Source organism: Solanum lycopersicum, chromosome 8, assembly GCF_036512215.1.
Source record: "Solanum lycopersicum chromosome 8, SLM_r2.1".
NCBI lineage: Eukaryota > Viridiplantae > Streptophyta > Magnoliopsida > Solanales > Solanaceae > Solanum > Solanum lycopersicum.
This window is the reverse complement of record NC_090807.1, coordinates 28,268,794-28,340,882: the sequence shown is the minus strand read 5'-3', so window position 1 is coordinate 28,340,882 and position 72,089 is coordinate 28,268,794. Positions and strand designations below refer to the sequence as shown.

The following is a 72,089-nucleotide window of genomic DNA, read 5'->3' as shown; positions in this document are numbered from 1 at the left end:
TTCACTTATTTTTAAACGTACGCTAGACTTATGGGTCTATAAATACAAGCCATGAAGCTTCATTCATCGTCCGTTTAAGTGATTTATATCTTCCTAAGTTTATGTAGTACAAGACTTATGCATCTTGTATGTATGCCAAGATCTCGATTTCGATCTAAATAGGCATCATTATTCTTGAATATTTAATTCACGTATGACTTATGTATCAATAAGGAATTTGGGCAAGGGAACACGGTTTAAAATCCCTTGGACAACACTTTACATTTTTCTTTTTATTTAATTCCAGTCCACGTGACATTGGGACCCTAGATCGAGCCCCAACATCACCATTTCCTTTTCAGTTTTATTCTTTGAAAATTCTCTTTCTTGGCCGAGGGGTTGTGGGATCAAACCCCCACAACCCCTTTTATTTTTTTTCTATTTCTCCTTGTCTATTTGGAGTTGACTATGAGGTTGTGGGATCAAACCCCCACAACCTCTCTTTATTTTTTTTAATCTCCTCCTTAATTCTACCTAAGAGATCGTGGGTTCAATTTCCATACGCCTCCCCCTTCATTTTTCTTTTATTCTCCTCCTTAAAATCTTCCTAAGAGGTCGTAGGTTCGATTCCCACATGCCTCCCCATTTAGTTTTCTTTTATTCTCCTCCTTAATCTGTCAAAGAGGTCGTGGGTTTGATTCCCACACGCCTCCCCCTTTATTTTTCTTTAATTCTCCTCCTCAAAATCTGCCTAAGAGGTCGTGGGTTCAAATCCCACTCTTCTCATTTCTTATTTTTTCTTTTAAGTTACATTTTCTAGCCAATACCATGGTTCGAACTTTTTTTCATGGTTTTTAACATGGTGAGGTCACGGGTTCAAACCTCCATGACCTCACTTGTTTTAATTAATTTTTTTCAATATTTTGAACCCTCTTTGCTGACCGAAATTCATCACTAGAAGCTGGAAATTTTCTTTTAATTTTTCAGCATCCTTTCATCAAGTTACACCTTAGTTCTTAGGGGAATTTCATAGTGCATTTAGAACGTTTTGGGTGTGTTTTAATGGATTCGTTTAGACAAGATATTATCCCTAAAATCATCCACATTCAACTCATATGAACATCACATTGACATCAACATGTGTAAATGAAATATATAGAACTATCATGTCATTTCAAGTCCTAAACAATGAACAATAGCCACAAACACACACATATACACGTAATTACATTTTCGGAAATATCAACATAAGTCACATACTTCCAAACATACATATAAACACATAACCATCACAAAAACACATTTCATCCCCAGTTTTCTACCAGCAAACATAACCAACCTATGATTCAATGGGAGCTAGTGGCAGGGACATGCAACAAGCAACAATCCTAGTTTTTGGAATAGATTTGTCTGAACCTTAGGCGGTCTCTTAGGAAAGGGACCAAGAGGGAAGAGAACCCTTACCTTTTTGACGTTAAAATCTTGACTTGCTGCCCAAAAACTTCAACCAAGAACACATCTAAGCCTCGTCAATATCAACTCCACTCAAATGACAACCTCCCTTAGCCTAGTGTGCGATTAACGTTTGTTTTCTTGTGATTCGTGAGATTTCTTCAAGGGTGAAGAACTTGGTTTATTTTTATGCTTTTTAATATTATTTTTGGTAGAGAAAAAATGTGAGAAAGAATAATAGAGATTGAGCGTGAGAGTGGAGAGATAAACGTGAGAGAGTGGGAGTTGTAGGAGGCTTAGGAGTCTAGTTTTAGGACTTAGTCAATAATGTTTTGTTTATTTAATAAAAATCTTATTTTTATCTTATTTCAAATCATATAATGAAATAATTATTAATTAATTAAATTAATTCAATAGCTTAAATAAAAAATCTCTTTAATTGATTGCTTCCACCTAGGTTCTGGTGAAGCAAGATTTCACTTCAAGAGCCCAATTTCGGCCCTCTATCCCAAAAATACCCCTCCACCTTATTAATTAAATAATTAATTGTATATTTAGGGTAATAATGATACTCCCTTTAGCCTGGAAAAAGACCATTTTACCCCTAGACCCTCCAAACCTAAGATTTTCCCTTTTTAAAGTCCGGTAAAGTCTCCTTCAAGTAAACCTTCGTATTCGATAGCCCTACATGGTTGGACCCAACCTTTCCAAGCTAAAATAACTCCCTAAGTTAGTTGGCTTGGATGTAGAAAGGTTTCAGAGGTTCGGTTCTACGCGCATCAATCTATGTGAACCCGGTCTAATAGTAGGCATTCTAGACACATTAAGCATTTCTTAGCATATTTATTTTTTAGGGTTGTTACACGGCCTTAATATGATTAGCTGCTAAAATTTGCGTAATCATGACTTATATTGTAGATTATCATTCAAAAGGGAAGGCTGAATTGTGATAGTTGTATTAGTTAAAAAATAAGATATGTAAGGCTATTCTTCCATATTCCTTAGCATGAAATATGATATTTGCGATGAATAAAAATGAAGTGAGTTTTTTAAGTTCTATGCACAGTAAAGGAAACATAGTGGAAGCTACAATCTCAAAATATCAAATAATATTTCTGTAACACCCTATATCCAAAACAGACCAAAAATGTACATTGACTAAAGACAGTTGAACAAGGTCACGATCAAGAATAAGTATTCCAACCCCAGGATTGATGACTTGTTTGACCAACTTCAGGGTGCTAGTCATTTCTCAAAGATAGACCTCAGATCGGGTTATCATCAGCTAAGAGTTAGAGATAATGACATTCTGAAAACAACCTTCAAAATTTGGTATGGTCCTTATGAAATTGTAGTTATGTCGCTTGGACTAACCAATGATCCAACATCTTTTATGGATTTGATGAACAAAGTGTTCAAACAGTACTTGGACTTGTTCGTTATCGTCTTTATTGATCATATCCTTATTTACTCTAGGAATAAGGAAGAACATATAAGTTATTTGAGAGTTGTTCTGCAGACTCTCAAAGATCGCTAGTTATTTTCTAAGTTTAGCAAATGCGAGTTATAGTTGCAATCCGTTGCTTTTCTCTGTCACATTGTAACTAGCTAGGGGATCTGAGTGGTTTTGCACAAGATAGAAGCAGTGAAACAGTGGTCCCGGACCTACCTCTACTATAAATATCAGAAGTTTCTTAGGTCTAGTGGGTTATTATAGAAGGTTTTTGGAAGGTTTTTCATCCATAGCCTCATCATTGACTAAATTGACTGAGAAAATGGTCAAGTTTAAATGGTCAAATGATTGTGAGAAAAGATTTAAATAATTGAAAACTAGATTGACTACAACTCTTGTCTTAACTCTACCAGAGGGTTGAGATGGTTATGTGATCTATTGCGATGCACCCAGAGTTGGCATAGGTTGTGTGTTGATTTAGTGAGTTAATGTTATAACTTATGCTTCTAGACAACTTAAGGTGAATGAGAAGAACTATCTAACTCATGACCATAATCTTTGAGCAGTTGTTTTTGCATTAAAGATTTGGAGATACTACTTTTATGGTGCTCAAGTATATGTGTTCACTGACCCTAAGAGCCTTTAATATGTGTTCACAAGAAAGAGTTAAATCTTTGCTAGAGGAGATGACTTGAGTTCCTTAAGGATTATGATATGAGTGTGCATTACAATCCAAATAAGGTGAATGTAGTAGCGGATGCTCTTAGAAGATTATCTATGGGTAGTGTAGCCCATGTTGAGATATAAAGAAATGAACTAGTGAAGGATATTCATAGGTTTGCTTGCTTGGGATTTCGCCTTATGAGCATATCAGACAGTGGTGCAACTGTTCAGAATGGGGTAGGATCTTCTTTGGCAGTAAAGGTTAAGGAAAAGCAAGACCGTGATCAAATCTTGCTTGAACTTAAGGGTGCAGTCCACAATCAGAGAGTAGAGGTATTCTCCCTAGGGGCGATGGTGTACTTCTCTACCAAGGTAGATTGTGTGTTCCTGATATGGGTTAGTTGAGACAACATATTCTGGCAGAATCCCATAATTCCATATATTCTATACATCCAAATGTCACTAAGATGTAACCTGATCAACGGGAAGTCTATTGGTTGAATGACATGAAAAGGGATATATAACATTTTGTGAGTAAGTGCCCAATTGCCAGCAAGTCAAGGTAGAACATCAAAAACCAAGGGGTATGACTTAAGGGGTCGACAGTCCTACTTGGAAGTGGGAAATGATCAATATGGATTTCATCACAGGGTTACCTCGTACTCGAAGATAATATGACTCCATTTGGGTGATAATTGATAGGATGACTAAGGCTTCTCACTTTTTGGCGGTCAAGACTACATATTCGGCGGAGGACTATACCAAGATTTACATTAATGAAATTGTGAGGTTGTATAGGGTTTCTTTGTCGATCATCTCTAATAGAGGTCTTAGTTTACCTCTCATTTTTGGTACTCAAGTTAACCTTAGCAAAACATTTCATCCGTACACGGACGGACATGAAGAGAGTACCATTCAGACCCTAGAGGATATGTTGAGAGATTGTGTGATCAATTTCAAGGGTAGTTGGGATGATCACCTTTATCTTATTGAGTTTGCCTACAATAATATCTACCATTCCATCCTTCAGATGGCCCCTTATGAGGCAATATATGGGCGTAGATGTAGATTTCCTGTTGTCTAGTCTCAAGTAGGTGAATATCCTTGATAGGACCAAATTCAGTCTGTTATGATATGCAGAAAGTGGAGCTCAATAGATATAGAGTCGTTAGAAATCTTATGCAGATGTAAGAACAAAGGAACTGGAGTTCCAAGTTGATGATTGAGTTTTCTTGAAAGCGTCTCCTATGAAGGGGGTTATGAGATTTAGCAAGAATGGGAAGCTCATTCCTAGATATGTAGGCCCTTAAAAGTCTTGAAAAGGGTTGGCAAAGTGGTATATGAATTAGAGTTGCCATTATAATTAGTAGCATTGTATGCGGTCTTTCATATCGCACTTTTGAAGAAGTGTGTGGGTGATGCATCCTCAGTAGTTCCATTGGAGAGTGTGGTTATGAAAGATAGCCTTTCTTATGAGGATGTACAATTTGAGATTCTTGACTGTCAGGTTAAAAGGTTGAGAAACAAAGAAGTCACTTTAGCTAAGGTTTTTTGGTGGAGTGAGTCCGTAGAGAAAGCTACTTGGGAAGTAGCAACCATGAAATCCAAGTATCCTCACCTCTTTCCTTCTGAGTCCACTACAATTTGACGTAATATTTCCTCTTTAGTTTCTCAGTCATTCATGCATGAATTCAGTCGTAGAATCATGTTCCTCATTTTGTATTTGCATTTTCAGGATATTTGCATGTTCTTGGAACTTAGTATAGTCAGAAATTCAGTTCTTAGTGTTTAGTGGTAGGGATTGCAGCCCTCTCACTCTTTTCAGCTAGTTTAGTCTTTATTCGAGGATGAATGGTTTCAAAGGGGAGATAATGTAACACCCAGTATCCAAAATAGACCCAAAATACAGATTTTCAGAAGCTACAGGGGCCACCAACAGAGCCAACTACAGAACGTCAGTCGACTTTGTCGATAGGCCAGTCAACACCCAATTCTCAGTCATAAACGCCGGTCGGCCAGTACGGACCCTCTTTTGACCTATGGTCCATTAGTTGACCCCGTCGATTAACCAGCTAACTTCCAGTTCTTAGTTGCGAACTAACGATCAACCAGTACAGACCGTTAGTCGACTTACCGTTCGTCAGTCGACTTCGTCGATTCGCCAACTAACTTTGAGCTCTCAATCACAAGTGACGATCGACCAGTACGGTCAGTCAATCGACTCCGTCAGTGATTTTGACCATTTTTATGTTAGGGGTATTTTCATATTTTCCTTGTTTGTTTGGCCCCTAATATGCATCATTTAGACCCTAAATCATGAGATTTTAGTTAGTTTAATCCTAGCAATATAACTAGAACTTACCCAAGTCAAAATCATTAATCAAAACTTTGAAAATTAGAAACAAGAGAGGCGAAAAAGGTCAAGAACCCTAGTTCAAGAATGCAACAAGGTTCCATCAGTTCCAACCCTATAATCTAAAGATTTCTCCGTGGAATTCATCACTAGGTATGTGAGATATCACTAATGGGTTCCCTTCGCCCATTGGGTCCCTAAAATTTAGCCAGTTTCTTGATTCCCTTATTATGAATAGACCCAGGGTTTCTAGAATTACAACAAATCACCATGAATTAGTTATTAGTATGTTCCAAATCATATTACCATGTTATTACTCAGTTTATTGCATGAATTTTAGAACCATAACACTTTTTTAGTTCTTCAATTACACATACTATATCAAATGTTTTAATTATTTAGTTCTACATGCCTTAGTTATTACTACATCATTACCATATTAATTGTTTCATTCTTTGTTTTCATGTTTAATTTAAGCTATCTAGTATTTATAGAAACTCAGTTATAATTAGTTAACTACTTAATTCATTGGGAGTAGCATAATACCGAGTTGGACTAGGGTCTAGCGTACCCACATAGTCCCAGAACTACTAGCCAAGTAGGTAGTAAGTCCCCTCTGCAGGCATCAATTTATGATCACGCCCGCATGCCTTATACCTCTGGTAGGGTATGTTGGGTCCTCTTGTTAGGAAGTATACATTGGACTCCATATTTATCTCATGTGGTTTTATTATCGGTCATTAGTAGCTCCAACAATTCAGTCAGATTCCATTGCATTGACTATTTATTAGTATATCCAATATTCAATTTCAACATTCTATAAATTGGTCATTACATTCAGTTATCTCACCATTCAGAATTTATATCATGTTTAGATTATATCACTGTTTTACTGCTTTGTTCAGTTATTTATTATTGCAACTTTACTTTATCCTACAAGCTAAGTGCCTTTCAAGTATTAATCATATTGTTGATACATCTTCTCATGATGTAGGTTTAGGTTCTTAGTATCCAAATCACGCTTAGATTGGTTCCCGATCACCAGTTCAGCAGAATCAGTGGTGAGTCCTTATTCTCCGAGGACAATAGTCATGAGTTTATTTTGGTATTTTTAGTCCTTTATTTTTAGTTATTCTAGACTTAGCTGGGGCCTTTCCCATCATTTCTAATCAATTAGAGTTTATTTTCATACATAGTTAATTTTCAGCTTAGTATTCAGCTAATATCTTCTTTGTATTAAACTAATTAGTTTTTATATATCTCAGTTATTGTATATGGGTACCCATCTTTTTTCTTTAATTATGATTTAGCTTTAGAACTAGATTATTATTTCTAGTATGCTCATGATCATTCCAGTAGGGTTAGCATAGGATCAGTTATGGTCCTAGGTCCCGTGTCCGCATCTCGGGGGTAGCTCGGGGCATGACAATTTCCCCCTCTCTTTAGTGTGTAGAATTAATTCATTATATGTTTGTTACTTTGTACTTGTGTAATTATCCTTCTATGTGCTGGTATGAAAATGGTTTTTGCAAAAGAAAGCTTGGTGAGTTCTCATTTTAGTCAATTGATGTTAGTTGTATCATTTAAGCTCACAAGTAATGCATCGAAGTTACATAGCTCCTTCTGTCATATGTTACTGCCTTGAAGTATTATTTTCATGTCTTTCTACTATTGGTTAGGAGTTCCAAACTTCAATAATGATTATGACCACCAAACAACAATCTCAAAGATCAAAGAAGCTAAGTGAAGCAATATATATTATTATGGGTGGCACCTCACGGGAGAAATACTTGCAAGGGCCGATCCCAATTGGTATGGAAGGGTGCCAATCAGGGGAAAAATCCTAGCATAGGTCGATCCCAATTTTTGTAATTATGAGCAAAATATCCCAGGGTTTATAATTCCTAGCATGGGTCAGCCTCTTCTACCATTGATCAACTAATCATTCATATCACATGCATAATAAGTATCATAACGCACTAAAAGCAACGAAATGAATGCAACATAGATAATCCAAAAAGAATAACAAAGTTTTTCATATTCTGATCTATGCAATTATATATGGATACTTCATGTCATTTGAGCCATGTATTATATATGTTATCGCCTTACATATTCAGTACATTTTTTCCACGCCGACGTCCCCTCTGCATTTCATACTGCAAGCACATGTACTCCAGCCAGTAGACCTCTTTAGTAGAGGCACATGTACTTAACTATTATTGGTGAATATCCAGGTTGATTCAGGTCTTATCGAGTCTTTTGTACTTATTTTGTTGTTATATGTTAGTTAAGGGTAAGGAGGGGCCTTGTACCGACCTACACTAAGGTTTTCTATCTTTTAGAGGCTTTATATACTCAAGTTGTGGCCTTAACGACCATGTCTTGTATATAAGTTTTGAGTCTACTTATGTTAGTTCTTATCGCTGCATGCCATGCAAAGTTGTCACAACTTTAAGATTGTCATAGTTATATGCATAGTAAGCACAACTTACATGTTGGTTCTCTCAGGTTTTCAGGGCGTCGAGTGCCTGTCGTCCTAATGAGATTGAATGTGTAACAAAAGTGGTATTAGAGAAGGTCATATTATGGTGTCTAAAAATCTGCGTCTATGTGGATTCTTTCTTATGGATATGTTTTACACCACATTTATAAACAAGAGGCTACAAGACATGTCACAATTATCTTTTCTTTCATTTCTTATATTGTGCAATAGAACCAATCTTGTAGGTGAATCGTATATAACTTCTAAATTATTTTATTATAAAAAAGATGTCAGTTACGGAGTAAAAACATAAGTAAGCGCGTGGATGTGGCTGCCCAAGTAGGGACCAGCCAACCACCACCTAATCATGCTATTAAAAGTGAGGCTCAAGATGAATATCTATCACAGAATTACCCAACCTCTCTATCTCCAGAAGATCTAAGGAGAGAAGCTGCACCAGAAAAACCTACCGAGCAAGATGTAAAGAATGTAGTCCAATTATTGACTCGTATAGTTGCTGGTCAGGGTGAAAGGCAAGAAGGTCTAGTTGTGGGTACTATGTCACGCCCTGAGCCTACACCTTGGGGAGGACTCGAACTTGGGAACTATTTCTGACCTCAAGCGAACCTTTGGGTTGGCTTACTTACTCATTAGAAGACCTTAATCATTAATAAAAGGATTCACATTCTAAATAACTCAACTATCACAAACAGAACTAATAAAATTTTCAAAAAAATCATTTAACTTAGCCAAAATGGCAATTCAAATTTGAACATAATACAATAAAAAAATGATGACCAATGAACTAACATCTGATTGAAAATCTATGAAGCCTCTAAATAGATTGAGATGGATGTCGGGACAAACCCCACGACATCTTAATGAACTATTAAAATAATTGAAAAAAAATAAGTCCTCCACAATGGTAGGAGGCTCACTAACTAACTCTCGAGTGCTCAACTGGATCAACTATAAGATGCTTGCTGATCCTGGTTGCATGTGTGTACATCATAAGATGATGAAGGCTAATTGACATTAGTACACTGAATGTAAGAGTATGGGAGCTGGAATACTAAACACAACATATGCCTGAAAAGAATCTGAAGAACTTACCTAGCTTAACAATACACAAATAACTAAACTCATTTTGATGTAAAGCAGTTTAAAACAAGTGCAATATAAAGAAAAACTGGTTAAAACATAATGTCAAATCTAGGTGTATGCCAAGATACATATAACTCCGAAATATATGTATAAATACAGAGAAAGTGTGTTTATAAAATACAATTACTTATGTGGGAGTTTCTCTAATAGAAAACCATCACATAAGAGCCATTGTGATGATCCAATCTTGTGCCTCACGCTGCTAGGGTCGTCCTATACGTTGCCGGGAGTATAAAACTTGAACTACTAAGTGTATCCACTACACTATGCAAAAAAGAACTAAATGAATCATCTAAAAGTGTAAACCTTGTCTACTCATAATGGCTACATGGTTTATCGTGGCTTAGAGTATTCTGAATTCTTCCCAATATCGGTGCTCAATACTACTCTCGAAATATACTAGATCTTTATGTTTAAAAACATAACTTCTTTCTGTGATTTAAGATAATTGCGCAAAAACTTAGCTCAAAGGCTACTTGGAAATCTCAATTTTCTCTCTTGCTTAATTGTGAAAGCATTTACTCTTTAACTGAAAACTAGCTCAAAATCTCTTTATTGAAAAACGAGCTCAAAGGATCTTTAATGAAAAACTAGCTTAAAGTCTCTATAGTGTAAAACTAGATCAAAGGCTGTTTGCTGAAAAACTAGCTCAAAGGCTCTTTAGTGAAAAACTAGCTCAAAGTGTCTTTACTGAAAACTAGCTCAAAGTATCTTTTAGAAATCAAAGTTTCCTTAATAGTTTGAATGTGAAAACATTTCAAACTCTTTGTGAATATATAGTCCCCATATAATTTTGAAGAAATGAACTTCAACTTTACTCTTTACTAAATTCAAAACTCAAGTCTTAAACAAAGTTAAATCATTTGTAAAAGACTTTTGGGAGACTCTAAGAACTTCTCTTAACTTGGATATTACTTCTCTTGACTTGACTCTTAACTTATCTTGAATATAATTATGGATTCAGGGATTGAGATTTGATTGGAAAGATCTCATAATGCTTAAGAGTGATTTTAGATAGTTAATCATGAGTAATGATCAAGAAATCACTACTAAGAACCTACTCCGCGACGCGGAGATGAATTAAAATATTTGGTCAGAAAATAACTTTAGAGACCAAAAGGTCTGTGACCGCTCTCGATGAGAAATTTTTTTTGTCAAATCTGAGGAACAGGTTGGCGTCGCGAACGCAAACCTGGTACCCAGTTTTTCCAGAGTTGTTCCTTCTTTATTTCCTGACCCCAATTCTCGTGAACTAGATTCATTCAAATTCCTTATACACTATAATCTAACTAAAAAACTAAAGGAAACAACATTTTAACCTCAAGCAACTCCTCAAATCAACCTTAACTCAAGAATGAAGGCCAATTTCAAGAACAACATTAAAGATTCATCAACTTTAAACTTTCTAGAATGAACGTCGTTGAAATAAATGTGATTGGCGCATGGGTGAATGAACCCAACGCTATGAAAGACTCAGATACCTCGTAGGGATCACCCTTTGACAAAATCCACAAACCTACCTTGAAGATCTTAATGATTCCTTGTCATTCTCCTCTTCTTTTCTCTTCTTTCAAATCCCTAACTTGTTTCTTAAAGGAGAAAACAAAATGCACTAAGATTAGAGCCCAAATTAATTACCAAAAAAATGAAATTAATTAATTAAGTGGTGAAAAGACCATAATGCCCTTCTAAAATCCAAATTTTACTTTCCTTATTTAAACAACCAAACTTTCAATGGACATAACTTACTCATACAAACTCGGAATCGTGCAAACTCTCCAATTTATGGCAACACACCGAACTCATACTAAGCCAGGAGTTATGGTTTTTAGAAGTTGACTAAAAACTCAAACTTAACTAAACTTAACCAATGTTTCCAATATTTTTTATTATTTCCAAAAATCACTCTTTCTAGTTCTAGATCTTTTTAGTTCTTTCAATTAGCGAGATGTTACATACTAGTGGTGTAGATAGAGTAGTTGGCATGCAGATACATCATTTTCTTAACTCAAACTCTCCATAATTCACTGGGTCAAATACTAATAAAGATCCGGAAGACTTAATAGATCAGGTCCAACATATTTTGGATTTTATGCTTGTAAGTGGTAAAGAATCACTTGAGCTAGCAGAATGTAGATTAAATGGTGTGGCTATATTTTGGTATGAAGCTTGAAAGAAATCTTGGAGAAAAGATGCACTTTCAACTACGTGGAAAGATTTTCCAAAATGCATTCCTTGACCAATACCTTCCATTGGAGATCAAAGAGGCCCGTGTGGATCAATTCATAAATCTGCACCAAAAATTTAATTCCTTGGCCATGCATGCTTCTAATGTAGTAGCTACTATGAATGATAAAGTTCATCGATATGTGGATATATTAGATTCGTATCTGGTTAGTGACTATACCATGGCTTCATTGAATACAAATATGCATATAGCAAGGATACATGCTTTTGCGCAAAAGTTAGAGGATCAAAGGACAAGAAGGACACAAGATTAAAAAATAAGGCATTCTAAGAAGGACAGAGTACACTATCCCCTGGTGAGTTTAGGCCTGGGTTCTCTAACAGACCACCTAGGCCATCATCTTTCTACTCTATAACTAGTGCTCCAGCGCGGTTTTAAGGGTTTAGGGGCAATCAATTTGGGCAAATAATTGAAAGCCAAGGATCACAAATAGTGGGTCATCAAGAGTAGGGAAGTACAAGACAACATTGACAGTCTTGTAAACAATGTGGGAGGAATCATCTAGGTGCATGTAGGTTTGGGACAAATGTTTGTTTTTGGTGTGTTACACAATGGAATATGATGAGAAACTACACTCATAGGGGTGTAGATGGTGTTGCAATACCGACTAGATCAGTTGTTACATATTCCTCATTAATACCTTCTTTAGGTAGGAGACTAGAGGTGCCTACAAGTCGTGGTAGAGAATCTAGGGGAGCAACTAGTTCTAGTGGAGGTCAAAACCACACATACTCTAGGGGATTGACAAAATTCAGAAGTATCGTTGGATGTGGTTAAAACTACATTTTCCATATTTTCACATATTGTATATGCATTAATTTATCTAGGGTCTACACTATCATATGTTAGTCGATTGATTGCTGAAAAGTTCTAAAGAACACCATAATTATTAGGGATTCATTTGAAGTGTTTACACTAATTAGTGAGTCTATTATATCTAAAAGGATTTATCGTAATTGCATCGTAACTATTTGTGATCGTGATACATTGGTTTTCCTTGTTGAGATGGAAAGGGTAGATTTTGATGTTATATTGGGTATGGATTGGTTAGCTTCTTGTTATGCCATGGTAGATTTCCGAACTAAAATGGTGCATTTCCATTTTCCAAGTCCTTGAATGGAAAGGTAATATCGAGACACCAAGAGGTAAATTTATTGCTTATCTTAAGGAAAAGAAGATGATGTCCAAAGGAAATATAGTGAGAGTGAAATACATATGCAAAGCCACTAACTCTTCAATCCATTCCGGTAAATGAGTTTCCCAATGTATTTTTGAAGATCTTCGAGGTTTGCCTCCAAAATGAGAAGTAGAGTTTGGTATTGATGTTATTCCATATATTCAACCTATATCCATTTCTTTTTATAGAATGTCCCCATAAGAATCACTAAAGTTGAAGGAGCAATTAAAAGACTTATTAAAAAAAGGATTCATAAGGCATAGTATGTACACATAGGGAGCTAGTTTTATTTATACGCAAGAGACATGGCTCGTTAAGATGTGCCTCGACTAATGACAGTTAAATAAGGTGAAAATTAAGAAAAAGTATCCCATACCTAGATCTGATCATTTGTTTTATCAGTTACAAAGTGCTATGTGTTTTTCAAAGATTGACCCAAGGTCGGGTTATCACCAAGTGAAGGTCAATGACAAAGATATACCCAAGCCAACTTTCCAAACATGGTATAGTCATTTTTAGTTTATAGTCATGTCATTCGGGCTAACAAATAAACTAGTATCTTTTATGGATTTGATGAATATGGTGTTCAAGCCATTTTTAGATGTGTTCGTGATAATATCCATAGATGATATTTTGGTATATTCAAGATCGGAAGGAGACCATGCTAATCACTTGCAACAATTTTTACAAACTCTTCGTGATCATAAATTATATGGAAAGTTCTATAAATGTGAGTTCTAGTTGAAAACTATGGATTCTTAGGTCATATTATATCCAATGAAGGAATAAGGGTTGATAACTTATAGATAAAAGCCGTGAAAAACTACCCAAGACCTATAACGCCTACAGTTATTAGTAGTTTTCTTGGATTGACCCATCATCAAAGAAGGTTTGTTGAAGGATTATCTTCCATTGATGCATCTATAACAACGCTAACACAAAAAGAAACCAAGTTTCAGTGGATTCATGAATGTGAAAGAAGCTTCCAACAGCTGAAGAATAAATTAACTTCTGCACCTATATTGGTACTTCTAGAAGGTACAAAAGGCTATATAGTGTATTGTGATGCTTCGGGAGTGTGCTTAGGTTGTGTATTGATGTAGAATCGTAAAGTTATAGCGTATGGCTTAGGGTAACTGTGACCACATGAGAAAATCCAACCCATGATATAGATCTAGCAATAGTTGTGTTTGCTTTGAAGATATGGCTCCAGTACTTGAATGGAGTTCATGTTGAAATATATACTGATCACAAAAGTTTGCAATATATCTTTAAGCAAAATGACCTAAATTTGAGGCAACGAAGATGGCAGGAGCTATTAAAAGATTATGACATTGATATCTTGTATCATCCCGATAAAGCAAATATAGTAGTTAATGCTTTAAGCTTTACAATAATGGAAAGCACTGATGGGCAGTCTGTGGAAGGACAAGAAATAACAAGCTTGGGGTTTTGCCTTTTAGAATATCCAGACAAAAGGGTTGTTCTATAAAATGCGACATAATCCTCATTAGTAGTGGAAGTGAAAGAGAAGCAATACACTAATCCTATTTTACTATAGCTTAAAGAGAAAGTACAATAGGGTATGATAAAGGCATTTGATCTTACACAAAAGGGATTACTTCGGTGTCAAAATAGATTGTGTATACCTAATGTAGATGAATTAAGAAAGAGAATCATGATGGAAGCACATCATTCAAGATATTCTATCCATCATGGGTCAACCAAAATGTATCATGACTTGAAAGAAATGTATTATTGGGGTGACATGAAGAAGAACATTGTGAAATTTGTGACATAATGTCCAAATTGTTAACAAGTAAACATAGAGCATAAAAATCCCGGAGGTTATATGCAGTACATAGAATTTCCAATTCAGAAGTGATACATGATCAATATTGGTTTTGTCATTGTCTTGCCTCGCTCATTTCGGAAGTTTGATTCCATGTGGGTAATAGTTGTCAGGCTCACCAAATCAGCGCACTTTGTTCCGGTGAAGACTACTTATATTTCTAAAGAATATGAAAGGTTGTACATTAAAGAGATAGTTCGGCAAGATTGAGTGACAATATGTATAATATCTGATAGATTTGCTCATTTCATTGCAAATTTTTGGAAGTCATTTCAAAAGAGTTTGGGAACACAAGTTAATTTAAGTACAACCTTTCACCCTCAAATGTATGGCCAGGTAGAACGTACAATTCAACACTTAAGGATATGATGCGAGCTTGTATATTAGACTTGAAGGGTATCTAGAATGATCACCTACAACTTATTGAATTCGCTTACAACAATAGCTACCATTTGATTATCCAAATTCACCTTATGAAGCTTTTGTATGAGAGAAAGTATAGATATCCAATTGGTTAGTTTGAAATAGGTGAAACTACCTTATTTGGGCCAAATCTTGTTCATCAAGCTATTAAAAAATTTAAGGTAATATAAAAATGTCTAACAATGAATCAAAGTCGACACAAGTCAGATTCGGATGTTATAAGAACAGGACTAGAATTTTCCATAGGGGATTAGATGATCTTGAAGGTGTCTCTAATGAAAGGGGTAATGGCGTTTTGTAAAAAAATGAAGTTGAATCGCCGCTATATAGGGCCATATAAGATTATTCAAATAGTTTTCCAAGTAGATTATGAGTTAGAGCTACCACAAGAGCTTTCATCAATTCATCTGGTGTTTCATTTCTCAATGCTTTGAGAATGCATAGTTGACCCATCTCATATTACTCCTATGGAAGATGTAAAATTTACGAGAGAACTCACTTATGAATAAGTACCCATTGCTATTCTAGATTGAAAAATTTAAGAAGTTATGAAATAAAAAAGTAGCTTCTGTAAAAGTATTATGGAGGAACCAACAAGTAGAAGAAATTACATGGTAAGTTGAAGTATCCTCATCTCATTCAGATAGATGACAAAGATGAAAAATTCTTAGTTTAGACGTTGAATAGTTAGTGTAAGTACATATTCATTATGTGATTAATAGTAGTACTTACTTAGGCTTGAAATTGTTTGTTGGATAACCAGGCTAACATCGAGGATGGATGTTTTTAAGGGACTAAGGTTGTAATGACCTGATTATGTCTATGCTCGTTCTATTTATGTGATACTTAACATAGTATTATAGTATAGGTGAGGAACCATGTTTCTTATCTGATTTGTGTTGGTTTAAACTAGCTCGAAAGGTTATGTAACACCTGGCATGTTTAGCATGTGTATTGCAAGTTATCTTTGACGGGAGTATTTAAACTAGATACATTAAGGTGGTAATTGAGCGTAAACTTGAAAGTTAAGTGCTAAGTTGAAGCAAAAGGGATTAATATTTACAAAAATGGAATAAAATATGTGAGTTGATTGCTTGAATTAATTAAGCTAGTAGGTGACAAATAGGTGCATCACCTAATTTGACTTAATGACCAGCCCAAAGGACACAGTAGGTGCATCACCTACTAAGACTCCTTTGACCATGTAATTGGGATGAGTACACTACCATCTAATTGATTTAATCTGGCCCAAGTTGGGTTTAAATAAGGAAAAATAAACGGCCAAGGCCCAATAGTCTTAAGTCCAAAAAGGCCCAAGTGAAAAGTCCCAATAGTGTCAAGTCCAAAAAGGCCCAAGTGAAAATTCCAAGTAGGTGGATCAGCTACTTGCATTGTTTATGGCGCAAATTGAAAAGAATAGAGAGATAACTTGCATTAAGGCCCAAAAAGTGTTAAGTATCCAAAGTCCCAAGATAAAAGTCTAATTAGGTGAGTAACCTACTTGACAATATATGTCCAAAAATTGGCCAAGAAAGTCTGCCAATACACCTCTCTTTTAAAGGGATAAAGATCAGATCTTTTGTTCCATTTTAACATGTAAATTTTGCAGATTTATCAAGTTTCTCTCTTGGTCTATCTTGGCTACAATGAAAAGCCCTAAAACACCTTAGGGTTCTTGAGTATTGTCCCTCTTTTCAAGTAAAAGTTTGAAGGAGATTTTTAGTTCTTGAAGTATAAGTTTAGAGGATAAATTTCCAGAACCTAAGCTAAGATTAGTGACCATTTTTGCCTCACTTTAAATACAAGTTTTGGATGGAGAATTCCAAATATATTTATCAATAACTCATGGATGGTGATAAATCCTTGAGTCAATATTCTCCTATTATCCTGAAAGACTTTTAGAGAATGATAGTAACTGCCTTATGTATATTGCTGCTGCGGGCAGCTTGAGTATCTCAGCAAAGGATGTATGAAGTTTTAATAATGTATAGAAGAATGGTGTGGTGGTTCACCATTTGTGTAAGGGTTCTATGGGCCTACTTTCCGTCAAAATCTTAGCAACTATTTTTCGAGGGCCTTAATGTGATTAATTGCTAACATTAGCCCAATCATGACTTATATTGTAGATTAACACCCAAAAAGGAAGGTTGAATCGTGATAGGTGTATTGGTAAGAAAATAAGGTTTGTAATACTATTCTATTCCATATTCCTTGGCATGAAATCTGATATGTGAGATGAATAACAATGAAGAGATTTTCCTAAGTTCTATTCCAAGTAAAGGAAACATAGGACGTCAAATGGTCTCCAAATAGTGAAAATATTTCCACCTCTCTTAGGTGTGTAGAATTATTTCACTATTTGTACGTTACTCTTTGGTTGTGTAATTATCCTCCTATGTGCTGGCATGGAAATGGTATTTGCAAAAGTAAGCTCGGTAAATTCTCCTTTTAATCAATTGAAGTCAATTGTGTCATTTAAGATCACAAGTAACGCATTGATGTTACATAGCTCCTTATGTAATTGTTACTGCCTTGAAGTATTATTATCATGTCTTTCTACCACTTTTCTGTAGATCCAAATGTCAATAATGATTATGACCACCAAAATAGCAATCTCAAAGATTAAAGGATCTAAGTGAAGCCATCTGTATAAATATTAGTGGAAGCTTAGGGGCAAAAACCTAGCATGGGTCGATCTCAAGTGGTTTGGAAGTGTGGCAGCTTGGGGGATAAATCCTAGCATATATTTATCTCAATTTGGGTAATTATGAGGACAACATCCCAGGGGTTAAAATGCTTTTCATGGGTCATCCTCTTTTGCCACTAATCATCTGGCCATTAACACTATGAAGTCCAAGACCTAATCTAGAGCCTCACATTAGTGTATAAGGTTTGTGGAACTTTTTAAAGGTAAAAACTAATATTTCTAACTCATTTTGAAAGTTTTAGAGTCAAGACATCAAGAAACGTCCATGACGTCCGGAGACTAGTGAAAGAGGTGCTAGTGTGCCTTAGCCTATTTCACGAGGTTTTAGGAGCCGGAATTAGATAAAAATTGGTGGAATGGTGTTAAAGTAGCATTATATTAGGTTTAGGGTCTAAAATTTTGGGCACTACCCCCAAGGACTACCCAAAGATCCCTTGAGGAGGACCCTCCCTAGTTGGCCAAAAAGCTATCAAAGACAGTGTCTACCTACGCCTGCCATCGACAGGGCGTAGGTTGAACGACAGAGCGTCGATGGACACTTAGACATTTTACCAAAATGTACAAACACATAGTCTCTAACCAAACCTAAGTATGTGCAATACGGGGGTCAAGGGTGGCCGTCGACTGACCTACGACCCGTAGGTCGAGGTCTCGTAGGTTAGGCATGCGTTTCATTGTCTTATTTTAAGTAAGTTCATTTAATTAGTTAATTAGTTAAGGGTTTAATTAGGGGTTAAGGTGTGGTTAATTAAGTTAGTTAGGTGACTATATAACCTACCCTAAGCCTAAACACAACTTAATGCCCCACAATTCCCAAACCCAAATTACTCTACCTTCTCTCTACTTTCTCTCTCCCAAAGAAGACTCCATTAAAGGGAGAGTTCTAAGGGTTATAGGGAAGAAATATTATCACTTCCCTCAATCAATATTCAAAGATTAACAAGGTATGAGAACCTTTCACCTTTGGGATTCATTTCACCAAAGGATTCTCCCGAAATTGGTTTCAAAAAGATTAGTTCTATATTGGTTTCTTTCTAATTCGAAATTGATCTTTCAAACGTATTGCTCTTGATTTATAATAATTATTATGATTATATTATGATTGATTATTTTCAAATTATGGTAGTTCTTGATGATTTAACCTAATATGTGGAATAGATCATGAATTGACCCAAATTCCCCAATCCTGGGTTATGAACTCATGTTAAATTGATTAGTATTGATGCAATTGCCTTAGTTGTTGTGTTAATTATTATTGAATGATTTTATTACACCTATTGATGAATGAAATTGGATTGGTTAAGAGTAACACCAATGATGATGGTTTAAGATGAAGAATTTGTAAGACTTTGTGATCTTGAACCTTTGCTTCAATATGATGGCCTGTACTTCATGATGAAGTTCAATTGAAGCATGTCTTGTGATTATATTAATTAGGTGTTTTTATGATGATTCAATTGAAATTTTTTAATTATGTGAAGGTGTGAAATTATGTTTAACATGTTATGATATAAGGTTGGTTATGAATTGCCTATGTGCCTTATTATGTCATGATGATGATAATGTGTTGATATCACATATAAGGGTTGTATTGAAAGGACATTATCATGCAACTCCTAATGTTCTAATGACTATTAATATACAAGGGGTTAGTATCCTATGGCCTAAACTAAGTTATGATTGTTAAAAAATGATATAAAGACATTTTAAAAAAGGAACTTTGCTTAGCACCGTGTGAACTAGTAATGAGACGTGTCCCTTCCCATGTAGGAAGTTAGGTTCACCATTGTATTCATAATATTGGAGACTACAATTCAATGTGCATAAAGAGGGTCCTAAGAATATGTCTTAGTTCTTGACAATGTTGCCCTATAGGAATACTAGCTAGCGGATCCACCTAGAATGCTATGTTCATATTTTGGTACTACCTTGGAAAGTAGTCCACCTTATTTTGGTGTAGGGTTTTCATGACACCGGATTCCACATTTAGATTATGTGGTCTAGGTTGGTTAAGGATGTTTTTCCGAAAGTAAAATGAAGTAATAAGTTGGACACTAACTAGGGTGACTTAAGGGGTTTGACTTAGTCTAGGTAGGGGTGTGGGACTCTACCTATACATTGAACTAGTTGGACTTGAGGGGAGTCCTAGAAGGTTGTTCTTATGTCTTATAAAGTAATTTTTTTGATTATGTTGACTCTACATGTTGATGATTTTATATTATGTTATTTCATGTATGAACTTGCTATTGGTGTATATTTCTATGTATGATGATGATTACTCTTAATGCTATGTTATGTGAGTCTAGACATTGCTTATGGTCCTTTATTTGGCTTACTTGGTTTAGTAAGCTTATGATTGGTCATTGAACTTGTAAAATTGATGATGGGTTATGAGTAAGGGTCTTGTATATGTTGTAACGTTATGATATGCATATGCTTTTTTGTTATATGATGATGTTGGAGCGGGTTTATTATGTACTCAAATTTTGCTATTACACATGTTGACTTGGTTATATTTGATGATGTTGTTCTTGTTGAATATGATCTTGTCTTAAGGAATATGTGATTATTGGCTTGAATGGCTTCTTGGTTGTGCATAAGACTTTTCAAAATAACTTGGCATGGTTTTGAACAAATGTCCCATTTAACATGATTTCAAAAGTTTTATGTGCATGTTTCCTATTTATTACAAGTTTGTACTAACCCATATTTCTATTTTTCTAAAATTATGTAGGTTCGGTCGTTGAGATTTTAGAGGGCAATTAGAAGATAACTTAGACTCTCATTCTCCATGCTTGGTAGGTCCTCACCTTCCGAGGATGATGACACTGTCTAGATATTGTTGTTGTTTAGTCTTAAAGATAATTTAATTATTTCTCTTTCATTTGTAGATTACTTTTGTATAAACCTATATGTGGCTTTTGTTGTAATGAAGTATGGGCTATGTCCAAATGTTGTACTCGATCTAGATAGTTTAAATGTGAGACTTTTCCTATTAGAATATCTATATGTATTATATATGTGAAATAAAAGTAGAAGCCTAAGTAATGCTTCCTATGTAATATATATATATAATGTGTAAGCTAGATCTCCATTTAAACCTCATATGGTAGAAGTATATGAAAAGATCTATATTTTCCGTAATTTAATAGATGATATGTAATGACAAATTCTAAGAGGTTAGTCTTAGTCCTCTCCGAGGAAAACGACACCGGTTACGTCTAGAGGGTGCTCCCCGGATGTGACAAACTTGGTATCAGAGCATGAGGTGAATATCCTTAGGATCGATGTCTCACTAAACCACGTTTGTTTAGATTCTTATTCATAATTGTGAAGCGCACCACACTTATGAATGAGAGACTATGTGATGCTTAGGAAATCCTCATCTTCTTGTGTTCCTATGTCGTGTCTCTAGAGTTTTAATTTCTGTGTTCTTTTCATCTAAGCCTTTATTGTGGTTATATGTATGAATACTCGAAGGTCATATATACGAAGGGCTGAGGAACGGATTGCTAATGCGGGAGCTCATGATAACCAAGCTCCTCCGCAAGACAATCAAGTTCCTCCACTTGAACAAGTTGCTATGGGCGATCAAGTTTCGGTTGTTCCTCCACCTATGACAGATGTTGAAATAAGGGCATCCTTTCTTGATTTTGTCCAAGCCATGACTTCACAAGCTAATTTCATCACTTCTCAAGTCTAAGAGATGACGACCCAAGTGAATCATGAAGTTGGACCCCGGATGCCTCCATATTCTAGCACTATGGCTTCTCGTTTGAGAGACTTTACTAGGATGAACCCTCCTATGTTCTATGGGTCAAGAGTAGAGAAAGACCCTCAAGATTTTCTAAATTAATTATATAAGATCCTATTTTCTATGGGTGTGACTACGGGTGAAAGGCTGAGTTAGCCTCCTATCAACTCAAAGATGTGGCGGAAACTTGGTACACCCAATGGAGAGATACTAGGGTGCAAGAGGTGGTCTGGTGACATGAAAGATTTTCAAATTGGCTTCCCTTGATAGCTTCATTCCTAGAGAGTTGAGGAAAGCTAAGGTGGAAGAATTCATCAACCTTCATCAATGATAAATGACTGTACTTGACTACTCCTTGAAGCTTACAACATTGTCTAAATATACTCCATCCTTGGTGTCAACCCAAGGGATGAGATGAGTCATTTTCTTAAGGGAGTATCCGATGACTTGGTGGAAAAATGTCGTTCGGCTATGCTTCATGATAATATGAATATCTTTCATCTAATGGTTCATGCTCAACAAATAAAGTAGACTAAGGAGGAAGAATAGAGAGGCCAAGAGGGTCAAGTCTCTTGAACGGGGTTCTTCAAAGGGAAGGTTGGAAATTCAAGATAAGCCTAGATTCAAGAAGGGGTTTTAAAATCAAGTCCCTTCCAAATTTCCCAAGGTTCATTATAATAGGCTGTCTAACCCTAACTCCCAAAAGATGGAAGTAGAAATTCACCAATTTATAAACCAACTTGTTCTAAGTGTGGTATGAAACATTGGGGTGAGTTCTAGTTGGGATGGGAAATTGCTTTAGTTTTGGAAAAGAGGGTCATAAAGTCAAGGATTTCCCTAATGTGAAGGGGAAAGACAAGTAGTGGGAAAGATCAAGCAAGTGGCTCTAATGTTGATTCTCTAAGAAAGAATTGTGTTTATTCTCTCCGCTCTAGGGGTAAACAACCGATGTGGTTTCCGATATGTTACAAGTCCTCTGTATAAATGTTTATGCTTTACTTGATCTGGGTGCTACCTTGTCGTTTGTTACTCTTTTGGTAGCTAAAAAGTTTGGTATATTTCCTGATATCTTGAATGAACCTTTCATGGTGACTACCCCGGTAGGTGAGTCGGGGGTTGCAGAAAGGATATATAGAAATTGTCCTATAATGTTGCCCAATAGAGTTACTCATGTTGAATAGTAGAGCTTGATATGGTTGATTTTGAGATCATTTTGGGAATGGATTGGTTGCATTCTTGTTTTTCTTCCATTTATTGTAGGACAAGAGTGGTCAAGTTTAACTTTCCTAATTAACCCGTCTTAGAGTGGAAGGGGGAAATTCTATTCTTAGAGATCGTATCATTTCTTGCCTAAAGGCTTGTAAGATGATATCTAAAGGGTGCTTATATCATATTGTGAGAGTCAAAGATTTAGACTCCGAAACTCCTACATTGAGTTATTCCCCGTAGTGAAGGAATTTCCAGATGTCTTTCCTAATGATCTTCCCAGAATTCCTCTTGAACGGGAAATTGACTTTGGTATTGATTTTCTACCGGATACAAATCCCATTTTAGTTCCTCCTTATCAGATGGCTCCGACCAAATTGAAAGAGTTGAAGGATCAACTCAAGGATTTACTAGACAAAGGCTTCATCAACCTAGTATTTCCCCATGGGGTGCTCCAGTTCTATTTGTGAAAAAGAAGGATAGGTCGCTTAGGATGTGTATTGACTACCAACAACTCAATAAAGTGACCATTAAGAATCAGTATCCTCTCAATCAGATTGATGACTTGTTTGATCAACTCCAAGGGGCAAACTACTTTTCTAAAATTGACTTAAGGTCGAGATATCACCAAATTAGGGTGAGAGATGAAGATATTTCCAAAACATTATTTCAGACAAGATATGGTCAATATGAGTTTAGGGCAAAGTCCTTTGGTTTGACTAATGCCCTGGAAGCATTGACGGACCTAATGAATGGGTTGTTCTGAAACTACGTGGATTTCTTTGTGATTGTTTTCATAGACGATATCTTGGTGTATTCAAAGAATGAGGGTGATCATATAGGGAATTTGAGAGTGGTGTTACAAGTATTAAAGGAACAATAAGTATTTGCCAAGTATAGAAAGTATGAGTTTTGGTTAAGGTCGATGGAGTTTCTTGGTCATATCATCTCTAGTTAGGGTATAGAGGTAGATCCAAAGAAACCTGAGGAAGTTAGAAATTTGCCTAGACCTTTGGATCCAACTGACATAAGAAGTTTCTTGGGTATAGCCGGGTACGGTAGGAGGTTTGTGGATGGTTTAGCACCCATTGCATCTCCTTTGACTACTTTGACCCAAAAGAATGTGTAATTTGAGTAGTCGGAGGTATGTGGAAGAAGCTTCCAAATCTTGAAAGATAGGCTTACCACCGCTTTGGTGTTGACTTTACCGGAGGGTACCAAGGGTTTAGTGGTATATTGTGATGCATCCTGAGTGGGGTTGGGTTGTGTCCTTATGAAACATGCGAATTTTATAGCATATACTTCTAGGCAACTTAAGGTTCATGAGAAAAACTACCCAACTCATGATCTTGAATTAGCGTCCATGATGTTTTTCTTAGAAATATGGAGACATTAACTATATGGTGTTCATGTTGATGTGTATACCAACCACAAGGGTCTTCTTCAATATGTGTTTACTCAAAAGGAGTTAAATCTCCAACAACGAAGGTGGTTGAAATTGTTAAAAGATTACAACATAAGTGTTCTGTACCACCACAAAAAGTCCAACGTGGTTGCAGATGCTCTAAGTCGTATGACCACGTGTAGTGTGTATCATGTGGAAGAAGGCAAGAAAAACTTAGTAAAATATATTCCTAGGTTGGCTCATTCGGATATTTTATTGGAAGATTCTCCTTATGGTAGTTTTATGGTCCATCATAAACTCTGAATTGTCTTTGGTGGTTGAGGCGATGTTTAAGAAACACCTTGATCCATCATTGATGGAGTTAAAGGAAACAGTTCTTGGCAAGCTTAATGAGTCATTCTCATTATGAAGGGATAGTGTTTTGAGGTACCAAGAGAGGTTGTGTGTGCCCAATGTAGATGATTTGAGAAACCGGATCCTAGAGGAAGCTCATGGTTCCCTTTATTCAATTCATCCAGATGTATCATGACCTTAGAAAAGTATTTTGTTGGGATGGATTGAAAATGGACATAGTGGAATTTGTTGCAAAGTGTCCAAATTGCCAACAAGTGAAAGTCAAGCACCAAAAGTTGGGTGGCTTACTCTAAGAAATGCAAGTTCCTGCTTGGAAGTGGCAAGACATTAATATGGACTTCGTAGTGGGTTTGCCTCGGACATGAAGGAAAAATGACTCCATATGTGTGGTTTTGGATAGGTTGATGAAATATGCTAACTTTATCCCCATTAAGTCTACTTATTTGGTGGAAGAGTATGCAAGGATCTATATCAATGAGATTGTGAGTCTTCATAGGATCCCTTTATCCATTATTTTTGATAGAGGTTCTCAATTTACGTCTCGATTTTGGAGGTCGTTCCACAAAGGTTTAGGTACACAAGTGAAGTTAAGCATCACCATCCCCAAACGAATGGAAAAGAGTAGCGTACGATTAAAACCCTTGAGGATATGCTTAGAGCTTGTGTATTGATTTCAAGGGAAGTTGGGATGAACACTTTCCTTTGGCTAATTTCTCTTATAACAATAGTTACCATTGAACTATATCAATGACTCCTTTTAAAGCTTTGTATGGTATGAGATGTACATCTAATATTGGTTATTTTGAAGTTGGCGAGTCTTCACTCTTCAGTCCTGAATTGATCTATAAGACTTTAGATAAATTTCATACAAGGAACCAATTAAAAACAACCTATAGTCGGCAAGGGTCTTATGCCGACCATAGGAGAACATACTTATAATTTGCAGAGGGTGATAAGGTATATTTGAAAATTTCACCTATGAAGGGGTGATGTGTTTTGGTAAGAAAGGGAAGTTAAGTCCTCGTTATGTGGGTTCCAATGAAATTTTCAAAGGGTTGACAAGGTTGCATGCGAGTTGAGACTACCTAGTGAGCTAGCTTTAGTTAATCCGGTATTCCATGTATTCATGCTTAAAAAGTGCATTGGTGAACCCGAGTACATTTTTCCTATTGAAGGTCTACATGTGGATAAGAATCTCTCCTATGAAGAGGTTCCGGTGGAAATCCTTGATCGTCAAGTGAAGAGGTTGAGGAGAAGGAGAGGTGGCTTCCGTAAAGGTGTTATCGAAGAACCACCTAGTTAAGGGAGAAACATGGGAGGCCAAGGCCGACATGAAGTACCATTATCCTCATCTCTTTTTTTAATTAAGGTTAGTTTTTCCTATTAATAACTAAAATAATGATTCAAATTGAATTTGACTTGTTTTGCAAATATACGCATAAAAATAGTAAGATTTTTGCTAAAATGAGATTTTTATGAAAAGATGCTTTATTTCTTGATTTGCACTTATTTGTATATTTGGTATATTTTTGCCTTAATGAAATGATATTGAGCATGTTAATGTGTTTTGAAATGACTTTTTGGCATAAGTGACTCTTTATGTGTTGTTGAGCTCATGTTGATGTTGAGAAGGAAATTCCTCATGTTGTGGTGTTGAGCTCTCATATGAACAAATTGATGTTTTGAGTTGCTATGTGTAAATAAAATGTTGTTAAATTGATTTGAGTTGTTAATCATGTTTTAATATATTGTCGATTGGATGGGCTGGTAGAATTGAGTCTATTCTTTCTCTACAAAAGATTTTAGTGTCATTCGGGGATGAATGTTCCTAAGAGGGGGGGGGGATAATGCAACATTCCGAAAGTCCAAGACCTAATATAGAACCTCACATGAGTGTATAAGGTTTGAGGCACTTTTTAAGGCAAAAAATAATGTTTATAAGTAATGTAGTAAGTTTTAGAGTCAAGACGTCAAGAAACGTACATGACGTCCAGAGACTAAAGAAAGAGGTGCTAGTGTGCCATAGCTTATTTCAGAGGTTTTAGGAGTCACAATTCAATAAAAATTGGTCGAAACGTGTTAGACTAGTATTAGAGTAGGTTTAGGGTCGAATTGTTTGAGTAAGACTCCCCAAGGACAACCCCAAGGGCCCTTGAGGAGGACCCTCCCTAGTTAGCCAAAAAGATGTCAAAGACAGTGTCTTCTTACGCCTGACATCAATGGGATTTAGGTTGAATGATGGGGCGTTGATGGACACTTAGAAATTTTTACAAAATGTCCAAAAATATGGTCTTTGCCCAAAACTAAGGATGTGCAGTACAGAGGGCAAGGGTGGTCGTCGACTGACCTACGACCCGTAAGTCGGGGTCTCGTAGGTCAGGTTTGCATTTCACTGTCTTGGTTTAAGTAAGTTCATTAATTATTTAGGGGTTTAATTAGGGGTTAAGGGGTGGTTAATTAAATTTAGTAAAGTGACTATATAACCTACCCTAAGCCTAAACTCAACTTAATACCCTACAATTCCCAAACCCAAATTACTCTACCTTCTCTCTACTTTCTCTCTCCTAAGGAAGACTCCATTAAAGTGCGAGTTCTATGGGTTCTAGGGAAGAAATAAGATCACTTTCCTCTATAAATATTCAAATATTAACAAGGTATGAGAACCTTTCACCTTTGGGATTCCTTTTCCCAAAGGTTAATACGAAATTGGTTTAAAAAAATGAATTCTATATGCATTTCTTTCTAATTCGAAGTTGATATTCCAAAATGTATTGAATTGATTTATAATGATTATTATTATTATATTATGATGTATTAGTATGTTGAAGAGATCATGAATTAACCTAAATTCCCTAACCCTAGGTTATGAATTCCAGTTAATTAATTAGTATTGATGCAATTGACTTAGTTATTGTGTTAATGACTATTGAATGATGTTATTACAGCTATTGATGGATGAAATTTGATTGTTTGAGGTTAAGACCAATGATGATGGCTTTTTAAGGAGAATTGGTAAGACTTTGCAATCTTGAACCTTTACTTCAATTGTGATGGCTTGTACTTGGTGATGAAGTTCAATTGAAGCATGTCTTGTTTTTGTATTAAGTAGGTGTTGGTCTGATGATGAAATTGAAATGTCTTGATTATGTGAAGCTTTGAGATTCTGTTGAAGATGTAATGATATAAGGTTGGTTATGATTTGCCTATGTGCCTTATTATGACATGATGATGATAATGTGTTGGTCTCACATATAAAGGTTATATTGAAGGGACATTCTCATCCAATTACTAATTATCTAATGACTATGAATATACTAGGTGTTAGTATCATATGGCCTAAACTAAGTTATGATTGTTAAAAAATGATATAAAGACATTTCAAAAAGGGACTCTAGCTTAGCACCGAGTGAACTAGTACTGAGGAGTGTCTCTTCCCAATGTGGGAAGGTAGGTTCACTATTATACTCATGATATTGGAACTATAATTCAATGTGCATAAAGAGGCTCCCAAGCATATTCCTAGTTCTTGAACTATGTTGCCCCCCATAGGAATATTAGCTAGTGGATCCACCTAGAATGTTATGTTCATGTTTTGGTACTACCTTGGAAAGTAGTCCACCTTCTTTCGGTGTAGGGTTTTCATGACACCAGATTCCACATTTTTCTCATGTGTTCTATGTTGGTTAAGGCAAGTTTTCCCAAAAGTAAAATTAAGTAATAAAGTGAACACTAACTAGGGTGACTTAAGGGGTTTGACTTAGTCTAGGTAGGGGTATGGGACTCTACCTATATATTTCACTAGTTGGACTTGAGGGAAGTCCTAGAAGGTTGTTCTTATGTCTTATAAAGTAATTTTTATGCTTATGTTTACTCTACATGTTGATGATCCTATATTATGTTAGTTTCATGTATGAACGTAATATTGGTCTATATTACTATGTATGATTATGATTACTCTTAATTCGATGTTTTATGAGTTTAGACATTCCTTATGGTCCTTTATTTGGTTTTGGTTGAGTAAGCTTATGGGGCTTTACTTGCTCATTGCACTTGTAGACTTGATAATGGGTTAAGAGTAAGGGTCTTGTATATATTTTAATATTATGAACTCTTATACATGCTTTGCTGTTATATCATGATGTTTGAGTTGGTTGATTCTGATATGCTATTAAACATTTTGACTTGGTTATACTTGATGATGTTGATCTTGAGTTGAATATGATCTTGCCTTAAGAAATATGTGATTATTGGCTTGTATGGGTTCTTGGTTTTGCATAAGACTTTTAAAAGTAACTTGGCATGGTTTTGAGAAAATGTTCCTTTTAGGGTGATTTCAAATGTTTTATGTGTATGTTTCCATACTTAGTACAACTGTGTACTAAACCATATTTCTATGTTTCTACAATTATATAGGTTCCGACCGTTAAGATTTCAGAGGGCCATTGGAAGATTAATTGGATTCTCATTCTCCTAGTTTGGTAGGCCCTCACCTTTAGAGGACGATGCAAAAATCTAGCTATTGATGTTGTTTTAGTCTTAAAGACAATTTAGTTCTTTCTCTTTCAGTTGAAGACTTTTTTTATAAGCCTATATGTGGCTTTTTTTGTTTTAAGTATGGTTTATGCCCGAATGTTGTACTCGATCTAGATGATTTAAATGTGAGGCATTTCCTATTAGACTATCTTTATGTATGGGAAATAAAAGTAGAAGCCTATGAAATGCTTTCTATGTGAGAAGTCTATTTAAGCGAGAGGTCCATGTAAAACTTATATGATAGCAGTGTATGAAAATTTTTAAATTTTCCACAATTTAATCTGTGATATGTAATGACAAAAGCTAATAGGTTAGTCTTAGTCCTCTCTGAGAACAACGACACCAGTTACGTCTGGGGGGTACTCCCTAGATGTGATAATAAGATATAGAAAAGTAAAGAAATCAATGCAGCATACATGATCCCATAAAAGTAACAAAGGTGGTCGTATTTAGATCTATTCACCTATTTATGGATACTCGGTGTCATTTGAGCCATGTATTACATATGTTGTTGCTATAAATATGCAATACTTTTTTGTACTAATATCCTTTATGGGATCCTGCATTTCATGTTGCAGGCATAGGTAATCTAGCCAGTAGACCTATTTAGGAGGGGCACACGTACTCAGTAGCTGTTGGTGAAGCTACAAGTTGATTCGAGGCTTACCGGGTCTTTTGCACCTATTTTGTTGTTGTATAATAGTTAAAGGTTCAGCAGGGCCTTGTCCTTCCCAAAACAAAGATTTTCTATCTTGTAGAGATTTATAGACTAATGTATATGGTTCGGTTGAGGCCACAAGTCTTGTATATAAGTTTTGTCTACTATTGTTGGTTCTTATCGGTAAATCCCATAAGAACTTGTCACAACTTTAAGATTGTCACAGTTACATGCATAGTAAGCATAAGTTACATGTTGATTATCTCAGGCCTTTACGGCGTTGGGTACTTGTCCATCTTAATGGGATTTGAGGCGTGACTATGATGATTCATCCTTGGTATAATAAGGATGATGTCTCTTTGGGTTGATACTATTATCTCATTTAATAATACTATAGGAATGTCAATATAGTTGATGGTGTTATCTCATCTAACAATACAACATAAAAATCCCTCTAGGTGATGGTATTATCTCATTTGATAATACTGTATGAATGCCCCACTAGGTATGGTATTATCTCATTTCATAATACGGTAGTAATGTTCCTCTAGGTGATGATATGATCTCATTTGATAATACAACGAAATTGTCCCTCTTGGTGGTGGTATTATCTCATTTGATAATATGACAGAAATGTCCCTATGAGGGTAGTATTATCTCATTTAATAATACTATAATGATATCCCTCTGTGTTGTGGTACTCATTTGATAATACATTTCAAATGTCCCTCTAGATGATTCACATTACCACGTCTGATATTGATGTGATCTGTGAATATTCTTCAAACTTGTTTGATGCTGAAGAATATAATTCTATGTCATTGTAGATGCTTTTATATTTTTGAGAGTGATGCTTTCACTTGTTCCTACTTTGAAAATTTTGTGTTTGTTGTTACTCATGCTTCACTGAAGACCTGAACGAGGTGTTGTTGCTCGTATTTGATATCTCTTTTTCTTCTAAAAAAGCTTCAATGACTTTCCTATATCCACAAAAACATGTCAATTTTGGAAAGCTCATTTCCGTTTTGAGTTCTCCGTATTCATTAATTGGAGGAATATGATGATCTTTTGGCTTTCTTATTAACCTGCATCCGTAAAAAATTGTTAGTTTTTAAGACAAACTAATTTGTGTTGACTTCTTTGATTGCTTACTCTTTGTCCTACTATATTCAATTGATTACTCCAATCTCACACTTCTCGATGGAGATTAGATCAAATTATAAAAATATTTTCCATATAAAAATCATTTAAGAAAAAAGGATTTTCAAAAATCAATTTTGGAAAGTCATTATCGAATGTCATGTCATGTATAGAATAAATGAACATCCTTGATTCGAAACTTTGGCATATCCGATAACTTGATCTAGAGAACTCAAAAGATACTTAATGCTTGTGAAGTTTTTGACATGGTCCTTTTGAAATATACTATAATTGGGTAGTTTTGCAGTTTTCTCTGAACTCCAATGATGATGGGGATTACTGAAGTTGACCATGAAATTTAACAATGCAAAAGATCATTGAAGTTAGCTTTAAACTTCTAATCATGCTCGAAATATTCAAAATTTGTTACAAACTTCTATTGATTCATGATGAAATTTTTGAAGCCATTCTCAAAATTTTCTGTCCCACCTAGATGTCTGAATGTATCTCAAAATGTTGATATAAGACTTGTAAAATCTTTAAGACCTTCTCAAAAGTTCTGTCCAAGTTGCAACTCTAATGTATCTCTCGTCTTGACTTGTTGGAGAAAAGATCTCCCTCTTTCGAATTTTTGGGCCCCTCCTTAGTACTTTTGTCCCAATTTTCAAATGAAAATCTTATCGAAAATATGATTGAGTCATTGTGGTGCCTACATATCCTATTGTGGCAGGAATCAGGTCAAACGTATTTCTCCCGTCAAGGATTAACATAAGTAGGAAATGTTGCTAAAAAATGACCGAGGCTGACATAGGCCACATATGTATCTCATTCTTGAGAATTCAGGTCGTACGTAGTTCATTACAAGGGAATTTTTTCTAACTACAAATCATAAAGTGATTATAAGAAATTGATGCGATTACAGGGAAACAAATAAAAGAAACTCCCATTCTTCAAACATAATAACTTTTCACAATATTTGATTCAATTGGAAACTTATGAGCTTGTTTTTCGAACTTATATCACAGACAACAATTCTAACTTTTTTGATATATTCACCCTTTCATAATTTCTATATCATCTAGATTCGACTCATCCTGATTACCGAACTGTTTCAATTTTTTGGTAAGGTATTTAGATATCATGATCTCCTCATCATACTCTTTTACCTCACCGTCATCTACCAAATTATATTTGTTTGGCTTGTGACATGACATGATACTGCTAAGTTCAAAATTATTTGTACTTAAACAAAAACAAAGAGTGTTAGATAACAAAATTAAATCAATTAAAATAAAAATTTTCAATAGATGGGGCTCTAATTGAAAATAAGAAAATACAAAATTCGGTCATGATCATGAGCCATTTTAACTTTTTCAAAACACTACGAGAAAAATTTAAACATAATTAGGTAAAATGACATACAAGGTTTGTCTTCAACCTCATTCGGAATTTTAGAAATAGAATAAAATTAATATTTATCTAACAAGATGAGTCAGGAATCAAGAGCAGAGTAAAAGTCCAATTAAGCACTTTCTCCATTGGCTCAGTGTCTCATATGACAGGTGTCTGGATCATCTCTTTAAGCACATCATCATCTTCCTTAAAAAGATTCCCAATTCCATCTCCAAGACCTTCATAATTGACATATTTATCTACTAGAAAGGATTGATACAGATAAGGAAAATGCTTTTGTGGAGAATCATTAACTTTTGTCTTGTTCTAACCCTCTTTTGGCACTAAAGCAAAAGCTTGACGGGGTTTCGTGACCACAAGTTTGGATTTCTCAATCATCCTTGATGAAGCTACAACTTTCTCTAAACTATCAAGGTTAATTGAGATTATAGCTTTACCCACATACTAGTATTACTTAGATGTAAAACACATGTTCTTGCAACTTGATATGACTAGCGAGAGGTGTGCTAACAGACTTAGCATTATTCATATTGAAGCACTCGAGTACATGTTCAATGTACTTATTTTTTCATAAATGGATCTTATTTTTATCTCTAAGATGAGTAATTCTCATGCCCAAAATTTTCTTGGCATGACCCAAGTCTTTTATAGCAAAATACTTACATAACTCTTTCTTCAACTCGTCAATCTTGGAAGTGATCTGCCCACAATCAACATATCATCCACATATAACAGGATGATGATAAAATCTTTATCAGAAATGTTTTGTACAAATACACAATGAATTGAAGAAGCCTTTGTATATCCTCACTTCCTCATAAAAGATTCAAACTTCTACCACTGTCTAGGATCTCACTTTAGACTATATAGACTTTTTTTTGAGTTTGCAAACAAAATTTTCTTTACCATTAATTTTGAAGCCCTCAGTTTGTTCCATATAAATCTCCTCTTCTAGGTCATTGTCTTCACATCTAACCAAACCTATAACTATACGAATGGGGGGTAGATTTTCATAACATGAGAAAATATTCCATCAAAGTCAACACCCTTCATTTGATCAAATCCCTTATCAACCAATATATCTTTGTACCTGGGTTCTCGCTATGTTCTTCACCTTAAATCTGAATACCATTGTTCTTGAAATCTCTCATGCCCTTGTGCAATCTTACTAACTCATAACTATGGTTCTTAGAGATTTCATATCTTCTTGCATGGCTTCAATATATTGATCCCTGAGATCATATTCCATGGACTCTTCATAACATTCTGGTTCTACCCCAACAGTGAGTAACACATACTCATTGGATGAATAATGGGAGTAAGGACTTTGTTGTCTTGCGGACCTCCTAAGTGGAATATTTTATTCATCCACAAATTCATGAGATAGAGGATCATAAATAATTACATCATTGATACTATCGTCATCAACATGTTGATCCGATACATGATACTGGGCATCACCATTTTCATCAAGCCTAACAACATCACATACACTTGTATGACAAAATTTACCAAGATGAACTATGACATCAAAACTTAAAGATTCTAGCCTCTCTACTTTATCAATATCTTCAAATAGTTTGATTATCTACGAAAATTGTATCATGACTTCTAACAAATTTTTTTCTCAATAGGATCATATAAACTATAATCAAATTCATCAAGTCCATGTACAATGAAGATTCATTGCCTTGTCTTGGTATCTAACTTTGACCTCTCATCTTTCGACACATATACAAAAGCTTTGCAAGCAAATACTCTCAAATAGACATAGGAAACATCATTTCCATACCAAACTCTATTTGGAACATCACTTTGCAAACCAACAACAAGAGATAAATTAATAACATGTATAGAGGTCAATAAAGTCTCACTCCAAAAGGAGTTTGACAACTTTGTCGAATGCAAACATCTAACTCTTTCCATCAAGGTCATGTTCATCCTCTTAGAAAAACCATTAAGCTTAGGAGTCTTCTATGTTTAATACCTTGTGCTTGTAGTATTTGTCAAATGCTCCACAATATTCACCATTGTTATGGATACATTTTAGTTTCTTTCTAGTTTTCTTTCAACTAAAGCCTAAAACTACTTGAAGACACATAACACTTTGTCTTTAGTCTTAAAACATAAACCCAAAGATTTTTCGAGAAGTAATAAATCTAAGTTACAAACTAGAGTGTACCACTCAATTCCTGACCTTCTTAGGACCACAAAAGTCAGAGTGCATCAATTTAAGCAACTCTTTTTTCTTGAATGAAGGTTAGACATAAAAATAAACTCTGTTTTGTTTACCAGCCAAGTGTTGCTCAAATTTTTCTATTTAGCACTTTGGCAATCTAACAATAGTTTCTTCTGGGCTAGAATATCAAGTACTTTCTCGCTTATGTCGCTAAGACTCTTGTGCCACAACAGTGAATATTTATCGCTCTCGTATTCACCATATAAAAACAAGTAGAAGTTGTAGTCTAGTATAGACCACATAGTTTGTTTCCACAAGACACAATCAAGGAACCCTTAATGAGCTTCCATTCCCCATTACCATTGGTACTAACAAATCCACCCTTACCAAAAACACCAACAGAAAGTAGACGAACACCATGTGCATGTTTCACATTATTCAAAGCTAGTTTAGTTCAAACACTAGTTTCCAAACAAATTGTACCAATACCAATCACCCTAGATAAAGTTTCATATCCCATACTCAAGGTTCCAAAATCACCAAGAGTATAGGAAGAGAAAAAAAACCTTCCTTGATGTCACGTGAGATGCGGCACTAATTGTCCTCAACCCAACTTGACTCATCACAAACAATATTTATCATATACATATCAAGGATAGTAACAAAATCTTCGGTAGTGACGGTGACTAGGAAATTTTCAATATCATGTTCGTCAAACTTGATTCTTTGTCATCGAATAACCATCATGATATTTTTGACATAGAATCTGCTTTATCATGAAATTCATATTATTTCCAATCATTCGAGGATACAAACTTTTAACATGATCCCATAAGATACGACTATGTTTCTCCAGAAATATGGTTCAATACATCATCATCAACTTATTGCCTAATAACTCTACAAACCTGACAGTGCAACAATTTCTACTTTTCTTCTATTTTATTCAATCATTACCGTGGAAAAGAATGGTTGATGAAAATAATTGACATAAAATAAATCTTCCATTTTTCTCTTGCAAATGACATAATTAACGCCACTCAAAGTGACCATTCCACTTGTGCTGACTTCCATCGTTTTCCCCAAAAATATATAGCTATTGCAAATCAAAGTAAATTTTTTCTAATGTGAAATTTAAAATTGTGTATCAATCATAGAGCATACTCAGATAAAACCTGACTCTAATATCAGTTTGTTAGGAAAACACGACTAACTAATTAGAGAAAATGGAAAAACAATGATACCAAGAATTTTACGTGGAAACATTTTTGTAATAAGGTAAAAACCATGAGCCAAGAGGAGAATAAATCCAAGTTGAGTTTTCCAAATATTGAATTTGTGTTTGTTGGAAAGAGATAATATAAATCACCACAAATTTATTGAGAAAATCCCATTGGCTAAAGGCCTGCAGTTCAAAAAAGGTGTGCACCTACGCATCAGAGGTGGCAGCTTTTCTGACAGCTGTCTCGTCACCTTTTTATATCGCAGTATTGTAAGGACCGGGCCCCTTGGAAATTTCTTTGTGAGTTCTTGAAAAGGTTTACTGCTGACTTCCTTCTTAGGATAAATGAATTTAATATGGATTTTTGTCATTGAAAATATCAAGCATAAAGAGTCATTGACCGTTGGACAAACAATTGCGCCCATTCTGATTGGTGTAGTACGCTAACGCCTCACCAACCTCTGATATGTAAGCTTTACAGTTGTTCCCAATAAAGATCTGGACGAGTGAACTCAGACAGGGATCAGGTCCCTTAATTTGTGAGGACTATCAAATCACCTACAATATAACATTATCCCCCTTTTTGATAATAGCACACAAATACACCTCATGCTGAGTTTATCGTTCATTTTATTATCAGCAGTCCCAATAACAAGGATCTTGTTCCTTGTTAGATGGTTAAGTTTGTTAAATCATCAAAAATTAATATCAACTCTGAACTAACAACTACAACATTGTATTTTTCTCTTCTCTTTCAGATAAGAAAAAGCCAATTCTCCATCAATTTTCAACAACTTCCAATGGATTTCAAAGGATTTGGAGGCCAATACAAGCAAGGTAGACGACTAAAGTTTTGATGATTCTCAAGAGTTATTGTATGTAGAGGATAAGGGACAGAAGAGAGGATGTGGCTACAGGTTAGGTTTGCTGGATTTCACTGGGCCTTGGGGTTTGGTTCACACATCTGGGATTTAGGTAATGAGGAAGAAGATGATGGTGGATTGGTGGGTTGTCTCATTTGTATTGTGTCGTTGTACGCATCATTGGATGAATTTTTGTGTATTAGGTCGGTTAATATTGAAATTAAGAGTGGGCAGAGTTGTGGTTGGATTGTAATGTCGTTTACTGATGAGGAAAAACAAAAAAATTGGTTCAAGTTGGAGGACAAATGTATTTAAAATTGCAACTAAAAAAATGGCCAATTAAAATTTCAATCACAACTAATTTACATAAAAAAATTTGGCCAAATTGAATTTACTAGTGAATTGGGTTAAAACTTAAATGCGCCGAATTAATATATATAACTAGAGAGCTTCTAAATCTCAATCAAATAAAATCATTAACTTAATTATAAACTAATTAAGTTAAAATATAAACTATTAATTATCTAAACTAATTAACCTAATATTTAAGTAAAACTAAAAAAAATTGAGACAATTTTTGAATATTCATAAAATGCACTCAATTATATAAAAATGTATATATCATTCAAAACGAATTATAAAACCAAAAAAAATACAAAAAAACATCTTGAAAATATTTTGAGTTTTATAAAAACTTATTACTTTAAATCATTCGACATTTAAGAAGCTCGAAGCTTTTGTTGTACGAAAGCTTAGCCAGTATATGCATGAACCTAAGGCATCCTATATGAAGGCTAGAAGTGTCACGAAATACTCGTTTCATAAGGTCCATAAATGTAGCTGGTGCATTAGTGAGACCAAATGAAATGACTAGGAGCTCATAATGACCATAACATGTACGAAAGGTTGTATTTGGGATATATTCATCCCTAATCCAAAGCTGATGATACACAGAACGAAGGTCAATCTTCGAGAAGAAACTAGACCCGTGGAGATGATTAAATAAGTTATCTATTCTAAGAAGTTGATACTTGTTCTTTATAGTGACTTTGTTGTGCTGCCGATAATCGATACACATCCTAAAGGTTCCATCTTTCTTTTTCACAAACAACACTGGATCACCCCAAGGGGATATGCTCGGCTGGATGAAGCCCTTACTAGTGAGATCTTTTAACTGCAGCTTCAACTCTTTGAGTTCACCTGGAGCCATTCTGTAGGGAGGAATTGGAATTGGTTTGGTATCGGGATCTAGGTCGATCCCAAAATCAATCTCTCGAAGGGGAGGGACTCCAGGAAAATCATCTGAGAAAACATCTTGGAACTCATTCACTACAGACACAGAGTCTATGGAAGGAATGTCATGATCTAGATCATTGACACCTACAAGATGGCATAACAATCTCTTGGACATCATTTTATTAGCTCTTAGGTTCGAAATCATGGGACTTGAACGACTCAAATTGTACCCCTCTCAGACCAGCATTACTTCATTAAGGAAACGAAATGTCACAACCCTACTACAACAATTTATGAAGTCATAACATTTATGGAGCCAGTCCATACCAAGTATAATGTGGAAGTCATTCATGGGTAACTCAAGAAGGTCTTCACTCATAGTATTTCCACATAATACTATTGGGCAGTCCTTATGAACCCTATCAGCTCTTACATTTTCTCCTAACGAAGTAGTAAGTATGATGGGATCATGCAAAACCTCAGGTAGTGTTTTTAAAGTAAGAGCAAGAAAGGGAGTCACGAAATGAAGTGTAGACCCTGGATGAAGTAAAGCATAAACAGAGGTTGAGAAAACTTGCAGCATACTTGTGACACAATCAGCAGACTTCTTTCACTCCTCCCTGCCCTTCAAGGCGTAGAATCTATTCCTCTTAGGAGGCTCGGCTGCAGCAACATTTTGGGGATTAGGCCTAGGCTGAGCATTACCTCCATCCTGACCTCTATTTTGTGGACAGTCCCTGACCATATGTCGGTTCTTCCTGCAACCGAAGCAGGAATTTGTGCCTAGTCTGCACTCTCCACTGTGAATACGACCACACTTGCCATATTTGTTTCTGGGAAGCTTCACATCACCTCTATTGCCCTTCTTTTGTTCGCGTTTGCCTCCTCTAGGTGTTGCACTCCTCTGAGAGTAACGGTTCCCTAAAATCTGATGCCCTTTCTTAAAATCTGGGCTGTTCACGAACTCCGAAAGTGCTCCTTCCACCACCACTGCTGGGACTTGTCTGGTCAGCAAGATTAGGCCTCCTGACCTCATGGACTCTCCTCTTCTTCCTACTGTCCTCAACCTGCTTGACATGCACCATCATCCTAAACAAGTCCATGCTGTCATGAAGAATCGCAACCCGACACTGCTCCTCCAAGTCCTCTGAGATTCCTATAAGGAACCTGCTCATCTCGTCCCTGATGTTTGACACAAGGGAAGGGGCATACCTAGACAATTTTATGAATTTCAAGGAATACTCTCTAATAGTCATTGAGCCGTGCTTAAGGTTGATGAACTCCTCAAACTTAGCCTCTCTCATCTCTCTGGGGAAGAACCTCTCAAGAAAGGCTATCTTAAACAACTCCCATGTGATCAAACCTCCACCCAACGCCCTGCTATCCTGTCGTATCTTGCACCAAGCTTGTAAAACCTCCTTCAGCTGGTACGAAGCCAGCTCAGCTTTCTCAATCTCTATGTCCCCCATTGCCACCAGAATTTTTTGGACCTCCTCCACCAACTCTTGAGGATCCTCTAAAGTCTTAGATCCTATAAAGATTGGCAGATTCATCCTTGTAAAATCTCACAACCTGTTCGCCATGTTGTGGGCCGGTGGGTTCTCCCGATGAACCTCATGTCTGTTGGCCTGGGATTTCATTGCTTGAGCCTTCACAGTGATGGCTTGAGCCATCTGTCCCAAAGAGGTCCGCACCTCTGCATCAGTCAACCTAGCTGGGTTAACTGAAATGGCCACTCTTGCAGCTGGAGCCTGGGGCGGAACTTGGTTTCCCCCAGCAGCTGCTCCTACTTTTCATAATAGCCTCTTATCATGTTGTCACCACATTCATTAACTTTAACATATTAGATCTTCATAATTACTCACCTCGTTACGTGAATGTTCATTTTGTCATATGCCAATGCACTTAGCCTTTTAGTGGGTTTCACACTCTTACTTAACCCTGACTAGGGTCACATCATTTCGTCACATATATCCTAGGTTCACTTATTTTTAAACGTACACTGGACTTATGAACTCATACGTACATGCCATGAGATTTCATTCATAATTCGTCTAAGTGACTCACACTTGCCCAAGATTATGTGGTACAAGACTTATGCATCTTGTAACTATGCCAAGGTCTCGAGTTTGATCCCTATGGGCAGCATTCATTCAATATTTATTCACGTAAAAATTATGTATCAATAGGGAGTTGGTCAAGGGAACCCGATTTCAAATCCCTTGAGCAACACTTAGTTTTGTATTAATTTTGAATTAAAATTTTGGTATTGGGGGACCCAAGGTCGATCCCCAAAACCTACACTCCCCCCCCCCTTTTTTTCTCTCTTTTTTCGTTTGAGACCAAGAGGGTGTGGGATCGATTCTCCACAACCTCATTTTATTTGTTATTTAGATTTTCTCGTAATTTTCTCACCTATCCGAGAGGTTGTGGGTTCGATCCCCACCCATCTCATTTTTATTTATTTTTATTCTTGCATGGACTAATCTTAATTTCGGCCAAGGACACACGGGCTCGAACCCCATGTGCCTCATTTCTTTTAACTTATTTTCTAAGTTCTCTTACTCGGATAAGACCCATGTTCGACTCCTCCTAACCTCACTTTTATTATAAATTTTAAGTAGCTTGCATATGGTGAGGTCTTGGGTTCAATCCCTAATGACATCACACCTAAAAAAAATTTTAAAAAAACTTCAGCAATGCTTAGCCGAGACCAAATTTCTAGATTTTTGGAAATTTGGTCATCGTTTCCAGTCCATTTTTCTCAATCCTTTGTACGTTAGATATTTATGACAGTTCTCTGGACATTTCTTTTGTTATTACATGCATTTTTCCAAGAAATTTCATACAAAAACACAAGGATTAAACATACCATTTTCATACTCCAATTTGTACCATTTTCATGCTCCAACACGAGACCAAGAGACACGGCCACACACACACATTGCACTCGTTTATCATCACATAGTTATTGAACATACATACATGAAAATAATCATCACGAAAACACGTTACGTTCCTAAATTCTACCAGCAAACATACCCAACCTAAAACAATCGATAGGAGCTACTGACAAGGACATGCAAAGGGGAACCATCCTAGTTTTCGGATTAGAATTGGACTGAATCTTAGGGGTCTCTTGGGAAAGGGACCAAGAGTAAGAAAACCCTACCATTTTCTTCGTTTAACACCTTTCAAACCTGATCTCAAGAGCTGCCAAATCCCATGAAAAATAATGCTTCTCTAACGAAACCTCACGCGCAAACCGTTTAAAAAATGTTTTATCTTTTCGTTTTTAGTTTAGTTTTTCTTTTGTGTTTTAGCGTACAAGTTCTCATGAGTGATGAAATTTTTTTTGATTGTTTTTTTTCTGTTTATAGATCATGAGCGTGAGAAAGAGAGTGGAGAGATGTGAGAGTAAGTTTAGGATTAGGAGTTTTAATTGAAGACTTAGTCAAACTAGGACTTTTTTAAATTAAAAAATATGATTTTTCATTACTTAAATCAGCAAATTAAATACCAATTAAATCAACTTGATATTGCTTCCACCAAGGGTCGAACCTGGGTGGAGCTCATCTCGCGAAAATGGGTCAATTCAAGTCAACCCTACCTGAATTGTCCCCTATATTAGTTAATTAATTAATTAATTAAATACTTAGGGTAAATACAATAAAACCCCTAGACTGGAAAGACCATTTTACCCGTAGACCTCCAAACCTAATATTACCCCTTTCAAGTACGGTTAAGACTCATCCGGGTGAATCTTAATATTCAGGTGCCCTATATGGCGGGACCCAACCTTGCCTAGTCAACTAACTCACCAAGTTGGTTGCCTTTGCAGGTACATGGGTTTAGAGGTATGGTTCCACGCGCATCAATCTATGTGAATTTGGTATAATCTAGACATTACTTAGCGTAGTCATTTTAAGGTTGTTACATTATCCCCCCCTTAGGAACATTCATCCCCGAATGACACTTTTATTTATCTAGCACAATTCCAGTCATAGCATAACATGAGTACTATACACAGTCAAGCAATAGCAACAAAGAATAGAGGAGATAAGGAAACTTAGACTTAAGAGTGGGAAGTCTAACCTCAAGAGCTGAAAAGTTGAGGATAGCGGGATTTCATATCGGCCTCGGCCTCCCACAAAGCACCCTCAACAAGATGGTTCCTTCACAATACCTTCACTGTGGCAACCTCCTTGTTTCTCAGTCGCTTCACCTGCCAGCCTAAAATCTCAATAGGAACTTCCTCATAGGACAAGTCTTCATAAACCCCCAAAGCTTCAACAGGCAGAATCGATGCTGGATCGCCAAGGCACTTCTTTAACATAGAGACATGAAAGACTGGATGAATAGAAGCTATCTCCGCAGGCAACGCCAACTCATAGGCTACCTCACCCATATGTTGTAGAATCTCGTATGTCCCAACGTACCTCGGATACAACTTCCCCTTATTTCCAAACCTCATCACCCCCTTTATTGGTGAGATCTTCAAGTAGACCTGGTCACCAGCATCAAACTCTAAGGGTCTATTCCTGTTATCTGCATAAGACTTCTGTCAACTGTAAGTAGTAGCCAACGTGTCCCTAATCACCCTGACCTTCTCTAAGGATTCATGAATGATCTCTGGACCAAAAATGGATGACTCTCCAACCTCGAACCACCCAACTGCATACCTACACCTCCTATAATACATTGCCTCAAACGATGCCATCCTAATGCTGGAGTGATAGTTGTTATTTTACGAGAACTCTATCAATGGCAAATGGTCATCCCAAATACCTCTAAAGTTGATCACACACGCCCTCAATATATCCTCCAATGTCTGAATGATGCACTCTGCCTGTCCATCTGTCTGAGGATGGAAAGAAGTACTGAGCTTTACCTGTGTGCCTATGCTCTTCTGGAAGGATCTCCAGAAATGCGAAGTGGACTAAGCTCTTCTATCCTAAATGATAGACAAAGGAATCCCATACCACCTCAAAATCTCATCAATGTAGAGTCTCACATAATCCTCGTCCCTGTAAGTAGACTTCACAGAGATAAAGTGGCAGACTTAGTCATCGTGTCCACAATAACCCATATGGAGTCATGTTGTCTTCTAGTCATTGGAAGACCAACCATGAAGTCCATGTTAATGGCCTCCAATTTCCAAGTCGAAACCTCAACCATCTGAGTGAGACTACTAGGTTTAAGGATCTCCTCCTTAACACGCTGACAATTAGGACACTTGGTCACATATTCAGGAATGCCCTTCTTCATGCTATCAGACCAATAGATATGCTTGAGGTCATGATACATCTTGGTGGAACCTGAAAGTATTGAATACTTGGAACCATGGGCCTCTGAAACAATCTTGGTCCACAAAGCATCCACATCTGGTACACACAGCCTGTCATGGTACCTAAGTATGTCGTCACTTCCCAAAGCAAAGGACTCATTCATCTTAATCAGCACTGAGTCCTTCAACTCCATCAACACAGGATCAAGATGCTGACCCTTCTTGACTTCAACTACCAAGAATGATTCAGAACTAGGATAAACTGAAACACCCCCACTAGTAGATTCCATTAACCGCACACCCATTCTGGCCAGTTTGTGTACATCCTTCACCAACTTCTTCTTCCCATGATCAATGTGGGTTGTACTCCCCATGCTCCACCTACTCAAAGCATCAACTACAACATTTGCCTTCCCTGGATGGTAGTGGACACTCATGTCATAGTCCTTCAACAGCTCCAACCATCTCCGCTGATGTAGATTCAACTCCCTGTGTGTGAACACGTACTGGAGACTCTTGTGGTCTATGAACACATCCACATGCACCCCGTACAAGTAATGCCTCCACAGCTTTAATGCAAATACCACAATTGCCAACTCTAGGTCGTGAGTGGGATAATTCTTCTCACAAGACTCCTCCCATTAGAACTCTGTTTTCTTATTAGTCAAAGCTGTCAGTGGGGAAGCAATGGGAGAAAAACCCTCCACAAACCTGCGGTAGTAACCAGCCAATCCTAGAAAGCTACGGATATCGGTGGGAGTAAGAGATCAGGTCAAGTTCTTAACAGCCTCAGACTTCCTGGGGTCTACCTTCACACCCTGATCGGACACAACATGACCCAGGAAGGTAACTGATCTAAGCAAGAATTCACACTTGCTGAATTTGGCATAAAACTGATGTTGTCTAACTACCTGCAAGGTTAGTCTCAAATGTTGTTCATGCTCTTCCTTTGTCTTAGAGTAGATGAGGATGTCATCAATGAATACTATGACAAAAGAATCAAGGTATTCACGAAATACTTGGTTCATGAGGTCCATAAATGCAGCTGGTGCATTAGTGAGACCAAATGAAATGACTAGGAGCTCATAATGACCATAACGGGTACGAAAGGTTGTCTTTGGGATATATTCATCCCTAATCCTAAGCTGATGATACCTAGAACGAATATCAATCTTCGAGAAGAAACTAGACCCTTGGAGATGATTAAATAAGTTATCTAATTCTAAGAAGTTGATACTTGTTCTTTATAGTGACTTTGTTGTGCTGCCGATAATCGATACACATCCTAAGGTTTCCATCTTTATTTTTCACAAACAACACTGGATCACCCCAAGGGGATATGCTCGGCTGGATGAAGCCCTTATCAATGAGATCTTTTAACTGCAGCTTCAACTCTTTGAGTTCAGCTGGAGTCGTTCTGTAGGGAGGAATTGGAATTGGTTTGGCATCGGGATCTAGGTCGATCCCAAAATCAATCTCTCGAAGGGGAGGGACTCCAGGAAAATCATCTGAGAAAACATCTTGTAACTCATTCACTACAGACACAGAGTCTATAGAAGGAATGTCATGATCTAGATCATTGACACCTACAAGATTGCATAACAATCTCTTGGACATCATTTTATTAGCTCTTAGGTTCGAAATCAAGGGACTTGAATGACTCAAATTGAACCTCTCTCAGACCATCTCGACTTCATTAAGGAAACAAATATCACAACCCTATTACAACAATTTATGAAGTCATAACATTTATGGAGCCAATTTATACCAAGTATAATATTGAAGTCATTCATGGGTAACTCAAGAAGGTCTTCACTCATATTATTTCCACATAATACTATTGGGCAGTCCTTATGAACCCTATAAGCTCCTACATTTTCTCCTAACGGAGTAGTAAGTATGATGGGATCATGCAAAACCTCAGGTAGTGTTTTAAAAGTAAGAGCAAGAAAGGGAGTCACGAAAGAAAGTGTAGGCCCTGGATCAAGTAAAGTAAACAGAGGTTGAGAAAACTTGCAGCATACCTGTGACACAATCAGCAGACTTCTCTCACTAGAATCTATTCCTCTTAAGAGGTTCGGCTGCAGAAGCATTTTGGGGATTAGGCCTAGGCTGAGCATTAACTCCATCCTGAACTCTATTCTATGGACAGTCCCTGACCATATGTCCATTTTTCCCGCAACCAAAGCAGGAATTTGTGCCTAGTCTGCACTCTCCACTGTGAATACGACCACACTTGCCACATTCTTTCTGGGATGCTTCACATTACCTCCATTGCCCTTCTTGGGTTCGGGTTTACCTCCTCTAGGTGTTGCACTCCATTGAGAGTAAGGATTCCCTTAAATCTGATGCCCTTTCTTAAAATTTGGGTTGTTCTCGCACTCCGAAAGTGCTCCTTCCACCACCACTGTTGGGACTTGTGTAGTCAGCATGATTAGGCCTCCTGACCTCATGGACTCTTCTCTTCTTCCTACTGTCCTCAACCTGATGGACATGCACAATCATCCTAGACAAGTCCATGCTGTCATGAAGCATCGCAGCCTGACATTGCTCCTCCAAGTCCTCTGACATTCCTATAAGGAACCTGCTCATCTCGTCCCTGATGTTCGACACAAAGGAAGTGGCATACCTTGACAATTTTACGAATTTCAGGGAATACTCTCTAATAGTCATTCAGCCCTGCTTAAGGTTGATGAACTCCTCAACCTTAGCCTCTCTCATCTCTCTGGGGAAGAACCTCTCAAGAAAGGCTATCTTAAACAACTCCAATGTGATCGGACCTCCACCCAATGCCCTACTATCCTGTCGTATCTTGCACCAAGCTTGTACAACCTCCTTCAGCTGGTACAAAGCCAGCTCAGCTTTCTCAATCTCTGTGTCCCCCATTGCCACCAAAACCTTCTGGACCTCCTCCACGAACTCTTGAGAATCCTCTAAAGTCTTAGATCCTATAAATATTGGCGGATTCATCCGCGTAAAATCTCACAACCTGTTCGCCATGTTGTGGGCCGGTGGGTTCTCCCGCTAAACCTCCTGTCTGTTGGCCTGGGATTTCATTGCTTGAGCCTGCACAGTGATGGCTTGAGCCATCTATCCCAAAGCGGTCCGCACCTCCGCATCAGTCAACCTAGATGGGTTAACTGGAATTGCCACTCTTGCAGCTGGAGCCTGGGGCAGAACTTGGTTGCCCCCAGTAGCTGCTCCTACTCTTCACCAACCAGCGTTCAACCTTGCGTTTATTCTCTGAAAAAAATAGGAATTGATGTTAGCCGCGCTCATAACACCAAGAAATCAGACATTAAAGAAAGCACGATAAGATCAAAAGAAGGGAAATTTCCTACACATCATGCAGTCTCTAATTCATGGTAGTGGTGTGGTGCACTTCACTACCATAACTTAGAAACTACCCGATGTGGTTGATGTGAACATTATTATCCTTAGAATTAAACCTAATGTTCTGATATCATGTTTTTCATGACCGAGGTCTAGACCATATCCGAAACCGGCGTCGTTGACCTCTGGAGGTCGCAGACAAGCCTACATATGTCCTCATTACATCGTATAGGTTAATTTTTGTAGAAAATTTAAAACTTTTGTTTGCTTTTAAGTATACATAGACTTCATAGTAAGAATTGCATTATCACATCAGTTCACAACTACCATCTAATAATAAAATATTCAAATGAAGGAAATAGTTCATAATTGCATTAATATAAAGTTGCCAAAATGGCACCAATAAAACGTCTAAAAATAAGTAAGAAAGAAACCCTAGTGGAATATCCTCCACTAGATCATACCTACGTCTAATCTAGAATATAAAATATAAGCATATTCAAAAGCATGAGGGCCTACCAAGTACGGATGAATGCTCCATGTCCGGATAGTTTCAATGTAGTCTCGTAAGCTCTAGCGTCCACCTGCACCTGCACCTAAAAGTAGAGACTTGTATCGAATTAGTACACACTTGTACTAAGTATGGGTGTATACAAGTACACACCAAGGACATGCATGATTAAGAATAGCTCTCTCCTAACAATATGAATTATGGAAAGTCAAGTCAGATGGACTTGCCCAATCATATGCATTATCATTCTTTTCATATTGCACACATCACATAACATATTTCATATAGCCCACACATATATCGCACATCATCCATTATATACCATGAGACCTTGGAATCACGAACTTAACATTAGGACTTCCCAACTGAGGGCTCAACATATATGTATATGTGTATATATATATGTGTGTGTGTGTGTATATATATAAATACATGTATATGTTAAGAAAAGCTTTGTATGCTTGAAACAAGCACCCAATGCCTTGTATGCATGGATCAATAGCTACTTACTTAATTTGGGGTTCAAGATAAGTTACAATAAGAAAAAGTCCCAATAGAAACAAAGATTTGAGCTTCTTAGAGCTAAGCTTAGAGTATCCAACAACACTTCCATCAAGAGAAAGTGATGTCTTCATATTTTTTAGGAGCTTTTGGATTGTTTTGTTGTAAAGTTGAAGAATTCAGACGATAATTGTAATTTTATGGTTAGTTTTATTCAAGCTTAATATAAGAAACCACGTTTCAGGATTTAAGGGATTCGACAGAGTTTATACGGTATAAAATTTTATTCTATGAACAATTAATCAGCTCTACTTTCTTCACATTTCCTCTCTCTTTTCATGTTTGTCTTCTCTTTCCCTCCTTCAATACTTCATCTTCTAAGACCAAAATGGTATGCAATCCATAACGTACTTTATATGGGTTAAAACAATCTTATCGAGCACGGTTTCGTAGATAAATCAGCTTGACTATGAAGAAGTATAGCAACAAAGTAATTTATACTATACTTTCTTCCTAAAACACAATTTGATATAATACAAAATGACAACGCTAACCATATACATAGATAACATGATAACTAAAAAACTGAATTTTTCAATGTGCATCTTGTTTAACAAATGGAGAAGCAAGCAAGTACAAACTGTTTTTCCTTGATGCAACATTACCAAAGTTGACAGACATATCCAGTTGTTGAGGAGTAACTCCATTCACAAGTTTATAATCAAAATGACAAAGTTACTGAGCTAGACATAACTCCATACTTGCGATACTAAAGTTCATGTTTGGACAAATTCTTCTACCAGCTCCAAATGGTATTAATTGAAAATGATTTCCACCTACATCAAGTGGACTTCCATTGAATCTCTCTGGCTCAAATTTCTCAGATTCTTCCCAATATTCAGAATCCCTCCAAAGTGCCCACGTATTCACAATACCTATTATTTTATTGGGTATAGTGTATACATTAATCTCGCATTGTTGTGTGGATTCTCTGGGAATTGATAAGGGTAAGGGTCCTGCAGGGTGAAATCTTAGAGTTTGTTTAACAACCATTTTCAGGTATTTTAGTTTTTTAAAATCAGTTTGATCAATTGTTGCCTTTCTATTGAAGGCTTCTCTAACTTCAGTTTGTGCTTTTCTCATCATGCTTGGATTCTTCATCAGTTCTGACATAGACCACCCTAATACTGTTGATGATGTTGCACTGCCAGCCACAAACATTTCCTATACATAATCCAAGTTACGTGTTTTACTTTCATTTTCAGTCAATACCAAAAAGAATAATACATTTCTATATAGACCAACTTTGCGATGCAATTGAAGTAATTTTCTGTTTGTCCCACTAATAAAATGAAGAATCTTCAAGGAGGGGAACAAATCTACAACATTAAAAACTCCAGCAAATGATGCAACTTGTTTCATTAACATAATACTGATTCTTGATCCTTACAAGTCCTCCCAATTGAAGCTCTACAAATTATTGCACTTGTTAGTAAATACATCTTTTCACTAAAATTAATTGGTCTTCCGTACATGTCCTTAATTATATTAACAAGAATATTAGTTTCATCAAGCATCATTGGAAAAAATGATGTAACATTTTTGGTACTAAGAAGTTCCATTACACAAATCTTTCTTATTTGTTTCCAGTAATCACCATACCGAGAAAAATCAATGTCCTGAAAATTGTAGCACATTATTTTCGCAACGCTAAGTTGTGGCCTATTAGCAAAGGTGATGTCGTGAGTTATCATAATTTCTTTAGCTAATTGAGGCGATGAAACGACTATTTCTGAGCTTTCGCCGAGTTTAAGGTGCATGAGGGGACCATGTTTGGTTGCTAAGTTTGCTAGAGATATGTGGGGCAAGTTTCCATCTGAAGAAGGTTTCCTATAATTGGCAACTTGCATGGACCTGGACCCAATTTTGTTGGGAAAGACAAGGCACTAACAAAGAATGCTTGACAGGATAACAGCGGAAGAACACCCAAGTCTATACTTTCCCTTCTCGATTTGAACCAAGAGGAGACAAACAACCACAAGCAATATGATAGTAAGGCAGCAAGTAATTGAACTAAACAAATATAACAAGACAATAATAAACCAATCACACAAGACACCAAGATTTACGTGGAAAACCCTTTGATGTGAAGAGTAAAAACCACGGGACCAAAATATCCACTATAATCACCAAGAGTTACAATATTGTTCTCCAAAATTTGCCACAAAACAAGTGCCAAACAAAAAGCAACAACAAAATAAGATTGCACCAAATCTAGAGAATTAAAGGAGCAAAATCACCAATTTCGCAGCTACTGTTCACGACAGCAAAACTGAAGCTGCAGGCCACCAAATCAAACTCTTTCAGTTCCTAATTAAATATTGAGATGAATATAATATGCTGTCCAAAAATCAGCTCCATCGGACAAGAAACGAAGCGGGAATTGCAATTTGAAGTTGGCTGTTATGGCTGAATTTTTGACTGCGAAAAACTGCTCTCTTTTTTTCCTTTTTGGCTGCTAAAAAACTCTTTTTATATCTGAAAATAAGACCTACATAGGCTTATATTTGCCTCATAAGAATGGGCTTATGGGAAAAAATAGGTTGGTCCAAATTGGACTTTTATTTATCCACATAGGAAGGGAAAAAGGTCCATAACCCAACAATTCTACCCCTCACGACTATGTGGAGGAGACCGCCATCCCGGCGACCATGCAACAATCTTCAAACATCCCTCTTGGCAAGGCTTTAGTCATCATATCGGAACCATTGTCATTTGTATGAATCTTTTCAAGCTCAAGCAACTTAGAATCCAACACATCTCGAATCCAATGGTATCTCACATCAATGTGTTTAGACCGACCATGGAACGTAGAATTCTTGTCAAGATGTATAACACTTTGACTGTCACAATAAAGCACATACCTCTCTTGAGCACAACCAAGTTCCCCCAAGAATCTCTTCATCCAAAGCAATTCTTTACAAGCTTCAACGACAGCAATAAGCTCAGCTTCTGTAGTAGATAGAGCAACACATTTTTGCAACCTAGATTGCCAAGACACAGCTCCCCTTGCAAAAGTAACCAAGTACCCTGAAGTAGACTTGCGAGTATCAACATCACCAGCCATGTCTGAATCAGTATAACCACAAAGAATAGGCTTCCCTGTACCAAAACACAAACTCAGACTAGAAGTGCCACAGAGATATCTGATAACCCACTTCACAGCATTCCAATGTTCTCTACCCGGATTAGAAAGAACACGGCTAACAACTCCAACAGCGTGAGCAATATCCGGTCTTGTACAAACCATCGCATACATCAAACTACCAACAGCTGAAGAATAAGTTACTTTCTTCATATTTTCCTTCTCATCATCACTAGAAGGACACTGTTTCGTGCTCAATTTGAAGTGCATAGCTAAAGGTGTACTGACAACCTTAGCTTAGTCCATGCTGAATCTGCGAAGTACTTCCTGAATGTAGTTCTCTTGTGATAATACCAATTTCTTGGCCTTTCTATCACGGACAATCTGCATGCCAAGAATCTGCCTTGCTGGTCCTAAGTCTTTCATAGCAAAAGACTTACTCAACTCTTGCTTCAACTTCTGAATCCTGTAAGTATTATGACCAACAACAAGCATGTCATCAACATAAAGCAACACAATAATAAAGTCACCATCAGAGAACTTTTGCACAAAAACACAATGGTCTGAAGAAGTCTTCTTGAAGCCCTGCTGACTCATAAAAGAACCAAACTTCCTGTACCACTGCCTGGGAGCTTGTTTCAAACCATATAAGCTCTTCTTCAATTTGCAAACATAATTCTCTTTACCCTTGACTTCAAAACCTTCCGGTTGTTCCATGTAAATTTCTTCATCTAAGTCACCATGAAGGAAAGAAGTTTTAACATCCATTTGCTCAACCTCTAAATCTAGACTTGCAGCCAAGCCTAGAACCATACGAATGGATGACATCTTCACAACTGGAGAGAATATCTCATAAAAATCAACTCCCTTTTTCTGATTAATTCCCTTGACAACTAATCTAGCTTTGTACTGTGGAACTGGATTACCATCTTCATGTTTCACCCAAAAAACCCACCTGTTTTTCAAAGCTTTTCTGTCTTTAGGTAACTCAACCAAATCAAAGGTATGATTATCATGCAAGGATTTAATCTCATCTTCCATAGCATCAAACCACCTTTCTTTTTCTTCACTTTCCATGGCCTCATCAAGAATCTCAGGTTCTCCCCCATCAGTCAAGAGTACATACTCATTGGGAGAATAAGGAGATGAAGGAATTTTCTCTCTACTAGATCGTCTGAGAGAACTCTCTGGAGCATCTATAATTGGTTGTTGGACAACCACATCATCTTGCACTGGAGCATCAACAACATCATGCCGGTCATTCTGAACATGATCACCATCTTCATTATCAACTTGATTTTCATCATTATGAAGATTTTCTTCCGGTGCAATAGTCAAAGGAACTGGATCAACATCAACTAAGCTCTCACTACTCTGAAAATCAGCCTTGTTAGCTTTGTCAAAATCTTCAATTGTTTGGTCTTCAAAGAACACAACATCACAGCTTCTAACAAGTTTCTTCTCAACAGGATCATAGAAACGATAGCCAAATTCATCCTGACCATAAACAATGAAGATACATTGCCTAGTTTTAACATCCAACTTTGACCTTTCATCCTTAGGAACATGTACAAAGGCTTTACACCCAAAAACTCTAAGATGATCATAAGAAGCATTCTTACCAGTCCAAACTCTGTCAGGGACATCACCATCTAAAGCAACAACAGGAGATAAATTGATAACATAAGCAGCAGTATTAAGTGCTTCTTCCCAAAAAGAATCTGACAGCTTAGCATCTGAAAGCATACATCTAACCCTCTCAACTAGAGTTCTGTTCATCCTCTCTGCTAAACAATTTAACTGAGGAGTCTTTGGAGGAGTTTTCTGATGCCTAATACCCTACTCTCTGCAATATCTATCAAAAGGACCAATATACTCACCACCATTATCTGAGCGGATGCATTTCAATGTCTTCCCTGTTTGTCTTTCAACCAAGGCCTGAAAACTCTTGAACACATCAAGTACTTGATACTTGGACTTCAAAGGAAATACCCAGAGTTTGCGAGAATGATCATCAATAAAAGTCACAAAGTAAAGTGCACCACCATGAGATCTTACCTTAAAAGGACCACACAAATCAGAATGTACCAACTCCAGCAGATCAAGCTTTCTTGAAGGCGGATTACTCTGAAAAGAAACTCTTTTCTGTTTACCGGCTAAGCAATGAACACATTTCTTCAACTTTGCTTGTTTCACTCCAGAAAGCAAATTTTTCTTAGCCAAACTATCAATCCCCTTCTCGCTCATATGACTCAGCCTTCTATGCCATAACACTGATGAAGTATCATTCTCCACCACATTTACTGAGTCTCTGGAGATGGAGCCCTGAAATACATACAAGTTAGACAACTTTTCACCACGGGCCACAACCATCAAACCTCTAATAAGCTTCCACTGGCCAACACTAAGTGTATTAACATAACCCTCATCATCAAGATATCCCACAGAAATCAAATTCAAGCGAACATCTGGAGCATGCTTGACATTATTGAGAACTAGTTTGGAACCATTGTTACTTTCCAAATAAACTGTCCCAATGCCAATAACTTCAACTTCATGATTATTGCTCATTTTCAACGTTCCAAAATTACCTGGAGTATAAGAAGAAAATAATTCCTTCTTTGGCATGACATGAGAAGTAGCACCAGAATCCACAAACCATCTAGACTCATCATGAACAAGATTAATGGCATTTGCATCACAAGAAATAAGAAGATTATCATTAGCAACAACAACAACACAATTTTCATTATCGCCTTCTCTCTTTTGTTGTCTCATATCTCTCTTGTGCTTGTAACAATATTTCATGATATGCCCATTCTTTTGGCAATAGTCACATGTGATATTCTTGTATTTAGACTTTGACTTGCTTCTACTTTTACCTCTATCATTCTGACCTCTGGACTTGTTTCTCCCCCTATCTTCAGTAACCAAAACATCGGAGTGTGAAGCTGAAGAAGATGAGGCTTGAGATCTTCTTCTCATTTCTTCATTCAAGACACCACTCTTAGTATATTCATGGTTACAACACCACTGGGAGCAGAATTAGTCAAAGAAACTCGAAGAGTTTTCCAAGAGTCTGGCAGAGTATTAAGAAGCCAAAGTCCCTGTATCTCATCATCAAACTTTACACCCATTCCGGACAGCTGGTCAAGAACACCCTGAAAATCATTAATATGATCAGAAATAGAAGTGCCCTCTTTATACCTGATATTCATTAATTGTTTCAATAGGAACAACTTGTTGTTGCCAGTCTTCGAAGCATAAAGTGTCTCGAGCTTGTCCCACAAACTTTTGGCATGTGTCTCTTTCACAATATGATTTATAACATTATCTTCAACTCATTGTCTAATATAGCCACAAACCTGCAGATGCTCAAATTCCCATTCTTCATCATTCAAAGACTGAGGCTTATTAGAAGCAAACACAGGTAAATGCATCTTCTTGACAAATAGAAGATCTTTCATCTTGTCTTTCCAAATATGATAGTTACTACCAGTTAAACACACCATTTTACTCATATTTGCCTCCATCATTCAAAACGACAATCAACAATAACCATTGCTCTGATACCACTTTGTTGGGAAAGACAAGGCACTAACAAAGAATGTCTGACAGGATAACAGCGGAAGAATACCCAAGTCTATACTTTCCCTTCTCGATTTGAACCAAGAGAAGACAAACAACCACAAGCAATATGATAGTAAGGCAGCAAGTAATTCAATCAAAAAAATATAACAAGACAATAATAAACCAATCACACAAGACACCAAGATTTACGTGGAAAACTCTTCGATGTGAAGAGTAAAAACCACGGGACCAAAAGCTCCACTATAATCACCAAGAGTTACAATATTTTTCTCAAAAATTGGCCACAAAACAAGTGCCAAACAACGAGCAACAACAAAATAAGATTACACCAAATCTAGAGAATTAAAGGAGCAAAATCACCAATTTCGCAGCTACTGTTCACGACAGCAAAACTGAAGCTGCAGGCCACCAAATCCAATTCTGTCAGTTCCTAATCAAAGATTGAGATGAATATAATATGCTGTCCAAAAATCAGCTCAATCGGACAAGAAACGAAGCGGGAATTGCAATTTGAAGTTGGCTGTTAGGGCTGAATTTTTTACTGCAAAAAACTGCTCTCTTTTTTTCCTTTTTGGCTGCTCAAAAACTCTTTTTATATCTGAAAATAAGACCTAAATAGGCTTATATTTGCCTCATAATAATGGACTTATGGGAAAAAATGGGTTGGTCCAAATTGGACTTTTATTTATCCACATAGGAAGGGAAAAAGGTCCATAACCCAACAAATTTTTGGTAAGGATTTTATATTTTGTAATACTTTATCATAAGAATGACTAGTATGGGTTAAAAGAGAAGAAGGGAACTTGTAAATAACATAGAAACCTGAATTCCCATGGCTAATTATAGAATGTGATGGTGTTTTGAAATAATTGATATTTTCTCTACTATTGTTATCACAATATTAGAAGACTGAGTAAACAAAAACGTCTCCATCAATGCGTGTGGGCATAGCTAGTATACAAAGTTAGTTTTGGTGGCACGAAATGAACATTACCGCAATAAAGGGTAGACTTAAAACAAACGAAATGAACATTATAGCAAGAAAGGGTAAACTTAAAATGACATAGTTTAACTGTCATCGTAGATTCATTTCCAATAATATAATAAGATTCTATATAAATGTAATTTTTAAATTTTAGATCTTATTTTAAATAAAAGTATATAGGTCATAAATTTATTAATTTTCTATCTAAAAAACTATTTTTATTAATCAATTATTATTATTATTATTATTATTATTATTATTTTAAATGGAAAGAGTCTGACTAAGTAAAAAAAAAACCGCAATAGTTATTTCTCATGAAGTTATCAAATAATAGATAGTCCACGTTTAAATACAATGTTTTCCTTTAAGATATTCATGTTTTTGAAATGTTATTATATGTCTGACATAATATTAATGTTTATTATCATAAATGATATAATATTTTATTTTTATAGGGAATTTCTTACATAATGCTAGAACACAATATTTGGTTGTGATTGTTATTAAGGGGTTACAAAGTTGGATGGATTCATGTTGAGTCGAGGGTGTTTATTTGAATATTTATGGTAAAATAATACACGATATATATAAGGTAAATTTTTTATATTTTTGTAGATGTATATATTTTGAATCTTCTCAACAATAAATAAAGATAGATGACTCAATGGTAAGACCCTTGATATTAAGTTGCACGCTCCATGTTTGAATCTCTGGAACATTTATTTATTTTCCTTTATAGTTTCAGTTTATTTTTGTTTTAAAAAAATCAATTTTCAAACATTTATTATTTTAAAAACTTGCCAAAAGTGTGATTTTAAACACAAAAAAAATGCAAAAGGTCTATTTCAAAAGACTTATTTGCATGTTTATATTTTTATTTTTCAAACCTCCTAAACGAAAATCCTTTGTTCGCCAATGTTACAAAGAATGGGTAGTCTATAATGAATGTAACTACTATTATTACTTACTATTATAGAGAAATAAAATATTCACTCGGTATTATTTGTCATGATTTCTATATTTAGAGTCAAACTATAAAAACTTTGACTAACATTTTAAGATGTATTTTTTCATATATAAATATGCAAAAAATTATAATTTATAGTTTTTTTGTTTAGTTTTGAAATATTTAATTTTTTGTCTAAAATATCAAATTAATGTGATCTAATTTACCTTTAAAAATTAGTCAAAATGACTTTAGATAAAAACACAACATGATTAATAATTTTAGACGGAAGGAATATAATTTTAAAAGAAACGATTAGAAAGAAATCATATCGTTTTAATAAGATATTGTTGTATCAAGGTTTGGTTTGATTTAATGTAGTTTTGAGTTGTATATGAACTTAAATCTTATATATTTATTTGTCTTTTTAAAAAAAAGCTTAACTCAGCTGAGCGAAATAATTGTTTTACTTGAAATAATCTTCAAATCAATTTTTTCCTTCTAAAACATAAATCAGACAAATTGAAAAATAAACATTGATATACTGGCAGCATTTCATTATTTGAAAAGTATACGATAATGATGTATATATCCAGAAGCCTACTAGTCTACTAGATTATTTTCTCTCTCTCAAAATTGGTGTCCTCTTTGGCACCACATTTCTTAAAATTACTGATTTTTTAGTCTTTCTTTTAAAAAAATTGTCATTATATTTCTTTTGCTACTTGACAAGAATTTTTTTGTCTTGGTTCCAAGTCTTGATAAGTAATCATTGCGTCAGCCATATTGCGAAATGCAATAGACGGGATAAACATTATTAAAGAACAAAAGAGGCTTATCTTTTCTGTTTCTTGTAAAATAAGATATCTTGACATGTGTACTTTATATATAGTGGTTAATATGGGTGAAGCTTGTCGTATTTATCTGATTTAATTTGTAATTTGATAGTGTTGGCCTTCAATTTTTTGGAGTCTATTTAAGAAAATAATTTTTTACTGTGCTTGAAAAATATAAATAGAATCAGAGTGAGTCAAAAAAAATTATTAAAAATTAAAAATAAAATAGAGTATTAAAAATAACAGGAGTCTAAACTCAAAATCTCTTTAAATTTTAAATTTTTAAATATTACAATTTCTATACCAATAATATTTATAGAATATGTACTACGTAAAATAAAATCTCCCTAAAATTTCTAGGATATCGCTACATAAGCTACTACAACCTATGATCCGAAAATAATTCGGTTAATTTTATATTTATCAATTTATTTTTTTACTTAAAATTATATTATAGAAGAGTGAAGTGGTAGGACGACAAAGGGTAAAAATATAATTTCATTAACAAAAATGTACTACGAAAGATAGTAGATAATTCTAGAAACATGTTTCTATATATGAAGTGAATAACTATCAAGGGCAAAAATATAATTTCACGCTAACAAAAATATATCAAACAAGAAAATCAAATAGTTCTAGAAATATATTTAGTTATTGTTATTACTATTAATTTATTTTGTTATTACTTCACTTTTTTTTTGTGAATCATTGTAATATCTATTCATTACTCTATTTTATTATTACTTTAATTTAACTCTTAATATTTTTTCAATTCATTGTACTTATAAAAATATCCACTTTAATATAAAAATACATTATGAATTAATTAAATTCACCTTTATTTTGACTTTTAATGTAACGACCTGTTTAGTCGTTTTGAGCAGCAGATTTTATTTCTGGAAAAACAGGCTGAGGCGACGGACCCCACGACGGACCGTCATGGGCACGACGGACCGTCGCAGGGTCTCGTTTCAAAACACTTAGAAAAACTAAAAATTGGGTACTGAAATCGACTCTCTGAACTTCGTAACGGAATGGCAGGACGGACCGTCACAGGTGTGACGGACCGTCACAGATTCTTCAGAGAAATTGAGTCTATGAACTCTGTGACGGGCAGCAGGACGGACCGTCGCAGGCGCGACAGGCTGTCACAGACTGCGAAATCCCAGTCTGGGTCGGATTTCTTGATACGTTTTAAGGGACGTTTTTGACTATTCTTGCCTTAATTATAAAGTTAGTGGGTTAATGTTAATAAGTCTAATTACTTGGGGGTTAAAAGAGGTAACCTTAAGTTAATTAGTGGGGCATTATTGCCATCTTTTATTCTTAATAATATGTTAATTAGGGTAAAAGGAAGAGGGTTTTGAATAAAGAAAATAGAAAGAACAAGAGAAAGAGAGAGAGAGTCGAACGAGAAAGAGGAGAAACGAAGAGAAACAAAGCTTGGAGAAAAATTTGCTTGCTTGATCACTAATCTTCGGTGGAGGTAGGTTATGGTTTTCATGCTTTCATAGTAAACTCTTAATAGAGAATGATATGTATTGATAGTATTGTAAACCTTGCTATGTGCTTAATTGTATGCATGCATGAACGTGATTATATAATTGTGATTATATTAAGCATGATGAAGTTATGGAATCCCAAATCTTGATAAAAACCTAATCTCTTTTTAATGATGATGCCTTGGTAAGGGAGAAGGCTTGATGAACTAAAGTAATGAGATTGATGATGTCTTGGTAAGAAAGGAGGCTTGATGAATTGATGGAAGGAGATTAGGGGATCGGGTGTCACGGACCGACACGTAGAATTAGGGGATCGGGTGTCACGAACCGACACGTAGTATTAGGGGATCGGGTGTCACGAACCGACACGTAGTATTAGGGGATCGGGTGTCACAAACCGACACGTAGTATTAGGGGATCGGGTGTCACGAACCGACACGTAGTATTAGGGGATCGGGTGTCACGAACCGACACGTAGTATTAGGGGATCGGGTGTCACGAACCGACACGTAGATTTAGGGGATCAGGTGTCACGAACCGACACATAGATTTAGGGGATCGGGTGTCACGAACCGACACCTAGATTTAGGGGATCGGAGTGTCACGTACCGACACAAGAGGATTAATGAATATTGAGGGAGCGGAGTGTCACGTATCGACACAAGAGAAATAAAGATAATGAATCTTGAAAGATGTTAATATACTCAATCTAATGAACATGATTCCCAAATGAGTATGGTATCGAGGCTTGAGTCCTCATGTGTGAACTTGACGGTAATTGTTAATGATATAGTATTTTTTGTTGCTACATGTTGAGTATCATAGTTGATTTTATGATATTACTTGGTATATATTGATTTCTATTTTGAGTTGGCCGATGATATCTACTCAGTACCCGTGTTTTGTACTGACCCCTACTTTTATGTTCTCTTCTTGTTTATTTGTGGAGTGCAGCAAACGTGCCATCGTCTTCAACTCAACAGTAATTCAAGCCAGTCTTACTACATCGGAAATTCAGGGTGAGCTAATGCTTCTAGCTTGGACTGGATCTTCTTCTTCAAGTCTTGATGCCTTGAACTTCCGGCATGGACTAGCTTCTTATGTATTTTTAGCTTTTAGAATACTCTTAGTTTAGTCATTTGATCGTAGATGTTCTTGTGATGATGACTTCCAGATTTTGGGGAATAATAGATGTTGAATTTTAGAAGTTAATGAATTGTTCTTTATTTAATGAGTTTAAGTCTTCCGCATTACTTTCTGTTGATATTATATTTAAATGTTAAGGTTAGATTGGTTGGTTCGCTCACATAGGAGGGTAAGTGTGGGTGCCAGTCGCGGCCCGCCCGGGTTTGGGTCGTGACAAACTTTGTATTAGAGCATTAGGTTCGTTGGTCTCATCACACAAGAACACGTCTAGTAGAGTCTTAAGGAACGGTGGGGGGACGCCTTTACTTTTCCTTGAGAGGCTATAAGACTTTAGGAAAATTTCACTCTTTCATTCTTTCTTTCGTGCTACTACTTGAGTCCAATTGGTATCTAGGCGATACGAATTGGTATCTGACCATCTTCACTCTCCTTCGCAGATGGTTAGAACTAGAGCAACGACTACGCCAACACCAACACCGGCCAGACAAGAAACAACTGAGCCAGCCACTGGGGCTGTGGCTCGAGGGAGAACAGCGGGAAGGGGCCGTGGTAGAGGTCGTGGGAGGACGTCCTCTAGGGGGAGAGGACGAGCACCTAGCCCATCTGATACTAGGGTAGTGACTCCTCCACCGACTGAGGAAGTAATAAGAGAAGGGGAGGATAGGGAAAATGAACAAGTGCAGAATGAGGGATTGACACCCCAGCCTACCCCAGAGATGATAAATCAGGTGCTCGCTTATCTTAGTGGGTTGTCCAATCAGGGTCAGGCACCTCCAGTGTTTTCTGCACCAACACCTCCGGTTTCAGAGGTACAACATGCAGCCACTATGGCTCCTCGTATGGATGCCTCATTGGACATAGGCACGTTTCCACGTCTGACTACTGGGCCTATAATGACAAATGATCAGCATGAACTTTTCAGTAAGTTCTTGAAATTGAAACCTCCAGTCTTCAAGGGTGCGGAATCTGAGGATGCTTACGATTTTCTGGTTGACTGTCATGAGCTACTACACAAGATGGGTATAGTAGAACGGTTTGGTGTTGAGTTCGTGAGTTATCAGTTTCAAGGGAACGCCAAAATGTGGTGGCGGTCACATATTGAGTGTCAACCAACAGAGGCACCACCTATGACTTGGGCCTCATTCTCTAGCTCGTTTATGGAGAAGTATGTCCCTCGGACATTGAGGGATAGGAAAAGGGATGAGTTCTTGAGCCTAGAGCAAGGCAGGATGTCGGTCAATGCATATGAGGTTAAGTTTTGTGCACTATCCAGATATGCCACCCAACTTTGTTTCAGTCCACAAGAGCGGATTCGTCGTTTTGTGAAGGGGTTGAGGTCAGAGTTGCGGATTTCAGCCTTACAGGTAGCGGCTACGGCAAAATCCTTCCAAGAAGTGGTAGATTTCGTGGTAGAGGTGGAAGGAGTGAAGCCAGATGAATTCACCATGCCATCGACATCAAAGAGGTTTCGAAAGGGAGGTGATTTTAATGGTTCTTACTCTAGAGGACAGGGTTCCGGAGGTTACTCAGTTCGACCAATTCAGTCTTCACTACAGACTGAAGTTGGGGGTCCACCTCAGACTGGTCAACACTTCTCTGAGAGACCTATGCTTGACTCCAGAGAGTGTTATGGATGTGGGGAGAATGGACATATTAGGAGGAATTGTCCAAAACAGAGTTATAGACCCCCAATGGCTAGAGGTAGAGGTGGTCATGGTAGAGGCCGTTATTCTGGAGGACGTGGTGGTCGAGGTAATGGTGGTCACCAAAATGGTCGAGGTGATGGGCAAACTGGAGCCACTACATCACAACATGGTAGGGGCAATGGACAGACAAACGATAGGGCCCATTGTTACGCTTTCCCTGGGCGGTCTGAAGCGGAGGCATCTGATGCTGTCATCACAGGTAATCTTCTGGTTTGTGATTGCATGACTTCTGTATTGTTTGATCCTGATCCACATTTTCTTATGTATCTTCCTCATTTGCTAATGTTCTAAATTTACATTGTGAATTACTTGATATGCCTATTCGTGTTTCTACTCCGGTGGGTGAGTCTGTGGTAGTTGAAAAGGTGTATAGGTCTTGTTTGGTGAATTTTGTGGGGAGCAACACTTATGTAGATTTGGTTATCTTAGAAATGGATGATTTTGATGTAATTCTGGGTATGACTTGGCTTTCTCCGCAATTTGCGATTTTGGATTGTAATGCTAAAACGGTGACGTTAGCCAAGCCTGGGACAGATTCGTTAGTTTGGGAGGGTGACTACACTTCCAATCCGGTGCGTATCATCTCCCTTCTTCGTGCTAAGAAAATGGTTAGTAAAGGGTGTTTAGATTTCTTGGCACATCTCAAGGATGACACTACCCAAGTACCTTCGATTAAGTCGGTTTCGGTGGTCCGTGAGTTTCTGGATATGTTCCCTGCAGATCTTCCTGGTATGCCACCAGATAGGGATATTGATTTTTGTATTGACCTTGAACCGGGTACTCGCCCCATTTCTATACCCCCTTATAGAATGGCTCCCGCGGAGTTAAGAGAGTTAAAAGCCCAACTTCAAGAGTTGTTAAACAAAGGCTTTATTAGACCAAGTGCATCTCCTTGGGGTGCTCCGGTTTTATTTGTAAAGAAGAAGGATGGGAGTTTTCAAATGTGTATAGACTACAGACAACTAAACAAGGTAACCATAAAGAACAAGTATCCTCTTCCCCGTATTTATGACTTGTTCGATCAGTTACAAGGTGCTTGTGTCTTCTCTAAGATTGACTTGAGATCCGGTTATCATCAATTGAAAATACGGGCAACGGATGTGCCAAAGACTGCTTTTCGAACGAGATATGGGCATTACGAATTTGTAGTGATGTCTTTTGGTCTTACGAATGCCCCTGCTGCGTTCATGAGCTTGATGAACGGGATTTTTAAGCCATATTTAGACCGCTTCGTGATCGTATTTATTGATGATATATTGGTATATTCAAAGAGCAAGAAGGAACATGAAGAGCATTTGAGAATGGTATTGGAAATGTTGAGGGAGAAAAAGCTTTATGCCAAGTTCTCTAAGTGTGAGTTTTGGCTAGATGCAGTGTCCTTCTTGGGGCACGTGGTTTCTAAGGATGGAGTGATGGTGGATCCTTCTAAGATTGAGACAGTGAAGAATTGGGTAAGACCTACTAATGTGTCAGAAATAAGGAGCTTTGTTGGGTTAGCTAGCTACTACCGCCGATTTGTCAAGGGATTCTCTTCTATTGCTTCCCAATTGACGAACTTGACTAAGCAGAATGTTCCATTTGTATGGTCGGACGAATGTGAGGAAAGCTTTTAGAAGCTCAAGACTTTGTTGACTACCGCACCTATCCTTACCTTGCCAGTAGAGGGTAAGAACTTTATTGTTTATTGTGATGCATCCTATTCTGGTTTGGGTGCAGTACTAATGCAAGAGAAGAGTGTGATTGCTTATGCTTCAAGGCAATTAAAGGTGCATGAACGTAACTATCCAACTCATGATTTGGAATTGGCTGCAGTAGTGTTTGCATTAAAGCAATGGAGACACTATTTATATGGGGTTAAGTGTGAGGTCTACACGGATCATCGTAGCCTTCAGTATGTCTTTATTCAAAAGGATTTGAACTTCAGGCAACGGAGATGGATGGAGCTACTAAAGGACTACGATATCACTATCTTGTATCATCCGGAAAAAGTGAATGTTGTAGCGGATGCTTGCGGATGCTTTAAGTAGAAAGGCGGGAAGCATGGGAAGTCTAGCTCACTTGCAAGCTTCTAGACGCCCATTGGCTAGAGAGGTTCAGACTCTAGCTAATGACTTGATGAGATTAGAAGTAAATGAGAAGGGAGGATTGTTGGCTAGTGTGGAGTCAAGATCTTCTTTTCTTGACAAAATTAAGGGAAAACAGTTTGATGATGAGAAACTAGGGCGAATCCAAGATAAAGTATTGCGAGGGGAGGCTAAGGAAGCACAAATCGATGAGGAAGGTGTTTTGAGAATCAAGGGAAGGGTATGTGTACCCCGCGTCGATGATTTGATGAACACTATTCTGACAGAGGCTCATAGTTCAAGGTATTCTATACATCCGGGTGCAACCAAGATGTATCGTGACCTAAAACAACACTTTTGGTGGAGTAGAATGAAGCGTGATATTGTTGACTTTATTGCCAAGTGTCCAAACTATCAACAAGTAAAGTATGAACACCAAAGGCCCGGAGGAACACTTTAGAGAATGCCCATTCCGGAATGGAAGTGTGAAAGAATTGCAATGGACTTTGTGGTTGGTCTTCCAAGGACAATGGGTAAGTATGACTCTATTTGGGTGATTGTTGATAGGTTAACTAAGTCTGCTCATTTTATTCCGGTTAAGGTAACTTACAATTCCGAGAAGCTAGACAATATCTATATCTCAGAAATCGTTCGATTGCATGGGGTTCCACTATCCATCATATCAGATAGAGGTACGCAGTTTACTTCTAAGTTTTGGAAAACATTGCATGCGGAATTGGGTACTAGGTTGGACCTTAGTACTGCGTTCCATCCTCAGACCGATGGTCAGTCTGAGCGAACGATTCAAGTGTTGGAGGATATGCTTCGTGCGTGCGTGATAGAATTTGGTGGCCATTGGGATAGCTTCTTACCCTTAGCGGAATTTTCATACAATAATAGCTATCACTCGAGCATTGATATGGCTCCATTTTGAAGCATTGTATGGTAGGAGATGTAGGTCTCCCATTGGGTGGTTTGATGCATTTGAGGTTAGACCATGGGGTACTGACCTTCTGAGAGAATCGTTAGATAAAGTGAAATCTATTCAAGAAAAGTTGTTAGCGGCTCAAAGTAGACAGAAAGAGTATGTAGATCGAAAGGTTAGAGACTTAGAGTTCATGGAAGGTGAACAAGTCTTGTTGAAGGTTTCGCCAATGAAAGGGGTGATGCGATTTGGTAAGCGAGGTAAACTTAGCCCAAGGTATATTGGTCCATTTGAAGTACTTAAGCGAGTAGGGGAGGTGGCTTATGAGTTAGCCATGCCTCTAGGGCTGTCCGAAGTGCATCTGGTATTCCATGTGTCTATGTTGAAAAGATATCATGGGGATGGAAATTACATTATCCGTTGGGATTCAGTTTTGCTTGATGAAAATTTGTCTTATGAGGAGGAACCTATTGCCATTCTAGATAGAGAAACTCGAAAGTTGAGATCAAGGGAGATTGCATCCATCAAAGTTCAATGGAAGAATCGACCCGTTGAAGAAGCCACTTGGGAGAAGGAGGCGGATATGCGAGAAAAATACCCATATCTGTTTACAGATTCAGGTACTCCTTTTCGCCCTTGTTTTCCTTCTTGCGATCGTTCGGGGACGAACGATGGGTAAATTGGTATCTATTGTAACGACCTGTTTAGTCGTTTTGAGCAGCAGATTTTATTTCTGGAAAAACAGGCTGAGGCGACGGACTCCACGATGGACCGTCATGAGCACGACGGACCGTCGCAGGGTCTCGTTTCAAAACACTTAGAAAAACTGAAAATTGGGTACTGAAATCGACTCTCTGAACTTCGTAACGGAATGGCAGGACGGACCGTCACAGATTCTTCAGAGAAATTGAGTCTCTGAACTCTGTGACGGGCAGCAGGACGGACCGTCGCAGGCGCGACGGGCTGTCACAGACTGCGAAATCCCAGTCTGGGTCGAATTTCTTGATACGTTTTAAGGGACGTTTTTGACTATTCTTGCCTTAATTATAAAGTTAGTGGGTTAATGTTAATAAGTCTAATTACTTGGGGGTTAAAAGAGGTAACCTTAAGTTAATTAGTGAGGCATTATTGCCATCTTTTATTCTTAATTATATGTTAACTAGGGTAAAAGGAAGAGGGTTTTGAATAAAGAAAATAGAAAGAACAAGAGAAAGAGAGAGAGAGTCGAATGAGAAAGAGGAGAAACGAAGAGAAACAAAGCTTGGAGAAAAATTTACTTGCTTGATCACTAATCTTCGGTGGAGGTAGTTTATGGTTTTCATGCTTTCATAGTAAACTCTTAATAGAGAATGATATATATTGATAGTATTGTAAACCTTGCTATGTGCTTAATTGTATGCATGCATGAACGTTATTATATAATTGTGATTATATTAAGCATGATGAAGTTATGGAATCCCAAATCTTGATAAAAACCTAATCTCTTTTTAATGATGATGCCTTGGTAAGGGAGAAGGCTTGATGAACTAAAGTAATGAGATTGATGATGCCTTGGTAAGAAAGGAGGCTTGATGAATTGATGGAAGGAGATTAGGGGATCGGGTGTCACGGACCGACACGTAGAATTAGGGGATCGGGTGTCACGAACCGACACGTAGTATTAGGGGATCGGAGGCACGAACCGACACGTAGTATTAGGGGATCGAGTGTCACGAGTCGACACGTAGTATTAGGGGATCGGGTGTCACGATCCGACACGTAGTATTAGGGGATCGGGTGTCACGAACCGACACGTAGTATTAGGGGATCGAGTGTCACGAACCGACACGTAGTATTAAGGGATCAGGTGTCACGAACCGACACATAGATTTAGGGGATCGGATGTCACGAACCGACACCTAGATTTAGGGGATCGGAGTGTCACGTACCGACACAAGAGGATTAATGAATATTGAGGGAGCGGAGTGTCACGTACCGACACAAGAGAAATAAAGATAATGAATCTTGAAAGATGTTAATATACTCAATCTAATGAACATGATTCCCAAATGAGTATGGTATCGAGGTTTGAGTCCTCATGTGTGAACTTGACGGTAATTGTTAATGATATAGTATTTGTTGTTGCTACATGTTGAGTATCATAGTTGATTTTATGATATTACTTGGTATATATTGATTTCTATTTTGAGTTGGCCGATGATATCTACTCAGTACCCGTGTTTTGTACTGACCCCTACTTTTATGTTCTCTTCTTGTTTATTTGTGGAGTGCAGCAAACGTGCCATCGTCTTCAACTCAATAGTAATTCAAGCCATTCTTACTACATCGGAAATTCAGGGTGAGCTAATGCTTCTAGCTTGGACTGGATTTTCTTCTTCAAGTCTTGATGCCTTGAACTTCCGGCATGGACTAGCTTCTTATGTACTTTTAGCTTTTAGAATACTCTTAGTTTAGTTATTTGATCGTAGATGTTCTTGTGATGATGACTTCCAGATTTTTGGGAATAATAGATGTTGAATTTTAGAAGTTAATGAATTGGTCTTTATTTAATGAGTTTAAGTCTTCCGCATTACTTTCTGTTGATATTATATTGAAATGTTAAGGTTAGATTGGTTGGTTCGCTCACATAGGAGGGTAAGTGTGGGTGCCAGTCGCGGCCCGGGTTTGGCTCGTGACATTTAATTAATATATATTTAATTTAAAAATAAATAAGTGTGATAAAATTAATTATATATTAGATTGAATTTCTATTATATAGAAGAGTGAAGTAGTAGGACGATCATTGGTAAAAATGTAATCTCATTCTAAAAAAAATGTATTAAGAAAGATAGTAAATAATTCAAGAAACATCTTCATATATATGAAGTGAATAATGATCGGGTAAAAATATAATTTCACGCTAAAAAAGATCTATCAAGAATGATAACAAGAAAATCAAATAGTTCTAGAAACATCTTTATTTATTGTTATTACTATTAATTTAATTTGTTATTACTTCACTTTTTTTTGCAAGTCATTGAATATGTATTCATTACTCTATTTTACTATTACTTCAATTTAACTCTTAATATTTTTTCTATTCATTATGCTTATAAAAATGTCTACTTTAATATAAAAATACATTATGAATTAATTATTTTTACCTTTATTTTGACTCTATTAATATATTTGAAAATAAATAAGTGTGATAAAATTAATAATATATGTTAGATTGAAATAAAGAAAAAGATGTTAAAAATTATTTTACAAATAAAATGAATAGGATGATATATTTGTATTTATGACGACTACGTATAAAAATATAATTTCATTCTAACAAAAATCTATTAAGAAAAATAGCAAGAACAATGAATAGTTCTAGAAACAATTTTCTATAAATGAAGCGAATGATGATCAAAGGTAAAAATATAATTTCATGCGACAAAAATCTATCAAGAATGATAACAAAAAAACTAAATAGTTCTAGATATATTTTTCATTATTTTGATTACCAGTAACTCATTTTGTTATTACTTCATTTTTTATGACTTATTGTGATACATACTCATTACTCTATTTTACTATCACTTTAATTTAATTAGAGATATTTTTCTATTCATTATACTTTCTACAAATGCAAGCTTTAATATAAAAATTCATTATTTAAAATAATTATATGTAATAAATTAATAATAGATATTAGATTGAAATTAAAGAATAAAAAAGATTAGTATAATATTGAAAAAATAATATTTTAAAAAAGTCAAAAAGTTACTTTACAAATAAAATGAATAGGATGATATATTTGTATTTAAAGTAAACTAAAAATATTTACTAGATTATAAATGAGCAGTTCTTCATTAAAATATATACTCAAATTTTTACTTTTACTTGATTTCATACATATTAACCTGAAGAGTGAACTTAAGTTTGAGTTAAATTTAAAGTTGATGGATCAAAATTTGATATTTTTCTATTATATAAAAAAAGAAGTTGAGGACAATCAAGGATAATATGTGGTCATTTCATTTATATTTCATTTTCAAATTCTATATATTTTATTTTTAAATTTATCAAAATATTTTTTCAAGTGGCTAAATTTCATGCATAAGTTACATGATTATTCTAGAAACTATAAATTATAAGATTTTTCTAGAACTAAGTCAATCACTCAAGTAAATAGACACTAATACATTATTCATTTCATTCACTCCTCAATTCTCTCCCCTCTCATATCATATACCAATAATTTTTTTACCCTTTACTTGTAATTTGCATCCTAAAAAATACATGTTTCGGCATAGATCTCTTATTAGGAAGATCAATAATGCAGTTTTTTTTAAACATTAAGAACTTCATTTTTAATTAATTCCCTACATGATGGTCCTACTTTTGTAAAACAATTATAAGACTAAAGTAAAACTCACTATTTTTTAGTATGAACACCTCATTTTTTAGACTTGTACATATAACATATTTTGAATAAAATTCAATTGATCCACATTTTTCAAACATTCTTATGAACGTGATAATGGACCAGTTAACATGCGGCATCTCGAAAACGTCTGGGTCGAAATATGGCTTTCAAATTAAATCAAATATCAATCACAATTGCAATTCTCAAAAGGTCTTATTCATAAGGAATGCATCCAGTGAGCAAGCTCTTCAAAAAAAAAAAATTCAAAAATTTTATAGCTTATTATGGTGCTTTTGTTCTTTTTAGACTTTTAAATTTCATGGCGCTGCTTTTGTTTTTGCATTATAAAATTACTTTTTGAAGTATCTAATTTATTTGATTTCTCTTTCTATGTATAATCTCAAAACATATATGTCATTATCTAATTAATTCAGAAACATATATATATTTATTACTATTATTTTATCATCAGCTAAAATCAATTTAGGCAAGTTATATAAATTATTATTTTAACTACCTTATGTTAAATTACTACAATATATATAACATTAACTTTTGTTAATATTTTTAAATTCTCATTATTTGAGATAAAACATTCATCCATCAGGAATATAAATTAGTTTTTTAAAAAAGTCATTTCCTTACGATACTAAATTGTTCTCCTAATTTTAATGAATATAAAGGCAAAATGTAAAGTCCTAATTTTTTTTTATCGTTTTAGCATTTTTTAAATAATGAGATAATTCATTGAAATTTGTATCAAGCAGGTCATTATTTTTGTTTGTTAAACACCTATAAAATAAATCTATAAGTGTATTCAAAATTAATCTACAGTTGGATCAATACGAAAACTTTTAATATATTGAAACTCATAATTTAAATTTATTTTCTTGAATGATTTTCAAATAAAATAGAAAAAGAATACCATTAAATTATATTTAATTCGAATATATATGTTTGACATGATGTTAAATTAATCACGGAAACATTTGATATTTTATTATTATTACTTATCATGTTTATTTGAAAATGTCAAAATAATTTTTATATTTGAATTTTTGAGAAAGAATTAAATTTTTGATGTATTCTTATATTGTAGAAAAAAATTTCGGCCTTAATTAAATTTGTTCCCTCCGCGACCCTTCTCTAAAGAAGTATAACTTGAAGTCTAGACTATTCGCTATAGTACTCATAAGTAGTTTTTTCTCAATGTTCCTTGATTTGATCGAATACGCTGTCTTTCTTTCTCTCTCACGCACATGTTATCCATATTATCAAATGTGACTATGAATTTTCATTGGTTTAGCGCTTTCTATTTCGAAATGTTTAATCTCCTTTTTTTCTTTTTGGAATAAGAAACAACTCTTTGAAAAGTACAAAGCAACAAAATATTCTGGTCATGGACAAAATTTTGTGATTTATGTGTTCATGGTGCAAACTTCGAAGTACCAACACTAGTAAAAAAGTGATATGTTGTGTTAATCATGTAGCATAGGTGGTGGATAATGTAATAAGCCAATGACACATACACTTGCATTTGTTTTTGCAAGCATATTAAAGGAAGTAATAGGTAAGTGTGATATATATGATTGTATGTAGAGGTGTAAAAAGTATATCAAAAATCGATCAAACTAATCAAATAGAATCATATCGAACCAATTCATTAAATAAATATTATCGATTATTAAATATTTAATAAAATTGTAGATTATTGTTTAAGTGTATACCGTGTCAAACAAGCAGGATGACTTTTTCATTTTGTAAAAGAAAATAAAAGAAAATTTCGAATCGAGCAATTTATATATATATATATATATATATATATATATATATATATATATATATATATATATATATATATATTCTAACATTTTTCAGATATAAATACAATTTAAGTCCTAGATCTCTGGTGACAATTGAGATTAAACCCAAAAAATGACATCATAATTTACGTTTTTGAGCCCGTGCATAGCATGAGCAATACTCATCTAGTTAAACTTAATAAATGTTATAAAAATAATTTTATTTGTAGATTTTATTAACTAGCAGTAACACTAACACCATGTACTATTGTCTTATCGATATTGATGATAGTATTTTTAAATTATAATTTAATTTAAAAAATTATAAAAAGTAACTTTTAAGAGCACATACTTATGATATGGCTGACTCTTTTTCTGAAAAAATTAGCAATTAAGTCATAATCCATAACATATTTAGTCAAAATAGAAACATTTTAAAATATTCATTTAAAATATCATTATGACAATATTTTAACAAATAAAATGTATCCTTATACAATTCATTTACGTTCCTTTTATTTCTCAAATTAGGCTCACTTTTGGCTAAAATAATAGACCACATTACGCACTTTTCATTCTCTAAATATTTTTATTCAAATTCGATCATTTCTCTTTTTGTCTCTAAATATTTCTTTCATCATTCCATATCCCCATACAACTTTAGACCTTGTCTTTTCTCTTTTTGTCTCTAAATATTTCTTTCATCATTCCATATCCCCATACAACTTTAGACCTTGTCTTTTTTCTTAAATCAAAATCCTTCATATTTTGAAAGAAAGGTTTTATGCCTTATTTATAGAAAACACAGTCCTAACTAAAAATGAAGTGGAATAAGGAATGTTTTTTAGCCACGCGGTTTCCATCTACGAGACTACTAATGGGCTGTTGACCGATCGACGCTCCGTTGATTTCTTCCATCAGCTAGGACTTAGATAAATATTTCAGCCACAGGATTACACCTTCTCTTAATCTAGCGACTGACCAACAACATAGTTCGTCGTTCCATATAAGATCCATCAATGCTCCTCCTTGACTCCACACTTAATATCTTCAAATATCACATACTGGAACCCTCGCAGTCGCAAACTACGGTTCACCTGTATGAATCATCAATCAATTAAAAGACCGTTGATTTCAGTCGTGGTTCCACACTTGGTCGAAATTCCCTAATTTCTTCCAATGCCAAGGATGCTCATCTCTGTCATTATTTATTAAGGGTTGATCAAACGGCGGGCCGTCAATTGCATCTGTAGGTCCTTTTTTCTACTTTTTTCAGTTGTCTTCGTTGTTTTATGCCTGAACATCTTTCCTAACAAGACAGAACTTGTTAAAACCAATAAAAAAGGCTCTAGACTAACAGAAATTTTAAGTGAAATGCATTAAAAATATTGTGAACTCATTGTACATCAAGAACCCAATGGAGACAAACTCGATCAGATGAAACCCTTATTTATAAAATCCTTTAGTTGCTTTTTAAATTCTATGAAGTCTGCCG

General features: G+C 36.1%; 3 protein-coding genes across 3 annotated transcripts; all 3 read right to left on the bottom strand.

Moving 5' to 3' along the window:
* Nucleotides 1–38,529: 38,529 nt before the first annotated feature.
* LOC104648761 (uncharacterized) lies at nt 38,530–39,388 on the bottom strand. Its single transcript, XM_010326625.1, has 2 exons — nt 39,087–39,388; nt 38,530–38,986 (listed from the first exon to the last, which is right to left on the bottom strand). The coding sequence occupies exons 1-2, from the start codon at nt 39,386–39,388 to the stop codon at nt 38,530–38,532; spliced, it is 759 nt and encodes a 252-aa protein (XP_010324927.1).
* A 96-nt stretch (nt 39,389–39,484) lies between these two features.
* LOC138337883 (uncharacterized) lies at nt 39,485–43,643 on the bottom strand. Its single transcript, XM_069288320.1, has 5 exons — nt 43,047–43,643; nt 42,708–42,828; nt 42,106–42,467; nt 41,120–41,132; nt 39,485–39,705 (listed from the first exon to the last, which is right to left on the bottom strand). The coding sequence occupies exons 1-5, from the start codon at nt 43,641–43,643 to the stop codon at nt 39,485–39,487; spliced, it is 1,314 nt and encodes a 437-aa protein (XP_069144421.1).
* A 2,699-nt stretch (nt 43,644–46,342) lies between these two features.
* LOC101253511 (5-epiaristolochene 1,3-dihydroxylase-like) lies at nt 46,343–48,772 on the bottom strand. Its single transcript, XM_004244935.1, has 2 exons — nt 48,313–48,772; nt 46,343–46,449 (listed from the first exon to the last, which is right to left on the bottom strand). Exons 1-2 carry the CDS (start codon nt 48,770–48,772, stop codon nt 46,343–46,345), a joined length of 567 nt encoding a protein of 188 aa, XP_004244983.1.
* Nucleotides 48,773–72,089: the final 23,317 nt, after the last annotated feature.

Coding starts and splice junctions, on each gene's coding strand:
- LOC138337883 (XM_069288320.1), bottom strand. CDS start 43,643: ATGAGTGTCCACTACCATCCAGGGAAGGCAAATGTTGTAGTTGATGCT. Junction 42,829..43,046: donor CCATTAACATGGACTTCATG/GTTGGTCTTCCA, acceptor AGATCCTTCCAG/AAGAGCATAGGCACACAGGT. Junction 42,468..42,707: donor GTGTGTGATCAACTTTAGAG/GTATTTGGGATG, acceptor AGTCTTATGCAG/ATAACAGGAATAGACCCTTA.
- LOC104648761 (XM_010326625.1), bottom strand. CDS start 39,388: ATGGGGGACATAGAGATTGAGAAAGCTGAGCTGGCTTCGTACCAGCTG. Junction 38,987..39,086: donor ATCAGGGACGAGATGAGCAG/GTTCCTTATAGG, acceptor CATGTCAAGCAG/GTTGAGGACAGTAGGAAGAA.
- LOC101253511 (XM_004244935.1), bottom strand. CDS start 48,772: ATGTTTGTGGCTGGCAGTGCAACATCATCAACAGTATTAGGGTGGTCT. Junction 46,450..48,312: donor CATGAACTTTAGTATCGCAA/GTATGGAGTTAT, acceptor TATTTTTTTCAG/AGAATAAACGCAAGGTTGAA.